At 43.2% G+C, this 72,089-nt stretch overlaps 5 non-coding genes across 5 annotated transcripts; all 5 read left to right on the top strand.

The window, feature by feature from the left end:
• Nucleotides 1-44,467: 44,467 nt before the first annotated feature.
• Nucleotides 44,468-44,539, top strand: TRNAQ-CUG (transfer RNA glutamine (anticodon CUG)). Its single transcript has one exon. It is a non-coding gene; the product is annotated as a tRNA-Gln (tRNA).
• A 6,766-nt stretch (nt 44,540-51,305) lies between these two features.
• TRNAQ-UUG (transfer RNA glutamine (anticodon UUG)) lies at nt 51,306-51,377 on the top strand. Its single transcript has one exon. It is a non-coding gene; the product is annotated as a tRNA-Gln (tRNA).
• Nucleotides 51,378-58,202: 6,825 nt separating this feature from the next.
• TRNAS-AGA (transfer RNA serine (anticodon AGA)) lies at nt 58,203-58,284 on the top strand. The gene has a single exon. It is a non-coding gene; the product is annotated as a tRNA-Ser (tRNA).
• Nucleotides 58,285-59,974: 1,690 nt separating this feature from the next.
• Nucleotides 59,975-60,056, top strand: TRNAF-AAA (transfer RNA phenylalanine (anticodon AAA)). Its single transcript has one exon. It is a non-coding gene; the product is annotated as a tRNA-Phe (tRNA).
• A 3,783-nt stretch (nt 60,057-63,839) lies between these two features.
• TRNAS-AGA (transfer RNA serine (anticodon AGA)) lies at nt 63,840-63,921 on the top strand. The gene has a single exon. It is a non-coding gene; the product is annotated as a tRNA-Ser (tRNA).
• Nucleotides 63,922-72,089: the final 8,168 nt, after the last annotated feature.

Below are 72,089 nucleotides of genomic sequence, written 5' to 3'. Positions count from 1 at the left end.
AAATATTTTTTCAGAGCTAGATGCAGAAAAAAATTATATTCAATTTGCAACCTCATGGAGGTCAGTATAGATGGACTAATATAACATGTCTCACACACTGCTAGAAGGCCAAATATTTTTTCAGAGCTAGGTGCAGACAAAAAATTATTTTTAATTTGCAACCTGATGGAGGTCAGTATAGATGGACTAATAGAGAAAGTCCCACACACTGCTAGAAGGCCAAATATTTTTTCAGAGCTAGATGCAGATAAAAATTATTTTTAATTTGCAACCTGATGGAGGTCAGTATAGAGGGACTAATAGAGAAAGTCCCACACACTGCTAGAAGGCCAAATATTTTTTCAGAGCTAGATGCAGATAAAAATTATTTTTAATTTGCAACCTGATGGAGGTCAGTATAGATGGACTAATAGAGTAAGTCCCACACACTGCTAGAAGGCCAAATATTTTTTCAGAGCTAGATGCAGAAAAAAATTATATTCAGTTTGTAACCTGATGGAGGTCAGTATAGATGGACTAATAGAACAAGTCCCACACACAGCTAGAAGCCCAAATATTTTTTCAGAGGTAGATGCAGATAAAAATTATTTTGAATTTGCAACGTGATGGAGGTCAGTATAGATGGACTAATAGAACAAGTCCCACACACTGCTAGAAGGCCAAATATTTTTTCAGAGCTAGATGCAGAAAAAAATTATATTCAGTTTGCAACCTGATGGAGGTCAGTATAGATGGACTAATAGAACAAGTCCCACACACAGCTAGAAGCCCAAATATTTTTTCAGAGCTAGATGCAGAAAAAAAATATTTTTAATTTGCAACCTGATGGAGGTCAGTATAGATGGACTAATAGACCAAGTTCCACACACTGCTAGAAGCCCAAATATTTTTTCAGAGCTAGATGCAGAAAAAAATTATATTCAATTTGCAACCTCATGGAGGTCAGTATAGATGGACTAATATAACATGTCCCACACACTGTTGGAAGGCCAAATATTTTTTCAGAGCTAGATGCAGAAAAAAATTATATTCAATTTGCAACCTGATGGAGGTCAGTATAGCTGGACTAATAGACCAAGTCCCACACACTGCTAGAAGCCCAAATATTTTTTCAGAGCTAGATGCAGAAAAAAATTATATTCAATTTGCAACCTGATGGAGGTCAGTATAGATGGACTAATAGAACAAGTCCCACACACTGCTAGAAGCCCAAATATTTTTTCAGATCTAGATGCAGAAAAAAATTATTCAATTTGCAACCTGATGGAGGTCAGGATAGATGTACTAATAGAATGATGCTATGCCCAAAAGGTTTTACTTCACTAGGTGCAGTAAAAAAATTGGTATTCTATACACAGGTGGTGTAGCTTGCAACACAGATAGGCTACTCCACTGACTAACACACTCTGCAATAGGCCAAAAAGGATTAGCTTTGCTAGATTTAGCCAAATGCTGTGAAAAAAACTTGCACAGCACTGGCACAGACCTGCCTGGCAAAAACTGATAGGAACTGATGCAACTTAGTCCTGAAAAGGACTGCAATTACAATTAGTCTTTACTCCCAACCTATCTATTTAAGAGCACAGACCTGCCTGATAAAAGTCGTAGGAAATGCTGTAACCTAGTCCTTAAAAGGACTGCAATCACAACTATTCCCTACTCCCAAGCTATCTGTAGATTTGTGCGAAAATTGGCTTGAAATTAACAAGGTATAGCACACACAGCAATAGCGGTGCCGTCTAACACGCAGCTGCAGCAGTGAGAAAATGGTGGCGACGGGGAAAATGGCTGGGTCTTATAGGGCAAGGACATGTGACATACACTGCCAATGACACATGCCCTTGCTTGTGTGAAAAAAAGCACTTCGCTCCGTGTGTGCACTGCTGATAGGCTGACAGATTGCACCTCTCCACTGTAAATGCGGGAAAGAGAAAAAAAAATGGAGATCTTCATTATTCCTGCAGAGATCCATCCCCTGCCCCTCCCCCCGCCTCGCTGTACACTCAAACTGCGTATTAACATTCATTTTCATCATTACTGAGAAAAAATCCAGTTATGATTTTGGTGCACGAACAGTTATCGAACATAACCTCGAACAGCCGAATTTTTTTCAAATCGTTCGTGTTCGCCGAACGGCTCGAACACCGCCCAAAACAGCTCGAATTTGAGATTGGCGAACAGTTCGAGTCGAACAACGCTCATCTCTAGTTTTTAGGCAAGACTGTGAGTGAGCTGATTCCCTTGGCTGAGAAGCAACCACACACATGAATGGTTTCAGGATGCTTTACAGTTGGCATGAGACAAGACTGGTGGTAGCGTTCACCTCTTCTTCTCCGAATAAGCTGATTTCCAGATGTCCCAAACAATCAAAAAGGGGATTCATCAGAGAAAATGACTTTGCCACAGTCCTCAGCAGTCCACTCCCTGTACCTTTTGCAGAATATCAGTCGGTCCCTGATATTTTTTCTGGAGAGAAGTGGCTTCTTTGCTGCCCTCCTTGAAACCAGCCCTTGCTCAAAGAGTCTCTGCCTCACAGTGCGTGCAGAAGCACTCACACCAGCCTGCTGCCATTCCTGAGCAAGCTCGGCACTGCTGGTAGTCCGATCCCGCAGCTGAAACAGTTTTAAGATATGGTCCTGGTGCTTGCTGGTCTTTCTTGGGCGCCCTGGAGCCTTTTTGACAACAATGGAAACTCTCTCCTTGAAGTTCTTGATGATGCGATAGATTGTTGACTGAGGTGCAATCTTTGTAGCTGCGATACTCTTCCCTGTTAGGCCATTTTTGTGCAGTGCAATGATGGCTGCACTTGTTTCTTTAGAGATAACCATGGCTAACTGAAGAGAAACAATGATACCAAGAACCAGCCTCCTTTTAAAGTGTCCAGTGATGTCATTCTTACTTAATCATGACTGATTGATCGCCAGCCCTGTCCTCATCAACACCCACACCTGTGTTAATGGATAAATCACTAAAACGATGTTAGCTGCTCCTTTTAAGGCAGGACTGCAATGATGTTGAAATGTGTTTTGGGGGTTAAAGTTCATTTTCTGGGCAAATATTGACTTTGCAAGTACAGTAATTGCTGTTAAGCTGATCACTCTTTGACATTCAGGAGTATATGCAAATTGCCATTACAAAAAATGAAGCAGTAAACTTTGGAAAAATTACTATTTGTCTCATTCTCAATACTTTTGGCCATGACTGTACATTTGCAGAACAGCTGTAGAACATGTTTTCCCAATAATGCATGAATTTCCCAGGTTCCACTGAGATTTGAACTCAGATCACTGAATTCAGAGTGAATTTCTCACATTTCCACAATTTGCACATGCTCTTTTACCATTTTCAAAAGAAATTCCAGCCAGCTCCATCAGTCGTATTGGTCCATGGTTTAATGATTAGCAGTCTGGACTCTGAATCCAGCCATCAGAGTTCAAACCTCAGTGGAACCTGAGAAATTCTTTGTGCACAACATTTTTGTCTTTTCTGCTTATAATCAATTTGCGAATGCACATGGTTTAACATAAAAAGACAAAGTTAAAATCCACATGGCAAAAAAGATCTATCTATCAAGAAAGTTTAACGCGAAAGTTAAATTTGACTTCATGAAGCAAAACTGATACCATCTGTGTCACACCAAGCAACCGTACTCTATGACTTGTGCCAATGTACACATGACACTTTTTCCAGGTGGTTGAAACTGACGAGGATTTCAAGCCGAAACGGCTTCAAGAAATGACAGCGTTTTTTTTCCTGAATCACCCTTTTTAGTGTTTTCCAGCATTTTTGTAAACATAGTTTGGTGATGTTTTTCTAAGTATTGTTTTGGGCATCGATTGAGTTTGTTTTATTTTTTCTTTGCTTGCAAGATGCTGCAAATGTCACTCAGGAACCTTCCAGGGGTCTTTCTAACCTTCTCATTGACTTGTATTACAAGTATAAAGGAAGCAAAATATACCTGAAAAATGATATGCTCACTTCTGTTAACTGCTTGGCGTTTTGGGAATCTTGATGAGGTTAAAAAACGCTCAATACCTGATCATATGAACAGCAAGTCTTTTTGCATGGAAATGAATCTGTTCAAACTTTTGAGCATTTTCAAAGCCTTTTTCAGGAGGTGTTTGGAACAAAGTCACTCGAAATCCACCTTATTAGTTTTAAAAAAACCTTGAACTGTACAAGGTTCCAATTGTTGATACCTTTAAATCAGATTTTTACATTTCAGTGAGGCCTGGAATTTTGTTTCCAATTTAAATCTTCCATTTTCTTAAATGTCTTCCAGAAGGATAATCACTCATATTGATCATTTTGCTATAAGAAAATGTGTGAAACTCATAAGAAAGAATCAGTGTCTGAGTAGTTGTGGCTGAGTGGTTAAGGTGATGAACTTGAAATTCAATGGGGTTACCCCATGTAGGTTCAAATCCTGACGACTACATCTAACTTCATGTAAATTTTTGACTAATTATCTGAGTAGATCAATTTTCACATTCCCAAGTCTATCCCCCACGGAAATGGTCTGTAATCTTTGGATCAGATTTGTAGAACCAGCTTATCAGCATCTGTAGATCTTCTTTTGATTATTCAGCCTGGTGCGATGTCACTCGAGCGTCACACCACCAATCAAACAAAGCTTAGAGGCTGCCATTAGGTATGTGGTGCAACTCCTCCTTTTTTCCAGCAAACACAGACCACTGCCGTGACTGATGGACTGGAATATGAACTTTGATTTGCACCAACACTACTTGAATTATCTTTCCGATGGAACCTTTTAGCACACCATTAAAAATCTTTAATGACTTCTGGATGAGCAGAAGTATTGCAATTTCTTTTTATCTCACCCTTTTTCCAGCTAATAGATCCAGCACGCTAGTTATTAACCAGATTTCATCAACATTTTAAAACTGTACTTGTTGTGATATCATGGAACTTTAAGCACACTTGTGGAATAAAAAGGGAGGAGATATTAATTTACCACTGTGTATTAGATATACATTTGCAGAACAGCTGTAGAACATGTTTGCACCATAATGCATGAATTTCCCAGGTTCCACTGAGATTTGAACTCAGATTACTGGATTCAGAGTGAATTTCTCACATTTCCACAATTTACACATTTTACCGTTTTCAAAAGAAAATCCAGCCAGCTCCATCAGTCGTATTGTTTCATGGTTTAATGGTTAGCACTCTGCACTCTGAATCCAGCCATCTGAGTACAAATTTCAGTAGAACCAGAGAAATTCTTTGTGCACAACATTTTTGTCTTTTTCTGCTCACACTCAATTTGCAAATGCACATGGTTTAACATAAAAAGACAAAGTTAAAATCCACATGGCAAAAAAGATCTATCTATCAAGAAAGTTTAACGTGAAAGTTAAACTTGACTTCATGAAGCAAAACTCATACCATCTATGTCACACCAAGCATCCGTACTCTATGACTTGTGCCAATGTTCACATGACACTTTTTCCAGGTGGTTGAAACTGGCAAGGATTTCAAGCCGAAACGGCTTCAAGAAACGACAGCGATTCTTTTCCTGAATCACCCTTTTTAGTGTTTTCCAGCATTTTTGTAAACATAGTTTGGTGATGTTTTTCTAAGAATTGTTTTGGGCATCGATCGAGTTTGTTTTCATTTTTTTTTTGCTCGCAAAATGCTGCGAACGTCACTCAGGAATAGAGTTGAGCGAACATGCTCGACACTGCTCGGTACTCGCCCGAGCATCACGCTACTCGGGTTGTTCGGCCAGCACCGAGCATTTCCGGGTTACTCGCGTGGGAGCTCGGGTCTCCGCCCTGCATGTTTGGCACTCTTTACAGAGCCAATGAACATGCAGGGATTGCCAGCCAGTCACTGTAATGCCGCAGCCATGTTGGTTGTGGGCATTACAGTGGTTGGCTGGCCGCACAGCGTCACCTCAAGTATTTAAAACCGGGCACCGCCATCTTGGACACAGTCGCTCCGGATCAGACAGTATTGGGACAGCGCTGCTGATTTAGGGAGAGATATAAACTGCGAAATAGTTAGTGTAGTGTCTGTAAAGGCTGCCAGATCAAACAAACAGTCCTTCTCAGGACTAATATCCATCCCAGATATCAGGCAGGCAGGCTGTATAGGAGACACAGTGGTTATACCAGCAAATGCTGCATTACAGTCCTGTGTGCTGCTCCTGTTGCTGAAATTGCTGGACTTAGCTCCAGGCCTCAGGGGACAGGAAAAATGCTTTTTTTTTTCATCTAAATCCTCTATTTTTTTTTCCTCCTTCACACTGTACAAATACCCGTCTTATTAACCTTTTGGTGTCCCCCCCCCAAAAAAAAAAGAGCGTGTCTCTGATTTTTCAGACACAAATATATCTGTTGAAAATAGTCAGGTGTAGGCTAGAGAAACAGAAGTGTTGTTTTGCACTTCCACGGTTCAAACCTCTGAATTATCCACTTTTGGGCCATTTGTATAAAAAAAAAAAAAAAACAGTTTGAGTGTGTCGCTCACTGTTCAGCCGCAAATATATCTATTTAAAAAAGTCTGGTATACCCCACTAAACAATAACTGTGGTTTTGCCATCCCACGGTAAAAAATCTCTATTATTCAGGTTTTGGTATTTTTTACGTAAAGAAAAACAGTAGTGTCTCCTGACTGTTGTGACAGAAAAATATATCTGTTGAAAATAGTCTGGTGTAGGCCCGACAAATCCCAGTGTGGTTTTACAGTTCCACAGGTCAAATCTCTGTACTATCCAGTTTTGGGCCTTTGGTATCTAAAAAAAAAAACAGTTCGAGTGTGTCGCTCACTGTTCAGCTGCAAATATATCTATTTAAAAAGTCTGGTATACCCCAGTAAACAATAACTGTAGTTTTGCCATCCCACGGTAAAAATCTCTATTATTCAGGTTTTGGTATATTTTCCGTAAAGAAAATCAGTATTGCCTCCTGACTGTTGTGACACAAAAATATATCTGTTGAAAATAGTCTGGTGTAGGCCCGACAAATCCCAGTGTGGTTTTGCAGTTCCACGGTCAAATCTCTGTACTATCCAGTTTTGGGCCTTTGGTATCTAAAAAAACACAGTTTGAGTGTGTCGCTCACTGTTCAGCCGCAAATCTATATGTTTAAAAAAGTCTGGTATACCCCAGTAAACAATAACTGTGGTTTTGCCATCCCACGGTAAAAAATCTCTATTATTCAGGTTTTGGTATTTTTTACGTAAAGAAAAACAGCAAAAGTTTCTCCCTGATTGTTCATATTGTTTAAAAGAGTCGGGTGTAGGCCAGAGAAATAGAACTGTGGTTTTCCTCTTCCACCATTCTAATCTACTTTTTATTACCCTTTTTCCATTAATAGTGCAAGTGTAAGCTATTTTACTTCCTTTACAATGGGCAAGGCGCGTGGCAAGGGACGTGAAAGTGGACGTTCTGGTGATGGTTTGTGCAGAGGACCGGGCCATGGCCAAGGTGAAAATGTGCCACAACCAACAGCCACATCTTCTCGCTCCCACTTCTTGACCGAATAACTAGGGAAGCACAGAACAACACCAGTATTGAGAACTGATCAGTGTGAACAGGTTATTAATTGGATAGCAGATAAAACTTCCAGTTACCTGGGCACCATCACCTCCGGTCTGTCTTCCACACGGTCAACTCTTAGTAGCCGTGAGTCTCGACCGCATACTCCTCTTCACCCTGATGCTCCTTCCTCCCACCATGCTGAGTGTCGTCAGACAGCAATTGATCCCACACTTGGACACTCTGAATAGCTGTTCACTGGTCCATTTCCATATTTGTGCCCCTCGCCTGATACGCTTGAAGTGGTGGAAGAGGAGATCCCATGTAGCGATGCCCAAATATTTGAACAGCCACGGCCACAGGAAGTCGACGACGCTGGCAATTTGTCACAAGAGGTGGACGATGACGAGACACAATTGCCAGGAAGTGAGGAGGAGCATCGTGGTGCGCAAGTGGAAGAGGAGGAGGTGGTGGATGATATAGTAACTGACCCAATGTGGCAGGAGGACATGCAGAGTGAGGCCAGCAGCACACAGGGGGAGGGAGGCAGAGTACTCCAACACGCAGGAAGAAGCAGTGTGGTGGCAGCAGACAGTAGGCGGGCAACCGTTCCCCGTAACACCAACACGAGGGACGTTGCCAGTACAACCTGTAGGTCTTCCAGAGTCTGGAATTTTTTTAAAGACTCTGCTGATAACCTTAGAAAGGCCATATGTTCCACCTGCCATGCCAGCATCAGCGGGGGTGACAAAACTACCAGCCTGACCACCACCAGCATGATCAGGCACATGGCAGCAAAGCACCCGACTTTGTGGGGCGAAACCCAAGGACCACGACCAGTGTCAGCGGGTGTCACCACTGCTTCTTCCACTGTTGTGCATGCAATTGAACACCCTGTTGTGTGTGCAAGGCAATCCCCTGTCCATACTGCATGTAAAGATGCCCCTTCCACTCAGTCTTCACTTGTTATGGCAGTTTCACAAGAAACAGCATCAACGTCCACGTCCACGTCCCACTTCAGCGTTCAATTGTTCATATCCCAGACCTTTGAATGAAAGCGGAAATTCGCAGCTAACGCCCCACAGGCCACAGTCCTAAATTCGCACATTTCACGACTGCTTGCGTTGGAAATGCTGCCTTTTAGGCTGGTGGAGATGGAATCCTTCCGCAATCTTATGGCGGTGGCCGTCCCTCGGTACTCTGTCCCCAGCCGACACTATTTTGCCCGGTGTGAAATCCCCGCACTACACAAGCACGTGTCCCAAAGCATCTGCCGTGCCCTCAACAACGCAGTTACTGGGAGAGTCCACCTGACAACGGACACGTGGACAAGTGCTTGTGGCCAGGGACGGTACATCTTTCTGACGGCACACTGGGTAAACATAGTGGAAGCCGGGACCCAGTCGGACCTTGGGACGGAACACGTCCTCCCTACACCGAGGATTGCGGGCCCTATGTCAGTCATAGTTGCCCCCACAGTGTATAACTCATGCACATCATCCTCCTCCTCATGTTCAGCCTCCATCTCAGATATCACCACATCAGTTTCAAGCTGGAAGCTCTGCAGTACTGCCTCCGCCAAGCGGCAACAGGCTGTGCTGAAACTCATAATCTTAGGTGATAAACCTCACACTGCTTGTGAGTTGTGGACAGCTGTGAAAGAGCAGGCAGATCTGTGGCTGAGACCGCTGAACCTACATCCCGGCATGGTCGTGTGTGACAATGGCCGTAACCTGGTGGCGGCTTGCGGCGAGGTGAGATCACACACGTACCATGCCTGGCTCATGTGCTTAACCTCGTGGTTCAGCGGTTTCTTAAATCGTACCCCGAGTTGCCAGATCTGCTCGTGAAAGTACGCCGCCTGTCAGCTCATTTTCACAAGTCGGCTACAGCTTCCGCCGCCCTTGCTGTGTTGCAGCAGCATTTGCAGCTTCCGGCACACCGACTGGTGTGTGATGTCCCCACACGTTGAAACTCTACCCTCCACATGTTGCAAAGGATTTGTGAGCAGAAGAGATCAGTTGTGGAGTACAAGATTCAACAAGGCCGTCGACATTCAGGTCAGACTCCACACATAAGACCTCAGGAGTGGAACTGGATATCTGACATATGTACCATCCTGACAAACTTTGAGGAGGCCACCAAGATTGTGAGTGGCGATGACGCCATCATTAGTGTCAGCATCCCACTTGTCTGTCTTTTGCAACGCTCTCTGCAGAGAATTAAAGAGGAGGCATTGCAGCCAGAGTATGATGAGACGGATCAAGAAGCCGTAGTGGGCAATTACACACAGCCCAGCCTCATCTCATCCCAATGTGCATTGGGGGATAATGAGGGAGAGGAGGAGGAGGAGGAAGAACAGGAGCTGCTATCATGCGCTGTAGACGGTAGTACCTGTACAAGTGTCATACCGTCGGTTCAGCGTGGTTGGCCTGAGGACAGGGGGGAGGAGGAGGAGGACAGCATGGTCAGTCGTCATCTTGGTGAGGACACGGAAATCTTGCCCGTTACCAGTCTGGCACGCATGGCTGACTTTATGTTACGCTGCCTTAACCGTGACCCTCGTGTTGTCAAAATCTTGGATGACAGTCATTACTGGTTGTTGACACTTTTAGACGCCCGCTACAAGGAGAACTTTTACTCTCTTATTCCTGAGGTGGAGAGGTCTACAAAAATGGGGCAGTACCAGAAGGCCCTTGCTGCAGAACTCTTAAAAAAATTCCCATCTGAACACGCTAGCGGCAGAGGTCACAGTTCATTGCCCAACCAAGGCGTACATGCGAGAGAGATGCAACTCCAATCCAGCAGAGGCAGGGGAACACTGTCAATGTTCTGGGACAGTTTTCCGACACCCGCCCAGCTTACAGGCCCTGAGGCGTGGGGTACTCTCACAAGGAGTGGAAAGTTTCAAAAGATGGTGAGGGAGTACCTTGCCGACCGTACCAGCATCCTCCGTGATTCCTCTGTGCGTTTTAATTATTGGGTATCCAAGCTGGACACTTGGAATGAACTATTCCTGTACACCTTTGAGGTCCTGGCCTGCCCTGCCGCTAGCGTGTTATCGGAGCGTGTTTTTAGTGCCGATGGGGGAATTATAACTGATAAGCGCACTCGCCTGTCAACTGACAATGCTGACAAGCTGACCCTTATCAAAATGAACAAGGGCTGGATTGGGCCAGACTTCTCATCACCACCAAATGACAGCAGAGTAACATAAAGTCAAACCACTGTGTTATTTCGGGAGGTGTATTCACATGCACAGCTTCACACCCACACATGGGTATACACTTCCTCATTTCGGCTGTTTTATGTTCTTCTCCTTATCCTCAGACTCCACCACCACTATACCACCAGGGTGCCAGCATTGCAAGTTCCTCCGTACTTATTTTTGTCAGCTTTTGCTTGGAAGGCATAAGCAAAGACTGTGGGAGACCTACTCCCCAATAATGGGACTTATGTTTGTAATATGCTGTACTGCATGGCTCTTGTAAGGGGCATTTCAAGTTGCTCCGTCCTAATTTTCGGAAGCTTTTGCTTGGAAGGCATAAGCAAATCCTATGGGAGACCCACTCCCTAATACTGGGACTTATGTTTGTAATATGCTGTACTGCATGGCTCTTGTAAGGGGAATTGCAAGTTGCTCCGTCCTAATTTTTGGAAGCTTTTGCTTGGAAGGCATAAGCAAATCCTATGGGAGACCCACTCCCCAATAATGGGACTTATGTTTGTAATATGCTGTACTGCATGGCTCTTGTAAGGGGCATTGCAAATTGCTCCATCCTAATTTTTGGAAGCTTTTGCTTGGAAGGCATAAGCAAATCCTATGGGAGACCCACTCCCCAATAATGGTACTTATGTTTGTAATATGCTGTACTGCATGGCTCTTGTAAGGGGCATTGCAAGTTGCTCCATCCTAATTTTCAGAAGCTTTTGCTTGGAAGGCATAAGAAAATCCGATGGGAGACCCACTCTCCAATAATGGGACTTATGTTTGTAATATGCTGTACTGCATGGTTCTTGTAAGGGGCATTGCAAGTTGCTCCATCCTAATTTTTGGAAGCTTTTGCTTGGAAGCATAAGCAAATACTATGGGAGACCCACTCCACAATAATGGGACTTATGTTTGTAATATGCTGTACTGCATGGCTCTTGTAAGGGGCATTGCAAGTTGCTCCGTAGTAATTTTTGGAAGCTTTAGCTTGGAAGGCATAAGCAAATACTATGGGAGACCCACTCCCCAATAATGGGACTTATGTTTGTAATATGCTGTACTGCATGGCTCTTGTAAGGGGCATTGCATGTTGCTCCATCCTAGTTTTTGGAAGCTTTTGCTTGGAAGGCATAAGCTAATCCTATGGCAGACCCACTCCCCAATAATGGGACTTATGTTTGTAATATTCTGTACTGCATGGCTCTTGTAAAGGGCATTGCAAGTTGCTCCATCCTAATTTTCGGAAGCTTTTGCTTGGAAGGCATAAGCAAATACTATGGAAGACGCACTCCCCAATAATGGGACTTATGTTTGTAATATGCTGTACTGCATGGTTCTTGTAAGGGGCATTGCAAGTTGTTCCGTCCTAATTTTTGAAAGCTTTTGCGTGGAAGGCATAAGCAAATCCTATGGGAGACCCACACCCCAATAATGGGACTTATGTTTGTAATATGCTGTACTGCATGGCTTTGTAAGGGGCATTGCAAGTTCCTCCGTCCTTATTTTTTTCAGCTTTTGCTTGGAAGGCATAAGCAAAGACTGTGGGAGACCTACTCCCCAATAATGGGACTTATGTTTGTAATATGCTGTACTGCATGGCTCTTGTAAGGGGAATTGCAAGTTGCTCCGTCCTAATTTTTGGAAGCTTTTGCTTGGAAGGCATAAGCAAATCCTATGGGAGACCCACTCCCCAATAATGGGACTTATGTTTGTAATATGCTGTACTGCATGGCTCTTGTAAGGGGCATTGCAAATTGCTCCATCCTAATTTTTGGAAGCTTTTGCTTGGAAGGCATAAGCAAATCCTATGGGAGACCCACTCCCCAATAATGGTACTTATGTTTGTAATATGCTGTACTGCATGGCTCTTGTAAGGGGCATTGCAAGTTGCTCCGTCCTAATTTTCAGAAGCTTTTGCTTGGAAGGCATAAGCAAATCCGATGGGAGACCCACTCTCCAATAATGGGACTTATGTTTGTAATATGCTGTACTGCATGGCTCTTGTAAGGGGCATTAAAAGTTGCTCCGTAGTAATTTTTGGAAGCTTTAGCTTGGAAGGCATAAGCAAATACTATGGGAGACCCACTCCCCGATAATGGGACTTATGTTTGTAATATGCTGTACTGCATGGCTCTTGTAAGGGGCATTGCAAGTTGCTCCATCCTAGTTTTTGAAAGCTTTTGCTTGGAAGGCATAAGCTAATCCTATGGGAGACCCACTCCCCAATAATGGGACTTATGTTTGTAATATTCTGTACTGCATGGCTCTTGTAAAGGGCATTGCAAGTTGCTCCATCCTAATTTTCGGAAGCTTTTGCTTGGAAGGCATAAGCAAATACTATGGAAGACGCACTCCCCAATAATGGGACTTATGTTTGTAATATGCTGTACTGCATGGTTCTTGTAAGGGGCATTGCAAGTTGCTCCGTCCTATTTTTTGAAAGCTTTTGCGTGGAAGGCATAAGCAAATCCTATGGGAGACCCACTCCCCAATAATGGGACTTATGTTTGTAATATGCTGTACTGCATGGCTCTTGTAAGGGGCATTGCAAGTTCCTCCGTCCTTATTTTTTTCAGCTTTTGCTTGGAAGGCATAAGCAAAGACTGTGGGAGACCTACTCCCCAATAATGGGACTTATGTTTGTAATATGCTGTACTGCATGGCTCTTGTAAGGGGAATTGCAAGTTGCTCCGTCCTAATTTTTGGAAGCTTTTGCTTGGAAGGCATAAGCAAATCCTATGGGAGACCCACTCCCCAATAATGGGACTTACGTTTGTAATATGCTGTACTGCATGGCTCTTGTAAGGGGCATTGTAAATTGCTCCATCCTAATTTTTGGAAGCTTTTGCTTGGAAGGCATAAGCAAATCCTATGGGAGACCCACTCCCCAATAATGGTACTTATGTTTGTAATATGCTGTACTGCATGGCTCTTGTAAGGGGCATTGCAAGTTGCTCCGTCCTAATTTTCAGAAGCTTTTGCTTGGAAGGCATAAGCAAATCCGATGGGAGACCCAATCTCCAATAATGGGACTTATGTTTGTAATATGCTGTACTGCATGGTTCTTGTAAGGGGCATTGCAAGTTGCTCCACCCTAATAATTGGAAGCTTTTGCTTGGAAGGCATAAGCAAATACTATGGGAGACCCACTCCACAATAATGGGACTTATGTTTGTAATATGCTGTACTGCATGGCTCTTGTAAGGGGCATTGCAAGTTGCTCCGTAGTAATTTTTGGAAGCTTTAGCTTGGAAGGCATAAGCAAATACTATGGGAGACCCACTCCCCAATAATGGGACTTATGTTTGTAATATGCTGTACTGCATGGCTCTTGTAAGGGGCATTGCAAGTTGCTCCATCCTAGTTTTTGGAAGCTTTTGCTTGGAAGGCATAAGCTAATCCTATGGGTGACCCAATCCCCAATAATGGGACTTATGTTTGTAATATTCTGTACTGCATGGCTCTTGTAAAGGGCATTGCAAGTTGCTCCATCCTAATTTTCGGAAGCTTTTGCTTGGAAGGCATAAGCAAACACTATGGAAGACGCACTCCCCAATAATGGGACTTATGTTTGTAATATGCTGTACTGCATGGTTCTTGTAAGGGGCATTGCAAGTTGCTCCGTCCTAATTTTTGAAAGCTTTTGCGTGGAAGGCATAAGCAAATCCTATGGGAGACCCACTCCCCAATAATGGGACTTATGTTTGTAATATGCTGTACTGCATGGCTCTTGTAAGGGGCATTGCAAGTTCCTCCGTCCTTAATTTTGTCAGCTTTTGCTTGGAAGGCATAAGCAAAGACTGTGGGAGACCTACTCCCCAATAATGGGACTTATGTTTGTAATATGCTGTACTGCATGGCTCTTGTAAGGGGCATTGCAAGTTCCTCCGTCCTTATTTTTTTCAGCTTTTGCTTGGAAGGCATAAGCAAAGACTGTGGGAGACGTACTCCCCAATAATGGGACTTATGTTTGTAATATGCTGTACTGCATGGCTCTTGTAAGGGGAATTGCAAGTTGCTCCGTCCTAATTTTTGGAAGCTTTTGCTTGGAAGGCATAAGCAAATCCTATGGGAGACCCACTCCCCAATAATGGGACTTATGTTTGTAATATGCTGTACTGCATGGCTCTTGTAAGGGGCATTGCAAATTGCTCCATCCTAATTTTTGGAAGCTTTTGCTTGGAAGGCAGAAGCAAATCCTATGGGAGACCCACTCCCCAATAATGGTACTTATGTTTGTAATATGCTGTACTGCATGGCTCTTGTAAGGGGCATTGCAAGTTGCTCCGTCCTAATTTTCAGAAGCTTTTGCTTGGAAGGAATAAGCAAATCCGATGGGAGACCCACTCTCCAATAATGGGACTTATGTTTGTAATATGCTGTACTGCATGGTTCTTGTAAGGGGCATTGCAAGTTGCTCCATCCTAATTTTTGAAAGCTTTTGCTTGGAAGGCATAAGCAAATACTATGGGAGACCCACTCCACAATAATGGGACTTATGTTTGTAATATGCTGTACTGCATGGCTCTTGTAAGGGGCATTACAAGTTGCTCCGTAGTAATTTTTGGAAGCTTTAGCTTGGAAGGCATAAGCAAATACTATGGGAGACCCACTCCCCAATAATGGGACTTATGTTTGTAATATGCTGTACTGCATGGCTCTTGTAAGGGGCATTGCAAGTTGCTCCATCCTAGTTTTTGAAAGCTTTTGCTTGGAAGGCATAAGCTAATCCTATGGGAGACCCACTCCCCAATAATGGGACTTATGTTTGTAATATTCTCTACTGCATGGCTCTTGTAAAGGGCATTGCAAGTTGCTCCATCCTAATTTTTGGAAGCTTTTGCGTGGAAGGCATAAGCAAATCCTATGGGAGACCCACTCCCCAATAATGGGACTTATGTTTGTAATATGCTGTACTGCATGGCTCTTGTAAGGGGCATTGCAAGTTCCTCCGTCCTTATTTTTTTCAGCTTTTGCTTGGAAGGCATAAGCAAAGACTGTGGGAGACCTACTCCCCAATAATGGGACTTATGTTTGTAATATGCTGTACTGCATGGCTCTTGTAAGGGGAATTGCAAGTTGCTCCGTCCTAATTTTTGGAAGCTTTTGCTTGGAAGGCATAAGCAAATCCTATGGGAGACCCACTCCCCAATAATGGGACTTACGTTTGTAATATGCTGTACTGCATGGCACTTGTAAGGGGCATTGCAAATTGCTCCATCCTAATTTTTGGAAGCTTTTGCTTGGAAGGCATAAGCAAATCCTATGGGAGACCCACTCCCCAATAATGGTACTTATGTTTGTAATATGCTGTACTGCATGGCTCTTGTAAGGGGCATTGCAAGTTGCTCCGTCCTAATTTTCAGAAGCTTTTGCTTGGAAGGCATAAGCAAATCCGATGGGAAACCCACTCTCCAATAATGGGACTTATGTTTGTAATATGCTGTACTGCATGGCTCTTGTAAGGGGCATTGCAAGTTGCTCCATCCTAGTTTTTGGAAGCTTTTGCTTGGAAGGCATAAGCTAATCCTATGGGTGACCCAATCCCCAATAATGGGACTTATGTTTGTAATATTCTGTACTGCATGGCTCTTGTAAAGGGCATTGCAAGTTGCTCCATCCTAATTTTCGGAAGCTTTTGCTTGGAAGGCATAAGCAAATACTATGGAAGACGCACTCCCCAATAATGGGACTTATGTTTGTAATATGCTGTACTGCATGGTTCTTGTAAGGGGCATTGCAAGTTGCTCCGTCCTAATTTTTGAAAGCTTTTGCGTGGAAGGCATAAGAAAATCCTATGGGAGACCCACTCCCCAATAATGGGACTTATGTTTGTAATATGCTGTACTGCATGGCTCTTGTAAGGGGCATTGCAAGTTCCTCCGTCCTTAATTTTGTCAGCTTTTGCTTGGAAGGCATAAGCAAAGACTGTGGGAGACCTACTCCCCAATAATGGGACTTATGTTTGTAATATGCTGTACTGCATGGCTCTTGTAAGGGGCATTGCAAGTTGCTCAGTCCTAATTTTCGGAAGCTTTTGCTTGGAAGGCATAAGCAAATCCTATGGGAGACCCACTCCCTAATAATGGGACTTATGTTTGTAATATGCTGTACTGCATGGCTCTTGTAAGGGGCTTTTCAAGTTGCTCCGTCCTAATTTTTGGAAGCTTTTGCTTGGAAGGCATAAGCAAATCCTTTGCGGGACCCACTGCCCAATAATGGGACTTATGTTTGTAATATGCTGTACCGCATGGCTCTTGTAAGGGGCATTGCAAGTTGCTCCATCTTAATTTTTGGAAGCTTTTGCTTGGAATGCATAATTAAATCCTATGGGAGACCCACTCCCCAATAATGGGACTTATGTTTGTAATATGCTGTACTGCATGGTTCTTGTTTGGGGCATTGCAAGTTGCTCCATCCTAATTTTTGGAAGCTTTTGCTTGGAAGGCATAAGCAAATACTATGGGAGACCCTCTCCCCAATATTGGGACTTATGTTTGTAATATGCTGTACTGCATGGCTCTTGTAAGGGGCATTGCAAGTTGCTCCATCCTAATTTTTGGAAGCTTTTGCTTGGAAGGCATAAGCAAATCCTATGGGAGACCCACTCCCCAATAATGGGACATATGTTTGTAATATTCTGTACTGCATGGCTCTTGTAAGGGGCATTGCAAGTTGCTCGGTCCTAATTTTCGGAAGCTTTTGCTTGGAAGGCATAAGCAAATCCTATGGGAGACCCACTCCCCAATAATGGGACTTATGTTTGTAGTATGCTGTACTGCATGGTTCTTGTAAGGGGCATTGCAAGTTGCTCCATCCTAATTTTCGGAAGCTTTTGCTTGGAAGGCATAAGCAAATACTATGGAAGACGCACTCCACAATAATGGCACTTATGTTTGTAATATGCTGTACTGCATGGTTCTTGTAAGGGGCATTGCAAGTTGCTCCGTCCTAATTTTTGAAAGCTTTTGCGTGGAAGGCATAAGCAAATCCTATGGGAGACCCACTCCCCAATAATGGGACTTATGCTTGTAATATGCTGTACTGCATGGCTCTTGTAAGGGGCATTGCAAGTTGCTCCATCCTAATTTTTGGAAGCTTTTGCGTGGAAGGCATAAGCAAATCCTATGTGAGACCCACTCCCCAAAAATGGGACTTATGTTTGTAATATGCTGTACTGCATGGCTCTTGTAAGGGGCATTTCAAGTTGCTCCGTCCTAATTTTTGGAAGCTTTTGCTTGGAAGGCATAAGCAAATCCTTTGGGGGACCCACTGCCCAATAATGGGACTTATGTTTGTAATATGCTGTACTGCATGGCTCTTGTAAGGGGCATTGCAAGTTGCTCCATCTTAATTTTTGGAAGCTTTTGCTTGGAATGCATAATTAAATCCTATGGGAGACCCACTCCCCAATAATGGGACTTATGTTTGTAATATGCTGTACTGCATGGTTCTTGTTTGGGGCATTGCAAGTTGCTCCGTCCTAATTTTTGGAAGGTTTTGCTTGGAAGGCATAAGCAAATACTATGGGAGACCCTCTCCCCAATAATGGGACTTATGTTTGTAATATGCTGTACTGCATGGCTCTTGTAAGGGGCATTGCAAGTTGCTCCATCCTAATTTTTGGAAGCTTTTGCTTGGAAGGCATAAGCAAATACTATGGGAGACCCACTCCCCAATAATGGGACATATGTTTGTAATATTCTGTACTGCATGGCTCTTGTAAGGGGCATTGCAAGTTGCTCCGTCCTAATTTTCGGAAGCTTTTGCTTGGAAGGCATAAGCAAATCCTATGGGAGACCCACTCCCCAATAATGGGACTTATGTTTGTAGTATGCTGTACTGCATGGTTCTTGTAAGGGGCATTGCAAGTTGTTCCATCCTAATTTTTGGAAGCTTTTGCTTGGAAGGCATAAGCAAATCCTTTGGGAGACCCACTCCCCAACAATGGAACTTATGTTTGTAATATGCTGTACTGCATGGCTCTTGTAAGGGGCATTGCAAGTTGCTCCGTCCTAATTTTTGGAAGCTTTTGCGTGGAAGGCATAAGCAAATCCTATGGGAGACCCACTCCCCAAAAATGGGACTTATGTTTGTAATATGCTGTACTGCATGGCTCTTGTAAGGGGCATTTCAAGTTGCTCCGTCCTAATTTTTGGAAGCTTTTGCTTGGAAGGCATAAGCAAATCCTTTGGGGGACCCACTGCCCAATAATGGGACTTATGTTTGTAATATGCTGTACTGCATGGCTCTTGTAAGGGGCATTGCAAGTTGCTCCATCTTAATTTTTGGAAGCTTTTGCTTGGAAGGCATAAGCAAATCCTTTGGGAGACCCACTCCCCAATAATGGAACTTATGTTTGTAATATGCTGTACTGCATGGCTCTTGTAAGGGGCATTGCAAGTTGCTCCGTCCTAATTTTTGGAAGCTTTTGCGTGGAAGGCATAAGCAAATCCTATGGGAGACCCACTCCTCAATAATGGGACTTATGTTTGTAATATGCTGTACTGCATGGCTCTTGTAAGGGGCATTGCAAGTTGCTCCGTCCTAATTTTTGGATGCTCTTGCTTGGAAGGCATAAGCAAATCCTATGGGAGACCCACTCCCCAATAATGGGACTTATGTTTGTAATATTCTTTACTGCATGGCTCTTGTAAGGGGCATTGCAGTTCCTCATAATTTTTGGAAAGCCTTCCATTCACTGCTTAGGCCAACAGTGCACAGGAGGCCCAGTTGCTCTAAATGGAAAAAAAGGTTTAGTTAAGGCCCTCTGACCTCCATGTCATTTCCAAGGGGCATTGAAGTGCCTCAAAATTTTTGGTAGGCATTGCACTCACTCTATGCCCTATAACTGTGTAGCCGAACCGCTCCTTTTGTTACAGAAACATATCCTACAAGACATATCTGGTTGACTGGCCTGATTTTGATGTCAATGGTCCCCGTTCCTCCTGCTCTTTCTCCTTTGCCACTACCTCATCCATCATTTATCACCTGAAGCTTTGTTTTAACGGGAGTCATAGTACTTGGATAGTAGCAGAAAAACATCCAGCAATCCTCGGAGGAGGTAGGATATGCGCCAAAACGCTGACCACCTCAGGCCTAGCCGCTACTACATACATGCGCTTGCATTGCAATGAAACAAAGCAGATGCTAACTTCTATCGTCCTCATCATGCTCCTCACCTTGGCACTCTCAACTTCCCTGATGGAGAAGCCAGGGCCCACCGGAGGAGTCTGGTTGTCTGGTGGGCTCGGCCAATGCTGCCCTAAAGCAGGCCAGGCTAAGAAAAGTGTGGGAAAGGTTACCGGGACAAATAGGGGTGGCTGGGGACTGAGTATGGACACCCGGCCGCCCCCTGGAGGCTGGGGAGCAAGCGGGGACATCCGGCCACCGGGCGGCTGGGGACTGAGTATGGATACCAGGCCGCCGACGCAGTCATGACGTGGTGGCCAGATTCTGCCTCCACATGCCTAAAAGGCCCAATTTCAAGTGCAAGCAAGCAGTATAGTATTGCAGCCTAGGGGTGGGTGGGTGGCAGGCTGCATACTTGCGCTTGTATTGCAAGGAATGGTGGAGGTACAATTGAACACTGCCCTGGGACTAGAACTTGCACGGGGATAGTTGCAAGTCTGTATCTTCTTATGCGGCAAGGATCACTTATGATGGGCACACTTTTAGACAGTGACCTGGGTGTCAGAGATGCTTCCAGGGGTCTTCCCCATGTAGTTCCCATGTCTTTTCAGCACTTCATGCATGTGTCACACAGCACATGGCCAGATAAGGTTGTAAAATGTTAAAATGACATTTCCCGGTGACTGCATTTGTTGAAAGCAATACAAAAGTGCAAAAACGCATAAAAAATACTACTTGTGAACATAGCCCAAGGTATGGAGGAGTATTTTTGTTTTTGGTTATTTATTTTACCTTATACACAAGTCTTTACCCTGGAAAATAAATTCCTTAACATATTTCACAGGAAAAAAGTTTCAGTTTCGTTTTTGAACTTTTTATTGTGAGCCCGTAAAAGTGGCTTAATACCTCTGACCACGTTGTTGACAGCAGTGACCTGGGGGTCAGAAATGCTTCCTGGGGCGATCCCCATGCTGTCCCCATGTCATTTGAGCACTGTCACTATCGTTTTGGGCACTTGTTAGGCTTTTAAAAGACTGCCGGGGGTGCCACCGCAAAAATGCTCGGGTCTCCCATAGACTAACATTGGGCTCGTTGCTCGGGTCGAGCACCCGAGTATCACGGCGGGCTTGGCCCTAGCTTCGAGTACCCGAGCATTTTAGTGCTCGATCAACACTACTCAGGAACCTTCCGAGGGTCTTTCTAACCTTCTCATTGACTTGTATTGCAAGTATAAAGCAAGCAAAATATACCTGAAGAATGATATGCTCACTTCTGTTAACCGCTTGGCGTTTTGGGAAACTTGATGAGGTTAAAAGACTCTCAATACCTGATCATATGAACAGCAAGTCTTTTTGCACTGAAATTAATCTGCCTTTTTCAGGAAGTGTTTGGAACAAAGTCACCCGAAATCCGCCTTATGAATTTTAAAAAACCTTGAACATTACAAGGTTCCAATTGATGATACCTTTAAATCAGATTTTTACGTTTCAGTGAGGCCTGCAATTTTGTTTCCAATTGAAATCTTCCATTTTCTGAGATGTCTTCCAGAAGGATTATCACTAGAGATGAGCAGTGTTCGACTCGTACTGTTCGCCAATCTCAAATTTGAGCTGTTTTGGGCGGTGTTCGAGCCGTTAGGCGAACACGAACAATTTGAAAAAAATTTGTCTGTTCGAGGTTATGGTCGATAACTGTTCGTGCACCAAAATCATAACTGGATTTTTACTCAGTAATGCTGAAAATTAATGTTAATACACAGTTTGAGTGTACAGCGGGGCGGGGGGAGGGGCAGGGGATGGTTCTCTGCAGAAATAATGAAGATCTCCATTTTTTTTTCTCTTTCCCACATTTACAGTGGGGAGGTGCAATCTGTCAGCCTATCAGCAGCGCACACACGGAGCTAACTGCTTTTTTCACACAAGCAAGGGCATGTGTTATTGGCAGTGTATGTCACATGTCCTTGCCCTATAAGACCCAGCCATTTTCCCCGTCGCCACCATTTTCTCACTGATGCAGCTGCTTGTTAGACATCACCGCTGTTGGTGTGTGTGCTATACTTTGTTAATTTCAAGCCAATTTTCGCACAAATCTACAGATATCTTGGGAGTAGGGAGAAGTTGTGATTGCAGTCCTTTTAAGGACTAGGTTACATCATTTCCTATGACTTTTATCAGTCAGGTCTGTGCTCTTAAATAGATAGGTTGGGAGTAAAGACTAATTGTAATTGCAGTCCTTTTGAGGGCTAGGTTACATCAGTTCCTATCACTTTTTGCCGGGAAGGTCTGTGCCAGTGCTGTGCAAGTTTTTTTCACAGAATTTGGCTAAATCTAGCAAAGCAAATCCTTTTTGGCCTCTTGCAGTGTGTGTTAGTGAGTGGAGTAGCCTATCTGTGTTGCAAGCTACACCACCTGTGTATAGAATACAAATTTTTTTACTGCACCTAGTGAAGTAAAACCTTTTGGGCATAGCATCATTCTATTAGTCCATCTATACTAAACTCCACCAGGTTGCAAATTCAATATAATTTTTTTCTGCATCTAGCTCTGAAAAAATATTTCCGCTTTTAGCAGTGTGTGGGACTTCTTCTATTTGTCCATCTATACTAACCTCCACCAGGTTGCAAATTCAATATAATTTTTTTCTGCATCTAGCTCTGAAAAAATATTTCAGCTTGTAGCAGTGTGTGGGACTTGTTCTATTAGTCCATCTATACTTACCTCCACCAGGTTGCAAATTCAATATCATTTTTTTCTGCATCTAGCTCTGAAAAAATATTTCGGCTTGTAGCAGTGTGTGGGACTTGTTAGATTAGTCCATCTATACTAACCTCCACCAGGTTGCAAATTCAATATAATTTTTATCTGCATCTAGCTCTGAAAAAATATTTCCGCTTGTAGCAGTGTGTGGGACTTGTTCTATTAGTCCATCTATACTAACCTCCACCAGGTTGCAAATTCAATATAATTTTTTTCTGCATCTAGCTCTGAAAAAATATTTCGGCTTGAAGCAGTGTGTGGGACTTGTTCGATTAGTCCATCTATACTAACCTCCACCAGGTGGCAAATTCAATATAATTTTTTTCTGCATCTAGCTCTGAAAAAATATTTCCGCTTGTAGCAGTGTGTGGGACTTGTTCTATTAGTCCATCTATACTAACCTCCACCAGGTTGCAAATTCAATATAATTTTTTTCTACATCTAGCTCTGAAAATATATTTCGGCTTGTAGCAGTGTGTGGGACTTGTTCTATTAGTCCATCTATATTAACCTCCACCAGGTTGCAAATTCAATATAATTTTTTTCTGCATCTAGCTCTGAAAAAATATTTCGGCTTGAAGCAGTGTGTGGGACGTGTTCTATTAGTCCATCTATGCTAACCTCCACCAGGTTGAAAATTCAATATAATTTTTTTCTGCATCTAGTTGTGAAAAAATATTTGGGCTTCTAGCAGTGTGTTGGACTTGTTCTAACAGTCCATCTATACTAACCTCCACCAGGTTGCAAATTCAATATAATTTTTTTCTGCATCTAGCTCTGAAAAAATATTTCGACTTGTAGCAGTGTGTGGGACTTGTTCTATTAGTCCATCTATACTAACCTCCACCAGGTTGCAAATTCAATATAATTTTTTTCTGCATCTAGCTTTGAAAAAATATTTCGGCTTCTAGCAGTGTGTGGGACTTGTTCTATTAGTCCATCTATACTAACATCCACCAAGTTGCGAATTCAATATAATTTTTATCTGCATCTAGCTCTGAAAAAATATTTCTGCTTGTAGCAGTGTGTGGGACTTGTTCTATTATTCCATCTATACTAACATCCACCAGGTTGCACTTTCAATATAATTTTTTTCTGCATCTAACCCAGCCAATACTTTTGGGCTAATACCACAGTTTGGCCACTCAGCCCTACTCGGTTCCCATCCATTGTTTTTTGTGCAAACAACTCCAGAGTTGTGAATTAGTTAACCACCAAAATGAGTGGAAAAGGCCTGCTGCTGGTGGAGAGGGGAATAGGCGTGTTGGGAAGGGAAAAAAAGGTTGTGTCCATTGGGTAGGTGTTAAAGCATCAGTAACATCTGCAGAAGAAAGACCATCATCCAGCCAAACTAAGATGTCTACTTCTTTTAGCGGACAATGTGATAAGATCCCTTCCTTACGGCCACGCCAATCGCTACAAATTCCAGATGAGGCACAAAAACAGCAGGTGCTTCAACGGATATCAAGTGCTCCTTTAAGTGGGCTCTCCTCCTCCTCAACTTCAACATCACAAATACTCCAGTCCTCAGAGGTGTCACCCCAATCGCACTTGCTTTCTCACAGCTTCCAAGTCTCCAGCTGCCCGTCTGAGTATGGGGTAGAACAGATGGTTGAGTCTGCAGAGCTGTTCACTCATACTATAGCCTGGGAATCAGAGGTCGGCTCCAAAGCTTCTGTGAATCCAGACGAGGAAATGATCTGCACTGATGCCCAGAATCTTTATGAGTCGGATCCAGGACCAGACGCAGAAGGTTCTGACCATAATGTAGACCCTAGTTCCCAAACTGTAACTCTAGTTGGTGAAGACAATGAGGAAGATGATGATGAGACTCAAATACCTGATTGGAGCGACAGCTTCAGTTTTTTGTCAGGGCTGGAAGAGGTTGGCTCTGAGGACGATGGGTGTGATAACACACAGGGTGATCATGACGAGGTTGGAGATCCCACTTACTGTCAACCCACAGTCAACCAGTCGATGAGATCAGCAGAGGAGTTGGAGGAGGATGCTAGTGACGACGAGGTCAGGTTGCGCCTTCCTGGACAGAGACGTAGTACTGGAAGCACGTCAACAACTGCATCCTCAAACACAACTCTGCCTCTAACCACAAGTCGTGGTGGCTCTTCAGGTCGCATGGGTGCTAAGCCTTGCATAGCCTGGGCATTTCTTCAGACAGATAAAGATGACCCAACTCATGTTATCTGTAACTTTGTCAGCAAAAGCTAAGTAGAGGCCAAAAAATACATAGTTTGAGTACTTCATGCATGAACCGGCACATGGATATGAAGCATAAGTTGCAGTGGGAAACTCACTCTGCTACAATGCGGCCTAGCTGGCCGGGCCAACCACCGTCTGCCGTATGTTGTGCATCCGCGGCCTCTTCATCCTCTGTGACTGGGGGGATAGCAGTCACACCTGTTTTGGGACGCAGACCTGCCACCTCTTTACCTGCAACAGCCAGCGTGATTGGCAGGTCATCATTTTCTTTGGAGGTGGAAACACCAGTTGGTGTTGAGCGCTGTCCGACATCGATAGCACCACCTTTGGATTAAGGCAACCTAACATGTCCGCCTGCATCTTCCTCACTGACCGGCAGTTTGCCGGGGACACCCTTCTCAACCCCGTCTAAGCACAACAGCCAGCCCTTGGTCCCTCAGATGTGGACAAGTAAAAGACCATTTCCTCCTAGCCGTGAGAAAGCTAAGAGGTTGAATTTCACCATCTGCAAGTTCTTGGCTACAGAAATGCTGCCTTTCCGCCTGGTGGACACAGAGGATTTTCGAGACCTTATGTCCGTCGCAGTGCCCCAGTACCAGATGCCCAGTCGGCACTACTTCTCAAAGAAAGATGTGCCTGCGCTCCACCAGCATGTCGCACAAAACATCACCGCTTCTTTGAGAAACTCTGTGTGTGACAGGGTGCATTTCACCACAGACACTTGGACGAGTAGGCATGGACAGGGGCATTACATGTCGCTGACTGGGCACTGGGTAACTATGGTGACAGCAGGACAAGGGGCTGCCGTCCAAGTCTCGCCGTACCCACGAGTTGTGCGTCAATCCTCTTTATCTCAAAGTATCTCCACTGCTTCTGCCTCCTCAACCTCCTCTCGGTCCTCCACCTGCACCCAAAGCCTGTGTGATCATGTGACCAGCTTTCTAACTGCGCAGAAGGGATCCTGCACAACTCCTTACTATGCTGGCAGCAGGGCTCAACATCATCAGGCGGTTTTTACTTTGAAATGTCTGGGAAATGTGAGTCACACAGCTGAGGAGTTGTGGTCAGCTCTGGAGAACCAGTTTCATGAATGGTTGTCTCCACTGGACCTGAAACCAGGGAAGGCCGTGTGCGACAAAGCTGCAAACCTGGGTGTGGCCCTTCGCCGGGGCAATGTCACACACGTGCCTTGTATGGCTCACATGTTGAACCTGGTTGTCCAGCAATTTTTAGCCCACTATCCCAGACTAGATGGCCTTCTGCAGAGGGCACGGTCGCTGTGTGCTCACTTCCGCCATTCGCATCCCGCAGCTCAGCGACTTACATCTCTACAGAAGTCGTTGGGCCTGCCACTTCACCGGCTAAAATGCGATGTGCCTACCCGGTGGAATTCAACTCTGCACATGTTGCAGCGACTGTGGCAGCACCGACAAGCCCTGGTGCAATACGTTGTGACTTATAGCCTGGGACAACGAGATCCAGAGGTGGGGCAAATCACGCTGGAGGAGTGGTCTCAGATCAGGGACCAATGCACCCTTCTGCACAGTTTTGAAATGGCGACGAAGATGTTTAGGGTTGACAATGCCATTATCAGAATGACTATTCCGGTGATTTACATGCTGGAGCACATGTTAAACAGAATTCGGAGTCAGGTGGTGGCACAAGAGGAGGTGGAGGAAGTAGAGGAGGAGGAGTTGTATGCAGAAGGGCTAACATCTGCAATGTCCAGACGGTCGGCAGCACCAGGGCGGCAGGCATGTGAGGCTGGGGGAGATGGTTTTACCAGGGCGCATGGTAGCAGCCAAACTAGTGAGGAAGGTGCAGGATCCCAGGAAGAAGTGGAGGACGAACTGATAGAAGACTCATCAGATGAGGGAGACTTTGATCACATTTCTGTTGTGCGAGGTTGGGGGGAGAGGACAGAGGAAGGAAGCATGATTGTTACCTCGCCACCAACACAACAGGGACTTGGTGCACCTGGATGCACAAGACACATGAGTGCCTTCTTGCTGCACTACCTGCAACATGACCCTCAAATTGTGAGAATTAGAAATAATCCTGACTACTGGGTTGCCACACTGTTAGATCCCCGGTACAAAAGTAAATTTGCAGAAATTATTCCTGCCATAGAAAGAGATGCACGCATGCAGGAGTATCAGCAGAGACTGTTGCAGAATCTTACATGTGCTTTTCCCCAAAACACTATTGGTGCACGTAGTGAATCTCACAGTTCCAACTTGCCAACCATGGGACCGTCGAATGTTCAGCACTCAATTCATAACAGAAACACAGTATCTGCTGGTAACATCAATTTTGCAGAATCATTTCACCACTTTTTTAGCCCATCCTTTGCAAGGCCACAGGAGACAAGAAGTCTGACACATAGTCAATGCCTAGAGACCATGGTACAGGAGTATCTCCACGTAAACATTGAAGCCATGACTGTGTCACTGGACCCTCATTCTTTTTGGACTTCTAATCTGGATAAATGGCCAGAGCTTGCCAATTAGGCCTTGGAGATCTTGTCATGCCCCGCAGCCAGCGTTCTATCTGTGTGTTCAGCGCTGCTGGTGGTATGCTGACAGATAAGCGCACGTGGCTCTCCTCTGATAATGTAGACAGACTCACGCTCATAAAGATGAACAAATCATGGATCTGAAACGACTTTTCTACCCCTGTGTCATCCTGGGGAGAGTAATAGCTTGATGATTTGTTAAAATCACCTCACCAACTGTTTTAAGCTTTCAAATTACTAACCATGTTTATGTGTATCTTGGCTGGAAAATAATTTGGGCCTTGTAGCAGTGTGCAATACTGATTCTATTAGGCCATTTATACTAAACTCCACCAGATTTAAAATTACTAATCATGTTTATCTGTATCTTGGCTGGAAAATAATTTGGCCCTTGTAGCAGTTTGCAGTACTGATTCTATTAGGTCATCTATACTAAGCTCCACCAGCTTTCAAATTAATAATAATTTTTAACTGCATCTAGCCCGGAAAATTATTTTGGGGCTCCTAGATGCGCAAGACACATGAGTGCCTTCTTGCTGCACTACCTGCAACATGATCCTCAAATTATCAGAATTCGAAATAATCCTGACTACTGGGTTGCCACACTCTTAGATCCCCCACACTCTTCGATCAACCTTTTCATTTTAATAAAGAACAAAAAAATGGTCATTTTTGAAATTATAAGCATTAGCAGGTTATTAGAAACTGAAATCAAACAGTTTTCAAATCAAAACTTTATTTTAGGTGATGTTACATTTTCACATAGGACCCCTTGTTCGAAAGGAGCTTCTGAACTCTCTCGTCCATTGAATTTGTCAGGTTTTGGATGGTTTCTGCTTCAATTGTTTTGCATGAGGACAGAATACCCTCCCAGATCTGTTGCATAGATGTGAACTGCCTCCCGCCATCATAGACACTCCTTTTGATGATGCTCCAGAGGTTCTCATTGGGGTTGAGGTCAGGGGAGCATGGGGGTCACACCTTAAGTTTATCCCCTTTTATGCCCATATCAGCCAGAGATGCAGATGTGTTATGTGCAGCATGAGACGGTGAATTATCATGCATGAAAATGATCTTGCTGCGGAATACACGGTTCTTCATCTTGAACCATGGCAGGAAGTGCTGTTTGAGAAACTCCACATACATTATGGAGTTCATCTTTACCCCTTCAGGGATCCTAAAGGGGCCGACAATCTCTCTCCCCATGATTCCAGCCCAAAACATTACTCCACCTCCTCCTTGTTGGCGCTGTAGCCGTGTTTGCATGGGGTGTCCATCAACCAGCCATCCTCCACGCCATCCATCTGGACCATCGAGCGTTGCACGGCACTCATCGGTGAACAAAACAGTTTTGAAGTCAGTCTTCATGTATTGTTTGGCCAACTGGAGCCATTTCTGCTTGTGTACAGTGGATAGAGGAGGTCGACAGGATGGCTTACGCACAGCTGCAAACCTCTGAAGGACCCTGCATCTTGTTGTTCGGGGGACGTTGGAGGCACCAGCAGCTTCAAAAACTTGTCTGCTGCTATGACAAGGCTTTTTTGCCGCTGCTCTTTTAACCTGACGTAATTGCCTGTAGGAAACAGTCCTCAATTTTCCCTTGTCAGCACGCAAACGTGTGTACTGTGAATCAGCTACATACTTTTTGATTGTGCGATGATCACGATGAAGTGTCTTGGCAATGTTGATTGTAGTCATGCCTTGACCTAAACACTCCACAATTTGTTGCTTCTCAGCAGCCGACACATCCTTTTTCTTTCCCATTTTGGCAGAAAATGTAGGGTGATTAATAATGTGGGACAGCCTTCTTAAGTAGTCTTGCCTTTCATTGGACACACCAGCCAAACTAATTAGCACAGGTGTCTGCAATTGCTTACAGTGATATAAAGAGCCCTGACACACATCACCATCAATGAGTTTAACTGAAAACAAAAAAATTCTTACCTTATCTCTCCTAAACACTTTTTGCATAATAATTTGGAACACAGTGTACATGTGCTTTTCCACAAAACACCAGTGGTTCACGTAGTGAATCTTACAGTTCTAACTTGCCAACCGTGGTCTGTATGGAGATGTTCAATAAAGGGCCCAAAATTAAGATAACATAGATGGGAGAGGTTTCTATGAATACGAATTCCTAAGTATTTGATACCCTGTGAGGGCCAGGCAAAGGGAAAGTTGGAATGGATGGAATCCTGTATGGTTTTGGGGAGGGAGACATCGAGGGCCTCAGACTTCGCTGCATTGATTTTAAAATTAGACCATGTAACAAAGTGATATATTTCAGCCATAACAGCAGGGATGGATATATGTGATTGAGTGATATATTCCTAGGACATCATCAGCAAATGCAGATCACTTGTATTCAGTGCCTCCCACCTCAATCCACCTAATATTGTGGTTATGGCGAATTGATGAGAGCAGGTGCTCCGTCACTAGGATGTATAAGAGAGGAGACAGAGGACATCCCTGCCTTGTACCATTGGTGATTATGAAAGGTGATGAAAATGTTCTATTTATCTTCAGCCTAGGTGATGTATTGCGATACAGGGCTGTGATTTTGGCTATAAAAGGGTCCCCTAGACCCCTACCTCAAGCTTTTTAAGAGAATAATATATGGCGTGCGAGGAGACTCTATGGAATGTTTTCTCAGCATCCAATGAGAGTATCTAATTACAAATTTTTAACTGCATCTAGCCCAGGAAATACTTTGTGCCTAGTAGCAGTGTCTGCTAGTCAGCGGATTATCCCAGCTGTTAAGCAAGCTACACCACCTGCAGTTTGGACACCAAATTTTTTCAAAGGAAATGGTTCGGGCCCCCGGGACACTCAGTGAAGAGCATTGACGAGGCACCCCAAGGCACAGGGGCTGGGACTGGCGGTAGGATGCCTTGCGGTGGACCGCCAAGCTTGATCCTAATAAAAGCTTTTTAACTGCAGCAGATTTAGTGGACGCTACTGGAGCTGGAATTACGCGGCTGCTTGCATGAGACTTGCCCTCCAATAGATCCTTGTAAGAGCATTTAAAGTGTACTCATTCAAATTAGAGAGACAATTTAAATTGAAAAGATTAGACCTGCCTCCACCGCAAGGGGGCTTGCTCGACCCACCAGCGGACAGGCACCAGTATTGGGAGAGGGGGGCTGGCCGTCAGGATCCACCGCGGCTCTGGGAGAGGGAACGGACTGGCCGTGTCGGCATCGCACTTTTTTGGTTTTAGAAGGGCATGACATGCCTATATCTGTGTCTCCCCCTCCTTTTACTCCTCCACCACTTTTCTTTTCGCATGACTATATGTACTTGTCATTTTTCCATGTGTTAGTTGTGTCTTCTGAGCAGTTTGTCAGCTTTTGGACACCTTTGAAGTGTTTGCTATGTGTTTCTATGTGTTTTTGTTTGCCTGCCATTGGTTTTAACGGTGTTTGATGGTGTTCGACGAACAGTTCGGCGAACATACGGGTATTCGACGAACCGAACCGAACTCGAACACTACGGGGGTGGCTCAACACTACTAATCACTGATATTGATCATGGTGCTATAAGAAAAGGTGTGAAACTCATAAGGAAAAATAAGCATCAAAGTAGTTGTGGCAGAGTGGTTAAGGCGATGGACTAGAATTCCTTTGGGGACTCCCCGCGCATGTTCAAATCCTGCTGACTACATTTAACTTCAAGTAACATTTTGACTAATTATCTGATTAGATCAATTTGCAGATTCCCAAGTCTATCCCCCACGGAAGTGGTCTGTAATATTTGGATCGGATTTGTAGAAGCAGCTTAACAGCATCTGTAGATCTTCTTTTGATTATTCAGCCTGGTGCGATGTCACTTGTGCGTCACACTACCAATCAAAGAAAGCTCATGTGTGTGGTGCAACTCCTCCTTTTTTCCAGCGAACACAGACCCCTGCCATGACTGATGGACTGGGATATGAACTTTGATTTGCACCAACTCTACTTGAATTATCTTTCCGATGGAACCTTTTAGCCCACCATGAAAAATCTTTAGTGACTTCTGGATGAGCAGAAGTTTTGCAATTTCTTTTTTTCTCACACTTTTTCAAGCTAATATATCCAGCACGCTTATTATTAGCCAGATTTAATCAACATTTTAAAACTGTCCTTGTTGTGATATCATGGAACTTTAAGCACACTTGTGGAATAAAAAGGGAGGAAATATTAATTTACCAATGTGTATTAGATATACATTAGCAGAACAGCTTTAGAACCTGTTTTTATCATAATGCATGAATTTCCCAGGTTCCACTGAGATTTGAACTCAGATCACTGGATTCAGAGTGAATTTCTCACATTTCCACAATTTACACATGCTCTTTTACCATTTTCAAAAGAAAATCCAGCCAGCTCCATCAGTCATATGGTTCTTTGGTGTAATGGTTAGCACTCTGGACTCTGAATCTAGCCATATGAGTTCAAGTCCCAGTGAAACCAGAGACATTCTTTGTGCACAGTGGTTTTTGTCTTTTCTGCTCACACTCAATTTGCCAATGTACATGGTTTAACATAAAAAGAGAAAGTTGAAATCCACATGGAAAAAAAGATCTACCTATCAAGAAAATTTAACTCAAAAGTAAAACTTGACTTCATGAAGCAAAACTCATACAATCTATGTCACACCAAGCAACCGTGCTCTATGACTTGTGCCAATGTTCACATGACACTTTTTCCAGGTGGTTGAAACTGACAATGATTTCAAGCCGAAACGGCTTCAAGAAATGACAGGGATTCTTTTCCTGAATCACCCTTTTTAGTGTTTTCCAGCATTTTTGTAAACATAGTTTGGTGATGTTTTTCTAAGTATTGTTTTAGGCATCGATTGAGTTTGTTTTAGTTTTTTTTTTGCTCGCAAAATGCTGCGAACGTCACTCAGGAACCTTCCAGGGGTCTTTCTAACCTTCTTATTGACTTGTATTGCAAGTATGAAGGAAGAAAAATATACCTGAAAAATGATATGCTCACTTCTGGTAACCGCTTGACGTTTTGGGAAACTTGATGAGGTTAAAAGACGCTCAATACCTGATCATATGAACAGCAAGTCTTTTTGCATGGAAATGAATCTGTTCAAACTTTTGAGCATTTTCAAAGACTTTTTCAGGAGGTGTTTGGAACAAAGTCACTCGAAATCTACCTTATGAATTTTAAAAACCTTGAACTGTACAAGGTTCCAATTGATGATACCTTTAAATCAGATTTTTACATTTCAATGATGCCTGGAATTTTGTTTCCAATTGAAATCTTCCATTTTCTGAGATGTCTTCCAGTAGGGTAATCACTGATATTGATCATGGTGCTATAAGAAAAGCTGTGAAACTCTTAAGGATGAAACAGCATCTGAGTAGTTGTGACCGAGTGGTTAAGGCGATGGACTAGAAATCCAATGGGGTCTACCCGCGCAGGTAAAAATCCTGCCGACTACATCTAACTTCATGTAACATTTTGACTAACTTATGTGAGTAGATCAATTTGTACGTTCCCAAGTCTATCCCCCACGGAAATGGTCTGTAATCTTTGGATCGTATTTGTAGATCCAGCTTAACAGCATCTGTAGATCTTCTTTTGATTATTCAGCCAGGTAAGATGTCACTTGTGTGTCACACTACCAATCAAAAAAAGCTCAGAGGGTGCCATCAGGTATGTGGTGCAACTCCTCCTTTATTCCAGCGAACACAGACCACTGCCATGACTGATAGACTGGGATATGAACTTTGATTTGCACCAACTTTACTTGAATTATCTTTCTGATGGAACCTTTTAGCACACCATGAAAATAGATGCAACACTCTAATTATTAGCCAGATTTCATCAACATTTTAAAACTGTCCTTGTTGTGATATCATGGAACTTTAAGCACACTTGTGGAATAAAAAGGGAGGAGATATTAATTTACCACTGTGTATTAGATATACATTTACAGAACAGCTGTAGAACCTGTTTTCATCATAATGCATGAATTTCCCAGGTTCCACTGAGATTTGAACTCAGATCACTGGATTCAGAGTGAATTTCTCACATTTCCACAATTTACACATGCTCTTTTACCGTTTTCAAATGAAAATCCAGCCAGCTCCATCAGTTATATGGTTCCATGGTGTAATGGTTTGCACTTTGCACTCTAAATCCAGCAATCTGAGTTCAAATCTGAGAAATTCTTTATGCACAGCATTTTTGTATTTTCTGCTCACACTCAATTTGCCAATGCACATGGTTTAACATAAAAAGAGAAAGTTAAAATCCACATGGCAAAAAGATCTATCTATGAAGAAAGTTTAACTCAAAAGTTAAACTTGACTTCATGAAGCAAAACTCATACCATCTATGTCATACCAAGCAACCATACTCTATAAGTTTTGCCAATGTACACATGACACTTTTTCCAGGTGGTTGAAACTGACAAGGATTTCAAGCCGAAACGGCTTCAAGAAATGACAACAATTTGTTTCCTGAATCACCCTACTTAGTATTTTCCAGCATTTTTGTAAACATAGTTTGCTGATATTTTTCTAAGAATTGTTTTGGGCATCAATTGAGTTTGTTTTCGTTTTTTTTTTGCTCGCAAAATGCTGCGAACATGTCTCAGGAAGCTTCCAGGGGTCTTTCTAACCTTCTCATTGACTTGTATTGCAAGTATAAAGCAAGCAAACTATACCTTAAGAATGATATGCTCACTTCTGTTAACCGCTTGGCGTTTTGGGAAACTTGATGAGGTTAAAAGACGCGCAATACCTGATCATATGAACAGCAAGTCTTTTTACATGGAAATGAATCTTTTCAAACTTTTGAGCATTTTCAAAGCCTTTTTCAGGAGGTGTTTGGAACAAAGTCACTCGATATCCACCTTATGAATTTTAAAAAACCTTGAACTGTACAAGCTTCCAATTGATGATACCTTTAAATCAGATTTTTACATTTCAGTGAGGCCTGGAATTTTGTTTCCAATTGAACTCTTCCATTTTCTGAAATGTCTTCCAGAAGGATAATCACTGATATTGATCATGGTGCTATAAGAAAAGGTGTGAAACTCATAAGGGTGAAACAGCCTCTGAGTAGTTGTGGCTGAGTGGTTAAGGCGTTGGACTAGAAATCCTTTTGGGTCTCCCCACGCAGGTTCAAATCCTGCCGACTACATTTAACTTCATGTAACATTTTGACTAATTATCTGAGTAGATCAATTTGCACATTCCCAAGTGTACACCAGACTCTTTTAAACAGCTATATTGGTGTCTGACCAGTCAGGGAGAAACTATTACAGTTTTTTTTTACGGCAAAAACAGGATAATACAGAGATTTGACCCATGGAACTGCAAAACCACAATTATATTTTTCTGGCCTACACCGACTCTTTTAAGCAGATAAATTGTCTGAACAGTCAGGGAAACACTATTACTGTTTTTTTTTACGGCAAAAAATGGAAAAAGCAGGATAATACAGAAATTTGACCCGTGGAACTGCAAAACCACAGTTATAGTTATGTGGCGTTCACCAGACTCTTTTAAACAAATATATTGGTGTCTGACCAGTCAGGGAGACACTATTACAGTTTTTTTTACGGCAAAAAATGCCAAAAGCAGGATAATACAGAGATTTGACCCGTGGAACTGCAAAACAACAGTTATAGTTATGTGGCATACACCAGACTCTTTTAAACAGATATATTGGTGTCTGACCAATCAGGGAGACACTATTACAGGTTTTTTTTACGGCAAAAATACCAAAAGCAGGATAATACAGAGATTTGACCCGTGGAACTGCAAAACAACAGTTATAGTTATGTGGCATACACCAGACTCTTTTAAACAGATATATTGGTGTTTGACCAATCAGGGAGACACTATTACAGGTTTTTTTTACGGCAAAAAATACCAAAAGCAGGATAATACAGAGATTTAACTCGTGGAACTGCAAAACCAAAGTTATAGTTATGTGGCGTATACCAGACTCTTTTAAACAGATATATTGGTGTCTGACCAATCAGGGAGACACTATTACAGTTTTTTTTAATGTCAAAAAATGCCAAAAATAGGATAATACAGAGATTTGACCCGTGGAACTGCAAATCCACAGTTATATTTTTCTTGCCTGCACCAGACTCTGGCCTGCACCAGATGTCTTTTCAGCACTGTATGCATGTGTCAAACAGCACATGGCCAGATAAGATTGTAAAATGTTAAAGTGACATTTCCCGGTGAATGCATTTGTCACGGTTGAAAGCAATACAAAAGTGCAAAAATGCATGAAAAATGCTACTTGTGAACATAGCCCAAGGTGTGGAGGAGTATTTTTGTTTTTGGTTATTTATTTTACCTTATACATAAGTTTTTACCCTTGAAAGGAAATTCCTTAACATATTTCACTGGAAAAACCGTGTCAGTTTCCTTTTTGAACATTTTACTGTGAGCCCGTAAATGTGGCTTAAGACCTCTCACCACGTTGTTGACAGCAGTGACCTGGGGGTCAGAAATGCTTCCTGGGGCAATCCCCATGCTGCCCCCATGTCTTTTGAGCACTGTAACTATCGTTTTGGGCACTTTTTAGGCTTTCTACAGACTGCCGGGGGTGCCGCCGCAAAAATGCTCGGGTCTCCCATAGACTAACATTGGGCTCGTTGCTCAGATCGAGCACCCGAGTATCACGTGAGCTCGGCCCGAGCTTCGAGCACCCGAGCATTTTAGTGCTCGCTCAACACTAATAGTGTCTCCTGATTTTTCAGACACAAATATATCTGTTGATAATAGTCTGGTGAAGGCCAGAGAAAGAGAGGTGTGGTTTTGCAGTTCCACGGTTTAAACCTCTGTAATATCCACTTTTGGGCCATTTTTACCTAAAAAAAAAACAGGTTGAGTGTGTCGCTCACTGTTCAGCCGCAAATATATCTATTAAATATTTATGGTATACCCCAGTAAACAATAACTGTGGTTTTGCCATCCACGGTAAAAAATCTCTATTATTCAGGTTTCGTTTTTTTTTCCGCAAAGAAAAACAGTAATAGTTTCTCCCTGATTGTTCTGATTGTTTAAAAGAGTCGGGTATAGGCCAGAGAAATAGCACTGTGGTTTTTCTCTTCCATGGTTCTAATCTACTTTTTATTACCCTTTTTTCCATTGATAGTGCGAGTGTAAGCTATTTTACTTCCTTTACAATGGGCAAGGTGCGTGGCAAGGGATGTGGAACTGGAAGTTCTGGTGATGGTGCGTGCAGAGGACGGGGCCGTGGCCAAGGTGAAAATGTGCCACAAGCAACAGCCACATGTTCTTGCTCTCACTTCTTGACTGAATTACTAGGGAAGCACAGAAAAACACCAGTATTGCAAACTGATCAGTGTGAACAGGTTATTAATTGGATAGCAGATAATACTTCCACTTACCTGGGCACCACCACCTCCGGTCTGTCTTCCACACGGTCAAATCTTAGTAGCCGTGAGTCTCAACCGCATACTCCTCCTCACCCTGATGCTCCTTCCTTCCACCATGCCGAGTGTCATCAGACAGCAACTGATCCCACACTTGGACACTCTGAAGAGCTGTTCACTGGTCCATTTCCTGATTTGTGCCCCTCGTCTGCTCCGCTTGAAGTGGTGGAAGAGGAGATCCCATGTAGCAATGCCCAAATATTTGAACAGCCATGGCCACAGGAAGTCGACTCTGGCAATTTGTCACAAGAGGTGGACGATGACGAGACACAATTGCCAGGAAGTGAGGAGGAGGATCGTGGTGCGCAAGTGGAAGAGGAGGAGGTGGTGGATGATCTAGTAACTGACCCAACGTGGCAGGAGGATATGCAGAGCAAGGCCAGCAGCACACAGGGGGAGGGAGGCAGAGAAACTCAACAGGCAGGAAGAAGCAGTGTGGTGGCCGCACACAGAAGGCAGGCAACAGTTCCCCGTAACACCAACACGAGGGACGTTGCCAGTACAACCTGTAGGTCTTCCAGAGTCTGGAATTTTTTTAAAGACTCTGATGATAACCCCAAAAAAGCCATTTGTACCACGTGCCATGCCAGCATCAGCAGGGGTGACAAAACTACCAGCCTGACCACCACCAGCATGATCAGGCACATGGCAGCAAAGCACCCGACCTTGTAGGGTGAACCCCAGGGTCCAAGACCAGTGTCAGCGGGTGTCACCACTGCTTCTTCCACTGTTGTGTGTGCAATAGAACCCCCTTGTTGTGTGTGCAAGGCAATCCCCTGTCCATACTGCATGCACAGATGCCCCCTCCTCCCAGTCTTCACTTGTTATGGCAGTTTCTCAAGAAACAGCATCAACGTCCACGTCCACATCCCACCGCAGCGTTCAATTGTCCATATCCCAGACCTTTGAACAAAAGAGGAAATTCGCAGCCAACGCCCCACAGGCCACAGTCCTAAATTCGCACATTTCACGACTGCTTGCGTTTGAAATGCTGCCTTTTAGGCTGGTAGAGACGGAATCCTTCCGCAACCTTATGGCGGTGGCCGTCCCTCGGATCTCGGTCCCCAGCCGACACTATTTTGCCCGGTGTGCCATCCTCGCACTACACGAGCATGTGTCCCAAAACATCTGCCGTGCCCTCAACAACGCAGTTACTGGGAAAGTCCACCTGACAACGGACACGTGGACAAGTGCTTGTGGCCAGGGATTTTACATCTCCCTGATGGCACACTGGGTAAACATAGTGGAAGCCGGGACCCAGTCGGACCTTGGGATGGAACACATCCTCCCCACATCGAGGATTGCGGGCCCTATGTCAGTCAGAGTTTCCCCCACAGTGTACAGCTCCTGCGCATCATCCTCCTCCTCCTCCTCATGTTCAGCCTCCATCTCAGATATCACCACATCAGTTACAAGCTGAAAGCACAGCAGTACTGCCTCTGCTAAGCGGCAACAGGCTGTTCTGAAACTCATAAGCTTAGGTGAGAAACCTCACACTGCTTGTGAGTTGTGGACAGCTGTGAAAGAGCAGGCAGATCGGTGGCTGACACCGCTGAACCTACATCCAGGCATGGTCGTGTGTGACAATGGCCATAACCTGGTGGCGGCTCTGAGGCGAGGCGAGATCACACACGTACCATGTCTGGCTCATGTGCTTAATCTCGTGGTTCAGCGGTTTCTTAAATCGTACCCCGAGTTGCCAGATCTGCTCGTCAAAGTACGCCGCCTGTCAGCTCATTTTCACAAGTCGGCTACAGCTTCTGCCGCCCGTGCTGTGTTGCAGCATCATTTGCAGCTTCCGTCACACTGACTGGTGTGTGATGTCCCCACACGTTGGAACTCTACCCTCCACATGTTGCAAAGGATTTGTGAGCAGAAGAGAGCAGTTGTGGAGTACCAGCGGCAACAAGGCCATCGATATTCAGGTCAGACTCCACACATAAGACCTCAGGAGTGGACCTGAATGTATGACATATGTACCATCTTGACAAACTTTGAGGAATCCATCAAGATGGTGAGTGGCGATGACGCCATCAGTAGTGTCAGCATTCCACTTGTCTGTCTTTTGTAACGTTCTCTGCAGAGAATTAAATAGGAGGCATTGCAGCCAGAGTATGATGAGATGGATCAAGAAGCCATATCGGTTGATCACACACAGCCCAGCCTCATCTCATCCCAACTTGCATTGGGAGACAATGAGGGAGAGGAGGAGGAGGAGGAAGAAGAACAGGAGCTTGTATCATGCGCGGTAGACGGTAGTATCTGTACAACTGTCATACTGTTGATTCAGCGTGGGTGGCCTGAGGACAGGGGGGAGGAGGAGGAGAGCATGGTCAGTCGTCATCTTGGTGAGGACACGGAAGTCTTGCCCATTACCGGTCTGGCACGCATGGCTGACTTTATGTTACGCTGCCTTAATCGTGACCCTCGCATTGTCAAAATGTTGGGTGACCGTCATTGCTGGTTGGTGACACTTTTAGACGCCCGCTACAAGGAGAACTTTCACTCTCTTTTTCCTGAGGTGGAGAGGTCTACAAAAATGGGGCAGTACCAGAAGGCCCTTGCTGCAGAACTGTTAAAAAATTCCCATCTGAACACGCTAGCGGCTGAGTTCACAGTTCGTTGCCCAACCAAGGCTTACATGCGAGAGAGACGCTACTCCAATCCAGCAGAGGCAGGGGAACACTGTCAATGTTCTGGGACAGTTTTCTCAGACCCTCCCTTCGGACAGACCCTGAGGCACGGGGTACTCTCACAAGCAGTGGAAAGTTTCAAAAGATGGTGAGGGAGTACCTTGCCGACCGTACCAGCATCCTCCGTGATTCCTCTGTGCCTTTTAATTATTGGGTATCCAAGCTGGACACTTGAAATTATCTCGTTCTGTACGCCTTGAAGGTCCTGGCCTGCCCTGCTGCTAGCGTGTTATCGTAGCGTGTTTTTAGTGCCACTGGGGGAATTCTAACGGATAATCGCATTCGCCTGTCAACTGACAATGCTGACAAGCTGACCCTTATCAAAATGAACAAGGGCTGGATTGGGCCAGACTTCTCATCACCACCAAATGACAACAGAGTAACATAAAGTCAAATCCACTGTGCTATTTTGGGAGGTGTATTCACATGCACCGCTTCACACCCACACATGGGTATACGCTTCCTCATTTCGGCTGCTTTATGTTCTTCTCCTTATCCTCAGCTTCCACCACCACTATACCACCAGGGTGACCATGGTCCGTGTTGTCATTATTGAAAGTTCCTCCGTCCTTATTTTTGTCAGCTTTTGCTTGGAAGGCATAAGCAAAGACTATGGGAGACCCACTCCCCAATAATGGGAATAATATTTTTAAGATGCTGTACTGTATAGCTCTTGTAAGGGGCATTAAAACCGTCTTGTTAAGCTACTGTGACCTTCACCACTTTTGCAAGGGGCATTAAAACCATCTTGTTAAGCTACTGCAACCTCCACGTCTCTTCCTAGGGGCATTAAAACCTTCTTCTTAAGCTACGGTGACCTCCACCACTTTTCCAAGGGGCATTAAAACCATCTTGTTAATTTACTGGGACATCCACGTCTCTTCTGAGGGGCATTAAAAGCATCTTGTTAAACCAGTCTGAACTCCACAGCTCTTCCAAGGGGCATTGAAATGTTGTTTTTAATTAACTCTAACCTCCACGACTCTTTGAACGGGCATTGCATTTCCTCCTAAATTTTGGCAGCTTTTGCTTTGAAGGCATAGGCAAAGACAATGGGAGACCCACTCCCCAATAATGGAAATAATGCTTGTAATATGCTGTACTGCATGGCTCTTGTAAGGGGCATTGCAAGTTCCTCCGTCCTAATTTTTGGCAGCTTTTGCTTGGAAGGCATCAGCAAAGACTATGGGAGACCCACTTCCCAATAATGGGAATAATGTTTTTAAAATGCTGTACTGTAATGCTCTTGTAAGGGGCATTAAAAGCATCTTGTTAAGCTACTGCGACCTCCACCACATTTCCAAGGGGCATTAAAACCGTCTTGTTAAGCTACTGTGACCTCCACCAATTTTCCAAGGGGCATTAAAACCGTCTTGTTAAGCTACTGGGACCTCCACCACTTTTAAAAGGGGCATTAAAACCGTCTTGTTAAGCTACTGCGACCTCCACGTCTCTTCCGAGGGGCATTAAAACCGTCTTGTTAAGGTACTGTTACTTCTACCACTTTTCCAAGGGGCATTAAAACCATCTTGTTAAGCTTCTGTGACCTCCACCACTTTTCCAAGGGGCATTAAAACTGTCTTGTTAAGCTACTGTGACCTCCATGTCTTCTCAGAGGGGCATTAAAACCATCTTGTTAAGCTACTGAGACCTCCAAGTCTTTTCCTAGGTGCATTAAAAGCGTCTTGTTAAACCACTCTTAACTCCACAGCTCTTTCAAGGGGCATTGAAATGTTGTTTTTAATTAACTCTAACCTCCACGACTCTTCGAACGGGCATTGCATTTCCTCCTAATTTTTGGCAGCTTTTGCTTGGAAGGCATAGGCAAAGACTATGGGAGACCCACTCCCCAATAATGGTAATAATGTTTTTAATATGCTGTACTGCATGGCTCTTGTAAGGGGCATTGCAAGTTCCTCCATCCTAATATTTGGCAGCTTTTGCTTGGAAGGTATAGGCAAAGACTATGGGAGACCCACTCCCCAATAATGGGAATAATGTTTTTAATATGCTGTACTGCATGGCTCTTGTACGGGGCATTGCAAGTTCCTCCTTCCGATTTTTTGGCAGCTTTTGCTTTGAAGGTATAAGCAAAGACTATGGGAGACGCACTCCCCAATAATGGGAATAATGTTTTTAAGATGCTGTACTGTATGGCTCTTGTTAGGGGCATTAAAACTGTCTTGTTAAGCTACTGCGACCTCCAACACTTTTCCAAGGGGCATTAAAACTGTCTTGTTAAGCTACTGTGACCCCAACGTGTCTTCCAAGGGGCATTAAAACCGTCTTGTTAAGCTACTGTGACCTCCACGACTCTTCCAACGGCATTGCATTTCCTCCTAATTTTAGTCAGCTTTAGCTTTTCAATGCATAGGCGAACACGAAGGGAGACCCACTCCCCAATAATGGGTAGAAGGTTTTTAGTACGCTGTAATCCACGTCTGTTTCAAGGGGCATTGCAGTTCCTCATAATTTTTGGAAAGCCTTCCATTCACTGCTCAGGCAAACAGTACACAGGAGACCCAGTTGTTATAAATGGAAAAAAATGGTTTAGTTCAGGCCCTCTGACCTCTATGTCACTTCCAAGGGGCATTGGAGTGCCTCGAAATTTTTGGTAGGCATTGCACTCACTGTATGCCCTATAACTGTGTAGCCGAACTGCTCCTTTTGGTACAGAAACATATCCTACAAGACATGTGCGGTTGACTGGCCTGATATTGATGTGAATGGTCCCTCTTCCTCCTGCTCTTTCTCCTTTGCCACTACCTCATCCATCATTTATCACCTGAAGCTTTGTTTTAACGGGAGCCATAGAACTGGGATAGTAGCAGGAAAACATCCAGCAATCCTCGGAGGAGGTAGGATATGCGCCAAAACGCTGACCACCTCAGGCCTAGCCGCTACTACATACATGCACTTGCATTCCAAGAAAACAAAGCAGATGCTAACTTCTATCATCATCATGCTCCTCACCTTGGCACTCTCAACTCCCCTGATGGAGAAGCCAGGGCTCACCACAGGAGTCTGGTTCTCTGGTGAGCTCGTCCAATGCTGCCCTAAAGCAAGCCAGGCTAAGAAAAGTGTGTGGGAAGGTAACAGGAGATATAGGGGAGGCTGGAGACCGTTTATGGACACCCGGCCGCCCCCAGGCAGCTGGGGACCGTGTCTGGACACCCGGCCGCGGGACGGCTGGGGACCGAGTATGGACACCCGGCCGCCCCCTGGCGGCTGGGGACCAAGCGTGGACACCCGGCAGCCGGGTGGCTGGGGACTGGGTATGGATACATTGCTGCTGAAGCAGCCATGAGGTAGTGGCCAGCTTCGGCCTCCTCCAAACTAAAAGGCCCCATTTGAAGTGAAAGCTAGCAGTATGGTATTGCAGCCTGCGGGTGGGAGGGTGGTTGGTTGGCTGCATATTTGCGCTTGCATTTCAAGGAATGGGGGAGGTACTATTAAACACTGCCCTGGGACAAGGACTTGCACGGGGATAGTTGCAAGTCTGCATCTTCTGATGCGGCAAGGATCACTTCTGATGGGCACACTTTTAGGCAGTGACATGGGTGTCAGAGATGCTTCCAGGGGTCTTCCCTATGCTGTTCCCATGTTTTTTCAGCACTGTATGCATGTGTCACACAGCACATGGCCAGATAAGATTGTAAAATGTTAAAATGACATTTCCCGGTGAAGGCATTTGTCACGGTTGAAAGCAATACAAAAGTACAAAAACGCATAAAAAATGCTACTTGTGAACATAGCCCAAGGTGTGGAGGAGTATTTTTTTTGTGGTTATTTATTTTACCTTTTACACAAGTCTTTACCCTGGAAAGGAACCTCCTTAATATATTTCACAGGAAAACCGTGTCTGTTTCATTTTTGAGCGTTTTATTGTGAGCCGTTAAAAGTGGCTTAATACCTCTGACCACATTTTTGACAGCAGTGACCTGGGGGTCAGAAATGCTTCCAGGGGCGATTCCCATGATGTCCCTATGTCATTTGAGCTCTGTCACTATCGTTTTTGGGCACTTGTCAGGCTTTTAAATGACTGCCGGAGGTGCCGCCGCAAAAATGCTCGGGTCTCCCATAGACTAACATTGGGCTTGTTGCTTGGGTTGAGCACCCGAGTATCACGGTGAGCTCGGCCCGAGCTTCGAGCACCAGAGCATTTTAGTGCTCTCTCAACACTAATAAGAATGAAACAGCGTCTGAGTATTTGTGGGCGAGTGGTTAAGGCGATGGACTAGAAATACATTTGGGGCTCCCCGCGCAGGTCCAAATCCTGCCGACTACATCTAACTTCATATAACATTTTGACTAATTATATGAGTAGATCAATTTGCACGTTCCCAAGTCTATCCCAAAGGAAATGGTCTGTAATCTTTGGATCAGATTTGTAGAACCAGCTTAACAGCATCGGTAGATCTTCTTTTGATTATTCAGCCTGGTGCGTTGTCACTTGTGCGTCACACCACCAATCAAAAAAAGTTAAGAGGGTGCCATCAGGTATGTGGTGCAACTCCTCCTTTTTTCCAGCGAACACAGACCACTGCCGTGACTGATGGACTGGGATATGAACTTTGATTTGCACCAACTCTACTTGAATTATCTTTCCGATGGAACCTTTAAGCACACCATGAAAAATCTTTAGTGACTTCTGGATGAGCAAAAGTTTTGCAATTTCTTTTTTTCTCACCCTTTTTCCAGCTAATAGATCCAGCACGCTAATTATTAGCCAGATTTCATCAACATTTTAAAACTGTCCTTGTTGTGATATCATGGAACTTTAAGCACACCTGTGGAATAAAAAGGGAGGAGATATTCATTTAGCACTGTGTATTAGATATACATTTACAGAACAGCTTTAGAACCTGTTTTCACCATAATGCATGAATTTCCCAGGTTCCACTGAGATTTGAACTCAGATCACTGGATTCAGAGTGAATTTCTCACATTTCCACAATTTACACATGCTCTTTTACCATTTTCAAAAGAAAATCCAGCCTATTCCATCAGTCATATGGTTCCATGGTGTAATGGTTAGCACTCTGCACTCTGAATCCAGCTATCTGAGTTCAAATCTCAGTGGAACCTGAGAAGTTCTTTGTGCACAGCAGTTTAATGTTTTCTGCTCACACTCAATTTGCCAATGCACATGGTTTAACATAAAAAGAGAAAGTTGAAATCCACATGGCAAATAAGATCTACACTCCCTGACAGAAGTTATGTCGCTTATCCATGTTATGTAAATAAAAGCTTATAACCTGATGTTAATTTCATCCATTGGTTTTATAAATTACTCTTTTGAAAGCTGAAACCCTTCCAAATTTGGTTTAGGTTAAGAAAATAAATTGTCATCAATGCTGAAATATTGATAATTAAATGAACACAGAATGGTCAGATTTTGGCAAGACAAAAGTTTTGTTGCCCACAGAAAGTAATGTGATATTCAAACAAATAATTATCTTAAAATACAAATATATGTTGCATAACATTTGTGAATGAAGTTGTGGTGCTGTTAGAGTCATATTTAATATTTTGTGTCACTTCCATGAGCTTGAAGGACTGCATTCATGTGGTTCAACAATGATTCATACAATTTATTAATGAAGTCATCAGGAGTAGCAAAGAATGCAGTCTTACATGCCTCCCAGAGTTCATCTAGATTCTTTGGTTTTGTCTTCCAAGCTTCCTCTTTCATCCTACCAAAAACATGCTCAATGATGTTCATGTCTTGTGACTGGGCTGGCCAGTCCTTGAGCACCTTGATCTTTTTTGCCTGGAGGAACTTTTGTAGAGATGAATGTATCAGATGGAGCTCAATCCTGCTGCAGAATTTGACCCCTTTTATGATTTGGAATGTAAGAGGTAGCTAATACTTCTTGATATTTTAGGCTATTGATATTGCCTTCCACCTTGCAAATGTTTTGCACACCCCCTTACTGAATGTAACCCCAGACCATGAAATTTCCACCACCAAATGTAACTGTTTTCTGGGTGTATTTTGGATCCATATGGGGTCCAGTAGGTCTCCTGCAGTATTTGCAGCGGCTGTGGTGTAATTCTACTGAAGATTCATCAGAGAAATCCACCTTCTGCCACTTTTCCAGCTTCCATCTGTTTAGCAGTCTGTGGGACTTTGCAAATGCCACACGTTTTTTTATTTGCCTTTTGTTTAGTGCTGGCTTCTGGGCACTGATTCCACCATGGAGGCCATTTCGAGACAGAATCCTATAATCTGTTCTAGTTGACACAGGGACTTGTGGTGACCAAGCCTGTTGGAGCTCTGCTGCAGTGGAAGAGGGGCTTGCTTTGGATTTTCTAACAAACAAACGTTCCTCCTGAGCAGTTGTCTTGTGGGGTCTGCTGGACCTGAGCTTGTCAAACACATCTGCAGTCACTTCAAATCTTTTTTTAATTCCTTGTACTTGATGCTGAGACACATTAACCCCTTAACGCCCGAGGGTGGTTTGCACGTTAATGACCAGGCCAATTTTTTCAATTTTGACCACTGTCACTTTATGAGGTAATTACTCTGGAAAGCTTCAACGGATCCCCCTGATTCTCAGACTGTTTTTTTGTGACATATTGTACTTCATGATTGTGGTAAAATTTCTTCAAAATCACTTGCGTTTATTTGTGAAAAAAATGGAAATTTGGCGAAAATTTAGCAATTTTCAAAATTTGAATTTTTATGCCCTTAAATCAGAGAGATATGTCACACAAAAGAGTTAATAAATAACATTTCCCACATGTCTACTTTACATCAGCACAATTTTGGAAACAAAATTTTTTTTGTTAGGGAGCTATAAGGGTTTAAAGTTGACCAGCGATTTCTCATTTTTCCAACAAAATTTACAAAACCATTTTTTTACGGACCACATCACATTTGAAGTCACTTTGAAGTCACTTTATGACAGAAAATGCCCAAAAGTGACACCATTCTAAAAACTGCACCCCTCAAGGTGCTCAAAACCACATTCAAGAACTTTATTAACCCTTCAGGTGCTTCACAGGAATTTTTGGAATGTGGAAGAAAAAAATGAACATTTAACTTTTTTCACAAAAATGTTAATTTAGACCCAATTTTTTTTATTTTCACAGGGGTAACAAGAAAAAATGGACCCAAAAATTTGTTGTGCAATTTCCCCTGGGCACGCAGATACCCCATATGTGGGGAAAAAACACTGTTTGGGCGCACGGCAGGGCTCGAAAGGGAAGGAGCGCCATTTGACTTTTTGAATGAAAAATTTGCTTGAATAATTAGCAGACGCCATGTTGTGTTTGGAGAGCCCCTGTGTGCCCAAACATTGGAGCTCCCCCACAAGTGACCCCATTTTGGAAACTAGACCCCCCAAGGCACCTATCTAGATGCATAGTGAGCACTTGGAACCCCGAGGTGCTTCACAAATTGATTCGTAAAAATGAAAAAGTGTTTTTTTTTCACTTTTTCATTTTTACGAATCAATTTGTGAAGCACCTAGGCGTTCCAAGTACTCACTATGCATCTAGATAGGTGCCTTGGGGGGTCTAGTTTCCAAAATGGGGTCACTTGTGGGGGAGCTCTAATGTTTGGGCACACAGGGACTCTCCAAATGCAACATGGTGTCCGCTAACAAATTGTCGGCTCAAATTGTTAGCAGACACCATGTTGCGTTTGGAGAGCCCCTGTGTGCCCAAACATTGGAGATCCCCCACAAGTGACCCCATTTTGGAAACTAGACCCCCCATGGCACCTATCTATATGCATTGTGAGCACTTGGAACCCCCAGGTGCTTCACAAATTGATTCGTAAAAATGAAAAAGTGTTTTTTTTTTCACTTTTTCATTTTTACGAATCAATTTGTCAAGCACCTGGGGGTTCCAAGTGCTCACTATGCATCTATATAGGTGCCTTTGGGGGTCTAGTTTCCAAAATGGAGTCACTGGTGGGGGAGCTCCAATGTTTAGGCACGCAGGGGCTCTCCAAACGCAACATGGCGTCCAGTAACAATTTGAGCCGATTTTCCATTCAATTTGTTAGCGGACACCATGTCGCATTTGGAGAGCCCCTGATGTGCCTAAACAGTGGAGCTCCCTTACAAGTGACCCCATTTTGGAAACTATACCCTTCAAGGATTTTATTAAGGTGTATAGTGACCATTTTGAACCCAGTGGTACGACACAGAATTTGATAACAATAGGTCATCATATTGAATAAGTTGTCATTAGTCTTGAGCGCAAGTGCTCGCTACTTGAGTTTGCATCGGGTACTCAGGTATGCACCATGTACAGCGTGTGCTTGATTGACATGCTCGAGTCCTTGCTCTGCATTTTTCACGGTTATTAGACTCTCAAAAAAAAACATGCGGGGATCGCTCGTGCAAGGCAGGCAATCCCCGCAAAGTTTTTTTGGCCACGAAGTATATGGGGTGGAGACTCGAGCATGTCACTCAAATACCCATGATACTCAATGCATACCAGAGCACCCGATGCAAACTCAAGTAGCGAGCACTTGCGAACCCCATCACAGCCCTAACCCCAAACCCAGCCCTAACCCTAGCCCTAACCCTAGCCCAACCCTAACCCGAGAGTTTATTTTTTACGCCGTTCCTCATGCGGTATAAGTGATTAGACGACCTTATTCTTTGGGTCGGTGAGACTACAGCGATACCAGAATCATATGGGGTTTTTATGACTGACAGATGTCACACACTAAAAGACGCATTTTTTGTAAAATCTAGTTTTTGCATCGCCATATTTTGAGAGCTATAATTTTTCCAGATTTTGGCAGGCAGTCATGTGATGGCTCGTTTTTTGTGGGATGAGTTGACGTTGTTATTGTTGCCATTTTCAGGCACGTGACATTTTTTGATCCCTTTCTATTCCGATTTTTGGGAGGCAGAATAAATAAAAAACCAACAATTCAGGAATTGTCTTTTTTGTTTTTTTTTATTCTGTTCCGCGTGTGGTAAAATTGATAAGGCAGCTTTATTCTTCGGGTCAGTATGTTTACAGTGGTACCACATTTATATAGTTTTTCTATGCTTTGCACTTTTACATAATAAAAGCAATTTTATAGAAAAAAATATTTTTTAGCATAGCTTTATTCTGAGAGCTATATATATATATTTTTTGGCTGATGGAGCTGTATCGTGGCTTGTTTTTTGCGGGACGAGATGACGTTTTCAGAGGTACCATTTTTATTTATATTTGTCTTTTTTATCGCGTGTTATTCCATTTTTTGTTTGGAGGTATGGTGATAAAGCATTGTTTTTTGCTTCGTTTTTTTTTTTTACCATGTTCATTGAAGGGGTTAACTAGTGGGACAGTTTTATAGGACATGTTGTTCTGGACATGGCGATACCAAATATGTGTACTTTTATTGTTTTTTTTATAATAATATTTATTGATGGGTACATTATATTTTTGCAATTTTTATTTATTTTTATTTTTTCACTTTCTGATAGTTTTTATACTTTAATACTCTGTCCCACTATGGGACTTTCACTTTTTTTTCTCTGATCGCCTTCATGGCACAGGAATGCAGCACCATCCCTGTGCCATGCAGGCTGTCAGCGCTGGACAGGGAGAAGATTGTTTGGAGATGCACCGCGCATGTCCAAACAATATTCCTGCTGTCTGGTGACCCGGATGTTGTCATGACGACATCGGGTCATCATGGCAACATCCTGGAAGCCACAGCAGACAGCGCTGGAAGCCGGAAGAGGAAGTGAGTATCGGCGATCACCTCCCCTTGCCTCCGCAATGCTGTGATCGACTTCGATAGCAGCATCGCGGGTATTAATGTGCTGGGAGCGGTGCGTGACCGCTCCCTGCACATAGTACCGGGTGTCAGCTGTGACAATCAGCTGACACCCGGCGGCGATCGCTCCCGCACAGCCTGTGTGCGCGCGCGATCGCCATGACGTACTAATATGGGTCTGGCTCTTAAGTCCCAGGGCACAGACGCGTATTTGTACGTCAAATGTTGTTAAGGGGTTAAAGGTGCCAGTCACCTCTGTAGTGGATCTGGTCTTCAGGCTCTTGATAATCAAGGCTTTGGTCACAGGTTGATTATTTGGCATGTTGTCAGAGCTCAAGTTGCAGTTCAAGTGAAGGTCTGGGGTGCTGGGTTTCTTTTCATACACACCCACTAATTAACTGATCATTTACTGAGCAATGGTGAGGATGTAAACTAGGATTGGGTGCAATATATGACCAGGCAACAAAACTTTTGTCTTGCCAAAATCAGACCATTCTGTGTTCATTAAATGATCAATATTTCAGCATTGATGTCAATTTATTTTCTTAACCTATACCAAATTTGGGAGGGTTTCAGCTTACAAGAGAGTAATGAATAAAACCAATGGATGAATTTAACGTCAGGTTATAAGCTTTTATTTACATAACATGGATAAGCGATATAACTTCTGTCAGGGAGTGTATCTATCAAGAAAGGTTAACGCGAAAGTTAAACTTGACTTCATAAAGCAAAACTCATACCATCTATGTCGCACCAAGCAACTGTACTCTATGACTTGTGCCAATGTTCACATGACACTTTTTCCAGGTGCTCGCAAAATACTGTGAACGTCACTCAGTAACCTTCCAGGAGTCTATCTAACCTTCTCATTGACTTGTATTGCAAGTATAAAGCAACCAAAATATACCTGAAGAATGATATGCTCACTTCTGTTAACTGCTTGGCGTTTTGGGAAACTTGATGAAGTTAAAAGACGTTCAATACCTGATCATATGAACAGCAAGACTTTTTGCATGGAAATTAATCTGTTCAAACTTTTGAGCATTTTCAAAGCCTTTTTCAGGAGGTGTTTGGAACAAAGTCACTCGAAATCCGCCTTATGAATTTTTAAAAACCTTGAACTTTACAAGGTTCCAATTGATGATACCTTTAAATCAGATTTTTACATTTCAGTGAGGCCTGGAATTTTGTTTCCAATTGAAATCTTCCATTTTCTGAGATCTCTTCCAGAAGGATAATCACTGATATTGATCATGGTGGTATAAGAAAAGGTGTGAAATTCATAAGAATCAAACAGCATCCAAGTAGTTGTGGCTGAGTGGTTAAGGTGATGGACTGGAAGTCTTTTGGGGTCTCCCCATGCAGGTTCAAATCCTGCCAACTGCATCTAACTTCATGCAATGTTTTCACTTATTACTTGAGTAGATCAATTTGCACGTTCCCAAGTCTATCCCCCACGGAAATGGTCTGCAATATTTGGATGGGATTTGTAGAACCAGCTTAACAGCATCTGTAGGTCTTCTTTTGATTATTCAGCCTGGTGGAATGTCACTAGTCCATCACACCACCAATCAAACAAAGCTCAGAGGGTGCCATCAGGTATGTGGTGCAACTCCTCCTTTTTTCCAGCGAACACAGACCACTGCCGTGACTTATGGACTGGGATATGAACTTTGATTTGCACCAACTCTACTTGAATTATCTTTCCGATGGAACCTTTTAGCACACCATGAAAAATCTTTAGTGACTTCTGGATGAGCAGAAGTTTTGCAATTTCTTTTTTTCTCACCCTTTTTTCAGCTAATAGATCCAGCACGCTAATTATTAGCCAGATTTCATCAACATTTTAAAACTGTCCTTGTTGTGATATCATGGAACTTTAACCACACTTGTGGAATAAAAAGGGAGGAGATATTAATTTATTACTGTGCATTAGATATACATTTGCAGAACAGCTTTATAACCTGTTTTCACCATAAGGCATGAATTTTCCAGGTTCCACTGAGATTTGAACTCAGATCACTGGATTCAGAGTGAACTTCTCACATTTCCACAATTTACACATGCTCTTTTACCGTTTTGAAAAGAAAATCCAGCCAGCTCCATCAGTTGTATGGTTCCATGGTGTAATGGTTAGCACTCTGGACTTTGAATCCAGCTATCTGAGTTCAAATCTCAGTGGAGCCTTAGAAGTTCTTTGTGCATATCAGTTTTATCTTTTCTGCTCACACTCAATTTGCCAATGCACATGGTTTCACATAAAAAGAGAAAGTAAAAATCCACATGGCGAAAAAGATCTATCTATCAAGAATGTTTAACCCAAAAGTAAAACTTGACTTCATGAAGCCAAACTCATACCATCTATGTCACACCAAGGAACTGTACTATATAACTTATGCCAATGTTCACAACACACTTTTTCCAGGTGGTTGAAACTGACAAGGATTTCAAGCCGAAACCGCTTCAAGAAACGACAGCGATTCTTTTCCTGAATCATCCCTTTTAGTGTTTTCCAGCATTTTTATAAACATAGTTTGGTGAAGTTTTTCTAAGAATTGTTTTGGGCATCGATTGAGTTTGTTTTCGTATTTTTTTTGCTCGCAAAATGCTGCGAACGTCACTCAGGAACCTTCCAGGAGTCTTTCTAACTTTCTCATTGACTTGTATTGCAAGTATTGCGCAAGCAAAATATACCTGAAGAATGATATGCTCACTTTAGAAGTGTATTGAGCTGTAGGGTGCGTTGCTGGAAAAGGGGAAAAAAAACAAAAAACCTCTTTAAATTTCTTAGTTTGCGAGTGTGAACGAGCTGAGTGTCACCATAGCGTAAGTGCAAACGAAAGTAAGTGTGTGACTTGTTTTTCATTGACTTTGTATTCAGGGAGTTTGGAAGGGAGGACTTTGGACTGAATTGCTGTCTGTATTTTATTAATTCTTTACTTTTATTTTTACTTAACATTCTGTCTATTGCAATCCCCATTAGGAAATGAGCTCCATTATTGACAATGCTATCCAGTGTACATCTTGCCATATGTATGCATTCCTTGAACAGCCGGTCGGGGTTGCTTACTGCTGCTCGAGATGTGTGCACGTTGTGCGTTTGGAAGCCCAGGTACTGGATCTAAATGAGCAGCTGGCAACACTGAGATCCATTGACAATATGGAAAGGAGTCTGCTGCTCACTGAGCAGCAGCTCAGTGGGGTAGATGTGGGGGAGGGTGGTAGTCGGGAGCTGCAGGACAGTGAGGCCGCTAGTTGGATGACAGTTAGAAGGGGAGGTAGAGGGAAGAGTGCCAGGGAGGTTAGTCCTGATCTGGCACACCCCAATAAGTTTGCAAAGTTGGCAGATGAGGGGAGTGACGGTACAGGGGTAGCACTGCTGCAGCAAGGCATGTCCCCTGAAAGCCGGAGGAGTGTCAGCTCCAGTAAAGAGGGAAATAGGAGAGCAGGGCAGGCCAGGCAGGTGCTGGTAGTGGGGGACTCAATTAATAGGGGAACAGATAGGGCAATCTGTCACAAAGACAGGGATCGTCGAACAGTGTGCTGCCTACCTGGCGCTCGAGTCCGGCACATCGCTGATCGGGTTGACAGATTACTGGGAGGGGCTGGTGAGGATCCAGTGGTCATGGTGCACATTGGCACAAATGACAAAGTTAGAGGTAGGTGGAAGGTCCATAAAGATGATTTCAGGGAATTAGACTGCAAGCTGAAAGCAAGGACCTCCAAGGGGGTATTCTCTGAAATACTACCGGTACCACATGCCACGCCAGAGAGGCAACGGGAGATTAGGGAGATAAATAAGTGACTCAAGAGCTGGTGTAGGAAGGAGGGATTTGGATTCCTGGAAAACTGGGCCGACTTCTCAGTTGGCTACAGACTCTACGCTAGGGACTGGCTGCACCTAAATGGGGAGGGTGCAGCTGTGCTGGGGGAGAAAATGGCTGGAAGGTTGGAGGAGTGTTTAAACTAGGGATTGGGCGGGGAGGGTATTCATTTTATAGGTGGGGAAGATAGTGCAGATAGTGACCTTGGGCACAAATAAAGAAATTGGGGGTGGGGTTAGAACAGTCAATAAATTAAGAAGGAATAGAGGTACAGAGAGATACATAAAATGCATGTACACTAATGCCAGAAGCCTCACCAACAAAATGGAGGAATTAGAATTAATTTTGTTTGAAAATAATTATGACATGGTATGGATATTTGAGATGTGGCTGGACGAGAGCCATGACTGGGCAGTTAATTTACAGGGCTATAGTCTGTTCAGAAATGACCATGCAAACAAGCGAGGGGGGGTGTGTGTTTATATGTAAAATCATCCTTAAAACCCGTCTTGTGGGAGGATATATGTGAATCTAATGAAAATGAGTCCCTGTGGGTGGAGATAATGGGAGGGGGAAAAAATAATAAATTACTGATAGGGGTTTGTTATAAGTCTCCAAAAATAATGGAAGTAGCGGAGAATATCCTCGTAAAGCAAATAGATGAAGCAGCGACTCAAGGAGAAGTCATTATTATGGGAGACTTCAACTACCCTGAAATACATCGGGGGACAGAAACATGTAGTTCAAGCAAAGGTAATAGGCCAGACCGCATATCAAATATACGAGTTGGGGGTCACTTGGGTAATAGTGATCACAAAATAATACATTTTCATGTAACCTTTAATAAGATGTGTAGTAGAGGGGTTACAAGGACACTAAACTTCAGGAAGGCAAATTTCCAACGGTTGAGAGATGATCTTAGTGCAATAAACGGGGACGATATCCTGAGACATAAAGCTACACAAAACAAATGGGAGACATTTATTAAAATCATGAATAGGACCTGTACACAATATATACCCTTTGGGAATAAACATGCTAGAAATAGGAGGAAACCACTATGGCTAAATAGAGCTGTAAGGGGCTCAAAAAGTGACAAAAAGAAAGCATTTGGAGAACTACAGCAAGAAGGTAGTGATGAGGCATTAAATAAATATAGAAAATTAAATAAATTATGTAAAAAACAAATCAAGGCAGCAAAGATTGAGGCAGAGAGAATCATAGCCAGAGAAAGTAAGAATAACCCCAAAATATTCTTTAACTACATAAATAGTAAAAAACTAAAAAATGATAGCATTGGCCCCCTTTAAAATAGTCTGGGTGAAATGGTAAATGAGGATAAGGAAAAAGCCAATATGCTAAATGATTTTTTTTCAACCTTATTTACACAAGAAAATCGCATGACAGAAAACATGATTAGTGATAACAAAAATTCTCCATTAAATGTCACTTGCTTAACCCAGCAGGAAGTACGGTGGCGTCTAAAAATCACTAAAGTTGACAAATCCCCGGGCCTGGATGATATACACCCGTGAGTACTGCAGGAATTAAGTAATGTCATAGATAGACCAATATTTTTAATCTTTAAAGATTCCATAATAACAGGGTCTGTACCACACGACTGGCGTATAGCAAATGTGGTGCCAATATTCAAAAAGGGGACAAAAACTGAACTTGGAAATTATAGGCCGGTAAGCTTAACCTCTACTGTGGGTAAAATCCTGGAGGGTTTCCTAAGAGATGCTATAATAGAGTGTCTGAAGAAGAATAACCTCATGAACCAATATCAACATGGGTTTAGGAGGGACCGCTCCTGTCAAACTAATCTGATCAGTTTTTATGAGGAGGCAAGTTCTGGACTGGACCAAGGAAATGCAGTGGATGTTGTGTATATGGACTTTTCAAAAGCTTTTGATACGGTTTCACACAACAGGTTGGTACATAAAATGAGAACAATGGGGATAGGGGAAAATATATGTATGTGGGTTAAGAATTGGCTCAGTGATAGGAAACAAAAGGTAGTAATAATGGAAAACAATCAGACTGGGTCTCAGTTAACAGTGGGGTACCACAGGGGTCAGTATTGGGCCCCCTTCTTTTTAACATATTTATTAATGACCATGTAGGGGGCATACAGAGTAACATTTCAATATTTGCAGATGACACTAAACTCTGCAGGGTAATAAACACAGAGGAGGACAATATTATATTACAGGAGGATCTATGTAAACTAGAAACTTGGGCTGATAAATGGCAAATGAGCTTTAATGGGGATAAATGTAAGGTAATGCACTTGGGCAGAGGAAATAAAATGTATAATTATATGCTTAATTGTAAAACACTGGGCAAAACTGTAACTGAAAAAGACCTGGGGGTATTGGTGGACGACAACCTCACGTTTAGTGGCCAGTGTCAGGCAGCTGCTGCAAAGGCAAATAAAATAATGGGATGCATTAAAAGAGGCATAGATGCTCATGAGGAGAACATAATTTTACCTCTATGCAAGTCATTAGTGCGACCACACTTAGAATAATGTGTACAGCTTTGGTCTCCGGTGTATAAGAAAGACATAGCTGAACTAGAGAGGGTGCAAAGAAGAGCGACCAAGGTTATTAGAGGACTGGGGGGTCTGCAATACCAAGACAGGTTATTACACTTGGGGTTATTTACTGTGGAAAAAAGAAGGCATAGAGATGATCTTATTACTATGTACAAGTATATGAGGGGACAATACAAAGACCTTTCTACTGATCTTTTTACTCTGAGGCCAGAGACGGGGATAAGGGGGCATCTTCTACGTCTGGAGGAAAGAAGGTTTAATCATAATCAGAGATGGGGATTCTTTACTGTAAGAGCAGTGAGACTATGGAACTCTGCCGCATGATGTTGTGATGAGTGATTCACTATTAAAATTTAAGAAGGGCATGGATGCCTTTCTTGAAAAGTATAATATTACAGGTTATATATACTAGATTCCATGATAGGGTGTTGATCCAGGGAACTAGTCTGATTGTCGTATGGAGTCGGGAAGGAATTTTTTCCCCCAATGTGGAGCTTAGTGTTTGCCACATGGGTTTTTTTGCCTTCCTCTGGATCAACATGTTAGGCTATGGGTTGAACTAGATGGACTTACACCACGTGCAGAATTATTAGGCAAATGCATATTTTGATCACTTTGATACTTTTTATACATATTGTCCCACTCCAAGCTGCATAGGCTTGAGAGCCAACTACCAATTAAGTAAATCTGGTGATGTGCCTCTCTGTAATGAGGAGGGGTGTTGACTAATGACATCAACACCCTATATAAGGTGTGCTTAATTATTAGGCAACTTCCTTTCTTTTGGCAAAATGGGTCAGAAGATAGATTTGACGGACTCTGAAAAGTCCAAAATTGTGAGATGTCTTGCAGAGGGATGCAGCAGTCTTGAAATTTCCAAACTTTTGAAGCGTGATAACCGAACAATCAAGCGTTTCATGGCAAATAGCTAACAGGGTTGCAAGAAGCGTGTTGGCCCAAAAAGGCACAAAATAACTGCCCATGAATTGAGGAAAATCCATCGTGAAGCTGCCAAGATGCCATTCGCCACCAGTTTTGCCATATTTCAGAGCTGCAACATTACTGAAGTATCAAATAGAACAAGGTGTGCGATATTCAGGGACATGGCAAAGGTAAGGAAGGCTGAAAAACAACCACCTTTGAACAAGAAACATAAGATAAAACGTCAAGAATGGGCCAAGAAATATCTTAAACTGATTTTTCAAAGGTTTTATGGACTGATGAAATGAGAGTAACTCTTGATGGGCCAGATGGATGGGCCAGAGGCTGGATCAGTAAAGGGCAGAGAGATCCACTCCGACTCAGACGCCAGCAAGGTGGAAGTGGGGTACTGGTATGGGCTGGTAACATCAAAGATGAACTTGTGGGACCTTTTCGGGTTGAGGATGGAATGAAGCTCAACTCCCAGACCTACTGTCAGTTTCTGGAAGACAACTTATTCAAGCAGTGGTACAGGAAGAAGTCGGTATCGTTTAAGAAAAACATGATTTTCATGCAGGACAATGCTCCATCACATGCATCCAACTACTTCACAGCATGGCTGGTCAGTAAAGTTCTAAAAGAAGAAAAAATAATGACATGGCCCCCTTGTTCACCTGATCTGAACCCTATAGAGAACCTGTGGTCCATCATAAAATGTGAGTTCTACAGGGAGGGAAAACAGTACACCTCTCGGAACAGTGTCTGGGAGGCTGTGGTGGCTGCTGCGCGCAAAGTTGATTGAAAACAGATCAAGCAGCTGACAGAATCTATGGTTGGAAGGCTGTTGAGTGTCATCATAAAGAGAGGGGGCTATATTCATCACTAATTTTTTTTGTTTTTGTTTTTGCATGTCAGAAATGTTTATTTCTAAAATTGTGCACTGATATTGCTTTACCTGGTGAAAATAAACAAGTGGGATGGGATTATATTTGGTTTTTATTAAGTTGCCTAATAATTCTGCACAGTAATAGTTACCTGCACAAACAGATATCCTCCTAAGATGGCCAAATCTAAAAAAAACCCACTCCAACTTCCAAAAATATTAAGCTTGGATATTTATGAGTCTTTTAGGTTGATTAAGAACATAGTTGTTGATCAATAATAAAATGATCCTCTAAAATATAACTTGCCTAATAATTCTGCACACAGTGTAGTCTTCCTTCAACCTTAAAAACTATGTTACTATGTTACTTCTGTTAAGCGCTTGGCGTTTTCGGAAACTTGATGAGGTTAAAAGACGCTCAATACCTGATCATATGAACAGCAAGTCTTTTTGCATGGAAATGAATCTGTTCAAACTTTTGAAAATGATATGCTCACTTCTGTTAACCGCTTGGCGTTTTGGGAAACATGATGAGGTTAAAAGACGCTCAATAACTTTTGAGCATTTTCAAAGCCTTTTTCAGTAGGTGTTTGGAACAAAGTCACTCAAAATCCGCCTTATGAATTTTAAAAAACCTTGAACTGTACAAGGTTTAAATTGATGATACCTTTAAATCAGATTTTTACATTTCAGTGAGGCCTGGAATTTTGTTTCCAATTGAAATCTTCAATTTTCTGAAATGTCTTCCAGAAGGATAATCACTGATATTGATCATGGTGCTATAAGAAAAGGTGTGAAATTCATAAGGTTGTAACAGCGTCTGAGTAGTTGTGGCCGAGTGGTTAAGGTGATGGACTAGAAATCCATTGGGGTCTCCCTGTGTAGGTTCAAATCCTGCCGACTATGTTTAACTTCATGTAATATTTTGACTAATTATCTGAGTTGCACATTCCCAAGACTATTCCCAAGACTATTCCCCACGGAAATGGTCTGTAATCTTTGGATCGGATTTGTAGAACCAGCTTAACAGCATCTGTAGACCATCTTTTGATTATTAAGCCTGGTGAGATGTCACTTGTGCGTCACACCATCAATCAAAAGAAAGCTCAGAGGGTGCCATCAGGTATGTGGTGCAACTCCTCCTTTTTTCCAGCGAACACAGACCCCTGCCGTGACTGATGGACTGGGATATGAACTTTGATTTGCACCAACTCTACTTGAATTATCTTTCCGATGGAACCTTTTAGCACACCATGAAAAATCTTTAGTGACTTCTGGATGAGCAGAAGTTTTGCAATTTCTTTTTTTCTCACCCTTTTTCCAGCTAATAGATCCAGCACGCTAATTATTAGCCAGATTTCATCAACATTTTAAAACTGTCCTTGCTGTGATATCATGGAACTTTAAGCATACTTGTGGAATAAAAAGGGAGGAGATATTCATGTACCACTGTGTATTAGACATACATTTGCAGAACAGCTTTAGAACAGGTTTCTGCTGTTGCAGGTTCCACAGGGCATGGTGTGGGCGCAGATCACTGGATTCAGTGTTTGGAGATATGGAATATTGGGTATATGAGTGGTAAGGGATTTTAGAAAATCCAGCCAGCTTCATTGGTCATCTGGTCCATGGTGTAATGGTTAGCACTCTTGTCTCTGAATCCAGCCATCTGAGTTCAAATCTCAGTGGAACCTGAGAAATTACTTGTGCGCAGTGGTTTTATCTTTTCTGCTCACACTCAATTTGCCAACGCACATGGTTTAACATAAAAAGAGAAAGTTAAAATCCACATGGCAAAAAAGATCTATCTATCAAGAAAGTTTAACTCAAAAGTTAAACTTGACTTCATGAGGCAAAACTCATACCATCTATGTCACACCAGCAACCGTACTCTATAACTTGTGGCAGTGTTCGCATGACACTTTTTCCAGCTGGTTGAAACTGACAAGGATTTCAAGCCGCAACGGCTTCAAGAAACAACAGCGATTCTTTTCCTGAATCACCCTTTTTAGTGTTTTCCAGCATTTTTGTAAACATAGTTTGGTGATGTTTTTCTAAGTATTGTTTTGGGCATCGATTGAGTTTGTTTTAGTTTTATTTTTGCTCGCAAAATGCTGCGAACGTCACTCAGGAACCTTCCAGGGGTCTTTCTAACCTTCTCATTGACTTGTATTGCAAGTATAAAGCAAGCAAAATATACCTGAAAATGATATGCTCACTTCTGTTAACCGCTTGGCGTTTTGGGAAACATGATGAGGTTAAAAGACGCGCAATACCTGATCATATGAACAGCAAGTCTTTTTGCATGGAAATGAATCTGTTCAAACTTTTGAGCATTTTCAAAGACTTTTTCAGTAGGTGTTTGGAACAAAGTCACTCAAAATCCGCCTTATGAATTTTAAAAAACCTTGAACTGTACAAGGTTTAAATTGATGATACCTTTAAATCAGATTCTTACATTTCAGTGAGGCCTGGAATTTTGTTTCCAATTGAAATCTTCCTTTTTCTGAAATGTCTTCCAGAAGGATAATCACTGATATTGATCATGGTGCTGTAAGAAAAGGTGTGACACTCATAAGGTTGTAACAGCGTCTGAGTAGTTGTGGCCGAGTGGTTAAGGCAATGGACTAAAAATCCATTGGGTTCTCCCCACGTAGGTACAAATCCTGCCAACTACATTTAACTTCATGTAACATTTTGACTAATTATCTGAGTAGATCAATTTGCACATTCTCAAGACTATTCCCCATGGAAATGGTCTGTAATGTTTGGATCGGATTTGTAGAACCAGCTTAACAGCATCTGTAGATCTTCTTTTGATTTTTCAGCCTGGTGAGATGTCACTTGTGCGTCACACCACCAATCAAAAGAAAGCTCAGAGGGTGCCATCAGGTATGTGGTGCAACTCCTCCTTTTTTCCAGTGAACACAGACCCCTGCCGTGACTGATGGACTGGGATATGAACTTTGATTTGCACCAACTCTACTTGAATTATCTTTCCGAAGGAACCTTTTAAAACACCATGAAAAATCTTTAGTGACTTCTGGATGAGCAGAAGTTTAGCAATTTCTTTTTTTTCACCCTTTTTCCAGCTAATAGATCCAGCACGCTAATTATTAGCCAGATTTCATCAACATTTTAAAACTGTCCTTGCTGTGTTATCATGGAACTTTAAGCACACTTGTGGAATAAAAAGGGAGGAGATATTCATTTACCACTGTGTATTAGACATACATTTGCAGAACAGCTTTAGAACCTGTTTTCATCATAATGCATGAATTTCCCAGGTTCCACTGAGATTTGAACTCAGCTCACTGGATTCAGAGTCAATTTCTCACATTTCCACAATTTACACATGCTCTTTCACCGTTTTCAAAAGAAAATCCAGCCAGCTTCATTGGTCATGTGGTTCCATGGTGTAATGGTTAGCACTCTGGTCTCTGAATCCAGCCTTTTGAGTTCAAATCTCAGTGGAACCTGAGAAATACTTTGTGTTCAGTGGTTTTATCTTTTCTGCTCACACTCAATTTGCCAATGCACATGGTTTAACATAAAAAGAGAAAGTTAAAATCAACATGGCAAAAAAGATCTATCTATCAAGAAAGTTTAACTCAAAAGTTAAACTTGACTTCATGAGGCAAAACTCATACCATCTATGTCACACCAGCAACCGTATTCTATGACTTGTGCCAATGTTCGCATGACACTTTTTCCAGCTGGTTGAAACTGACAAGGATTTCAAGCCGCAACTGTTATGATCTGCTACAGGGACTAAGGAAAAACAGGAGATCTGTCCCTACAATAGAACTAAACTAGATCCCTACGATGTAACGGGGAACCTGATCCTGCGATCAGACCCGCTAAAGTCCTCGGCTAGTCTGTACGAAGACCTATAGATGTGAGGGAGGGATCCCTACAAGAACTAGGGACTGGGATAAGTTGGACACCTCCTAGCAGAAATAGTAGCAGTCAAAGACAAACACACAACAAAAAGCATAGAGATCAGAAGACCTAGCAAAACTAACAGAGAATGGCAACAGAGCACCAAGCTAGCTCAAGAGTAGTAAATACAATGAAGTCCAGCAAGGCCAGGAAGGCGGAGCCGGATTAAATAGGCAAAAATGGTCATGTGACCAGCAAACTAAAAAAAAACTAACAGGAGAGTTCTAACAGTACCCCCTCTTCTAAGAGGATCCTCCGGATCCCCTAGGCCCGGGCTTATCAGGAAACCTCCTGTGAAACGCTCTGACAAGTCTGGAAGCAGAAACATCATCCGCCCTCACCCATGAGTTATCCTCAGGTCCGAAACCCTTCCAAGCGACGAGATACTGCAAACTCCCTCTATACCGTCTAGAATATAGGATGCGGGAAATTTCATATTCACCATCCTCCACCACCGGAGGAACAGTGGCAGAGGCGTCACCATCCGACACATCAGCTTTTTTCAACAGAGAAACATGAAACACCGGGTTAATCTTCCAGGACGTAGGAACCTCCAACCTAACAGCAGATTGGTTAACTATCTGAAGCACCTTAAAGGGCCCTACGAACTTGGGACCCAATTTTTTAGAAGGAATCCTCAATCGCAGATTCTTAGAGGACAACCAAACCATGTCACCAACAGCAAACAAAACCTCTTGCCATTTCCTATCAAAGTACCTCTTCGATTTTTTGTTAGCCTCCTGAAGATTACCACGCACATCCGTCCAAACTCTCTCCAAATCACCGGAAAAACTCTCCTCCTCAGGCACAGCCGATACCAATTTGGAGAATGACCCAAAAGACGGATGTCTCCCAGAACAACAAAAAAAAGCGAACACCCAGCAGAAGAGGATGTATGGTTGTTAAGAGCAAATTCAGCAAGTGGCAGAAACTCAGACCACCCCTCTTGACTGTCTGCCACAAAACAACGCAAGAACTGCTCAACATCCTGGTTCTTCCTTTCTGTCTGGCCATTAGACTCAGCAGATGAGACACGATCAGGATCATCGTACAACAAACCCAAAGCAGAAAAAAAAACTATCCACTGATCTAAAGCACGGATCACTAGGTTGGAGGGAGAAGGCCCATTCCTGAGGATCTTTGCGCAAAAGTGACATTATGAACCCTATGCGCTGTGATTCATCACCAGAGGATCCGGGTCTCAAACGAAAATACAATAAACAAGCATTTTTAAAAGAAAAAAAAATCTTGTTGTTCGCCAAAAAATAGATCAGGCAGACGTACCTTAGGTTCCACAAAATGTGCTCCAGAACAGCTACTCACGTGTTGTTGGAGCTTGGCCACCTCCAGAGAGAGTCCCTGCAAGCGTTGAGCCAAATCTTGAACCGAGACCATGATGGAAAACTGGAGGTCTTTCCTTAGAGAAAATTTTTTTTTCTTTTTGGGCTGGACTTACTGTTATGATCTGCTACAGGGACTAAGGAAAAACAGGAGATCTGTCCCTACAATAGAACTAAACTAGATCCCTACGATGTAACGGGGAACCTGATCCTGCGATCAGACCCGCTAAAGTCCTCGGCTAGTCTGTACGAAGACCTATAGATGTGAGGGAGGGATCCCTACAAGAACTAGGGACTGGGATAAGTTGGACACCTCCTAGCAGAAATAAAATAGTAGCAGTCAAAGACAAACACACATTAAAAAGCATAGAGGTCAGAAGACCTAGCAAAACTAACAGAGAACGGCAACAGAGCACCAAGCTAGCTCAAGAGTAGTAAATACAATGAAGTCCAGCGAGGACAGGAGGGCGGAGCCGGATTAAATAGGCAAAAATGGTCATGTGACCAGCAAACTAAAAAAAAACTAACAGGAGAGTTCTAACAGCAACGGCTTCAAGAAACAACAGCGATTCTTTTCCTGAATCACCCTTTTTAGTGTTTTCCAGCATTTTTGTAAACATAGTTTGGTGATGTTTTTCTAAGTATTGTTTTGGGCATCGATTGAGTTTGTTTTAGTTTTATTTTTGCTCGCAAAATGCTGCGAACGTCAGTCAGGAACCTTCCAGGGGTCTTTCTAACCTTCTCATTGACTTGTATTGAAAATATAAAACAAGCAAAATATACCTGAAAATGATATGCTCACTTCTGTTAACCGCTTGGCGTTTTGGGAAACATGATGAGGTTAAAAGACGCTCAATACCTGATCATATGAACAGCAAGTCTTTTTACATGGAAATGAATCTGTTCAAACTTTTGAGCATTTTCAAAGCCTTTTTCAGTAGGTGTTTGGAACAAAGTCACTCAAAATCCGCCTTATGAATTTTAAAAAACCTTGAACTGTACAAGGTTTAAATTGATGATACCTTTAAATCAGATTTTTACATTTCAGTGAGGCCTGGAATTTTGTTTCCAATTGAAATCTTCCATTTTCTGAAATGTCTTCCAGAAGGATAATCACTGATATTGATCATGGTGCTATAAGAAAAGGTGTGACACTCATAAGGTTGTAACAGCGCCTGAGTAGTTGTGGCTGAGTGGTTAAGGCGATGGACTAGAAATCCATTGGGGTCTCCCCGCGTAGGTACAAATCCTGCCGAATACATTTAACTTCATGTAACATTTTGACTAATTATCTGAGTAGATCAATTTGCACATTCCCAAGACTATTCCCCACGGAAATGGTCTGTAATATTTGGATCGGATTTGTAGAACCAGCTTAACAGCATCTGTAGATCTTCTTCTGATTTTTCAGCCTGGTGAAATGTCACTTGTGCGTCACACCACCAATCGAAAGAAAGCTCAGAGGGTGCCATCAGGTATGTGGTGCAACTCCTCCTTTTTTCCAGTGAATACAGACCCCTGCCGTGACTGATGGCCTTGGATATGAACTTTGATTTGCACCGACTCTACTTGAATTATCTTTCCGATGGAACCTTTTAGCACACCATGAAAAATCTTTAGTGACTTCTGGATGAGCAGAAGTTTAGCAATTTCTTTTTTTCTCACCCTTTTTCCAGCTAATAGATCCAGCACGCTAATTATTAGCCAGATTTCATCAACATTTTAAAACTGTCCTTGCTGTGATATCATGGAACTTTAAGCACACTTGTGGAATAAAAAGGGAGGAGATATTCATTTACCACTGTGTATTAGGTATACATTTGCAGAACAGCTTTAGAACCTGTTTTCATCATAATGCATGAATTTCCCAGGTTCCACTGAGATTTGAACTCAGATCACTGGATTCAGAGTAAATTTCTCACATTTCCACAATTTACACATGCTCTTTCACCGTTTTCAAAAGAAAATCCAGCCAGCTTCATTGGTCATGTGGTCCCATGGTGTAATGGTTAGCACTCTGGTCTCTGAATCCAGCCATTTGAGTTCAAATCTCAGTGGAACCTGAGAAATACTTTGTGCTCAGTGGTTTTATCTTTTCTGCTCACACTCAATTTGCCAGTGCACATGGTTTAACATAAAAAGAGAAAGTTAAAATCCACATGGCAAAAAAGATCTATCTATCAAGAAAGTTTAACTCAAAAGTTAAACTTGACTTCATGAGGCAAAACTCATACAATCTATGTCACACCAAGCAATCGTACTCTATGACTTGTGCCAATGTTCGCATGACACTTTTACCAGGTGGTTGAAACTGACCAGGATTTCAAGCCGAAACGGCCTCAAGAAACGACAGCGATTCTTTTCCTGAATCACCTTTTTAGTGTTTTCCAGCATTTTTGTAAACATAGATTGGTGATGTTTTTCTAAGTATTGTTTTGGGCATCAATTGAGTTTGTTTAAGTTTCTTTTTTGCTCGCAAAATGCTTTGAACGTCACTCAGGAACCTTCCAGGGGTCTTTCTAACCTACTCATTGACTTGTATAGCAAGTCTAAAGCAAGCAAAATATACCTGAAAAATGATATGCTCACTTCTGTTAACCGCTTGGCGTTTTGGGAAACTTAATGATGTTAAAAGTAGAGATGAGCGTTGTTCTACTCGAACTGTTCGCCAATCTCAAATTCGAGCTGTTTTGGGCGGTGTTCGAGCCGTGCGGCGAACACGAACAATTTGAGAAAAATTCGGCTGTTCGAGGTTATGTTCGATAACTGTTCGTGCACCAAAATCATAACTGGATTTTTTCTCAGTAATGATGAAAATTAATGTTAATACGCAGTTTGAGTGTACAGCGGGGTGGGGGGAGGGGCAGGGGATGGATCTCTGCAGGAACAATGAAGATCTCCATTTTTTTTTCTCTTTCCCGCATTTACAGTGGGGAGGTGCAATCTGTCAGCCTATCAGCAGCGCACACACGGAGGGAAGTGCTTTTTTTCACATAAGCAAGGGCATGTGTCATTGGCAGTGTATGTCACATGTCCTTGCCCTATAAGACCATGCCATTTTCCCCGTCGCCACCATTTTCTCACTGCTGCAGCTGCGTGTTACATCAGTTCCTATCAGTTTTTGCCAGGCAGGTCTGTGCCTGTGCTGTGCAAGTTTTTTTCACAGCATTTGGCTGAATCTAGCAAAGCTAATCCTTTTTGGCCTATTGCAGAGTGTGTTAGTCAGTGGAGTAGCCTATCTGTGTTGCAAGATATACCACCTGTGTATAGAATACCAATTTTTTTACTGCACCTAGTGAAGTAAAATCTTTTGGGCATAGCATCATTCTATTAGTCCATCTATACTGACCTCCATCAGGTTGCAAACTGAATCTAATTTTTTTCTGCATCTAGCTCTGAAAAAATATTGGGCTTCTAGCTGTGTGTGTGTCTTGTTCTATTAATCCATCTATACTGACCTCCATCAGGTTGCAAACTGAATATAATTTTTTTCTGCATCTAGCTCTGAAAAAATATTGGGCTTCTAGCTGTGTGTGGGTCTTGTTCTATTAATCCATCTATACTGACCTCCATCAGGTTGCAAACTGAATATAATTTTTTTCTGCATCTAGCTCTGAAAAAATATTGGGACTTCTAGCAGTGTGTGGGACTTGTTCTATTAGTCCACCTATACTGACCTCCATCAGGTTGCAAACTGAATATATTTTTTTCTGCATCTACCTCTGAAAAAATATTGGGCTGCTAGCTGTGTGTGGGACTTGTTGTATTAGTCCATCTATACTGACCTCCATCAGGTTGCAAACTGAATATAATTTTTTTTTGCATCTAGCTCTGAAAAAATATTGGGCTTCTAGCTGTGTGTATGTCTTGTTCTATTAATCCATCTATACTGACCTCCATCAGGTTGCAAACTGAATCTAATTTTTTTCTGCATCTAGCTCTGAAAAAATACTGGGCTTCTATCTGTGTGTGGGTCTTGTTCTATTAATCCATCTATACTGACCTCCATCAGGTTGCAAACTGAATATAATTTTTTTCTGCATCTAGCTCTGAAAAAATATTGGGCTTCTAGCTGTGTGTGGGTCTTGTTCTATTAATCCATCTATACTGACCTCCATCAGGTTGCAAACTGAATATAATTTTTTTCTGCATCTAGCTCTGAAAAAATATTGGGCCTTCTAGCAGTGTGTGGGACTTGTTCTATTAGTCCACCTATACTGACCTCCATCAGGTTGCAAACTGAATATATTTTTTTCTGCATCTACCTCTGAAAAAATATTGGGCTTCTAGCTGTGTGTGGGACTTGTTGTATTAGTCCATCTATACTGACCTCCATCAGGTTGCAAACTGAATATAATTTTTTTCTGCATCTAGCTCTGAAAAAATATTGGGCTTCTAGCTGTGTGTGGGTCTTGTTCTATTAATCCATCTATACTGACCTCCATCAGGTTGCAAACTGAATCTAATTTTTTTCTGAATCTAGCTCTGAAAAAATATTGGGCTTCTAGCTGTGTGTGGGTCTTGTTCTATTAATCCATCTATGCTTTCCTCCATCAGGTTGCAAACTGAATATAATTTTTTTCTGCATCTAGCTTTAAAAAAATATTGGGCTTCTAGCTGTGTGTGGGTCTTGTTCTATTAATCCATCTATACTGACCTCCATCAGGTTGCAAACTGAATATAATTTTTTTATGCATCTAGCTCTGAAAAAATATTGGGCCTTCTAGCAGTGTGTGGGACTTGTTCTATTAGTCCACCTATACTGACCTCCATCAGGTTGCAAACTGAATATATTTTTTTCTGCATCTACCTCTGAAAAAATATTGGGCTTCTAGCTGTGTGTGGGACTTGTTGTATTAGTCCATCTATACTGACCTCCATCAGGTTGCAAACTGAATATAATTTTTTTCTGCATCTAGCTCTGAAAAAATATTGGGCTTCTAGCTGTGTGTGGGTCTTGTTCTATTAATCCATCTATACTGACCTCCATCAGGTTGCAAACTGAATATAATTTTTTTATGCATCTAGCTCTGAAAAAATATTGGGCCTTCTAGCAGTGTGTGGGACTTGTTCTATTAGTCCACCTATACTGACCTCCATCAGGTTGCAAACTGAATATATTTTTTTCTGCATCTACCTCAGAAAAAATATTGGGCTTCTAGCTGTGTGTGGGACTTGTTGTATTAGTCCATCTATACTGACCTCCATCAGGTTGCAAACTGAATATAATTTTTTTCTGCATCTAGCTCTGAAAAAATATTGGGCTTCTAGCTGTGTGTGGGTCTTGTTCTATTAATCCATCTATACTGACCTCCATCAGGTTGCAAACTGAATATAATTTTTTTCTGCATCTAGCTCTGAAAAAATATTGGGCTTCTAGCTGTGTGTGGGTCTTGTTCTATTAATCCATCTATACTGACCTCCATCAGGTTGCAAACTGAATATAATTTTTTTCTACATCTAGCTCTGAAAAAATATTGGGCCTTCTAGCAGTGTGTGGGACTTGTTCTATTAGTCCACCTATACTGACCTCCATCAGGTTGCAAATTGAATATAATTTTTTTCTGCATGTAACCCAGCCAATAGTTTTGGCCTAATACCACAGTTTGGCCACTCAGCTCTGCTCGCTTACCATCCATTGTTTTTTTGTGCAAACAACTCCAGAGTTGTGAATTAGTTAACCACCAAAATGAGTGGAAAAAGGCCTGCTGCTGGTGGAAAGGGGAATAGGCGTGTTGGGAAGGGGAAAAAAGGTTGTGTCCGTGGGGTAGGTGTTAAAGCAACAGTAACATCTGCAGAAGAAAGACCATCTTCCAGCCAAACTAAAATGTCTACTTCTTTTAGCGGACAATGTGATAAGATCCCTTTCTTACGGCCACGCCAATAGCTACAAATTCCAGATGAGGCACAAAAACAGCAGGTGCTTCAACGGATATCAAGTGCTCCTTTAAGTGGGCTCTCCTCCACATCAACTTCAACATCACAAATACTCCAGTCCTCAAAGGTGTCACCCAAATCGCACTTGCTTCCTCACAGCTCCCAAATCTCCAGCTGCCCGTCTGAGTATGAGGTAGAACAGATGGTTGAGTCTGCAGAGCTGTTTACTCATACTATAGCCTGGGAATCAGAGGTCGACTCCAGCGCTTCTGTGAATCCAGACGAGGAAATGATCTGCACTGATGCCCAGAATCTTTATGAGTCGGATCCAGGACCAGACGCAGAAGGTTCTGACCATAATGTAGACCTTCATTCCCAAACTGTAACTCCTGTTGGTGGAGACAATGAGGAAGACGATGATAAGACTCAAATACCTGATTGGAGCGACAACTTTAGTTTTTTGTCAGGGCAGGAACAGGTTGGCTCTGAGGACGACGGGTGTGATAACACACACGGTGATGATGATGAGGTTGGAGATCCCACTTATTGTCAACCCACAGTCAGCCAAGAGATGAGGTCAGCAGAGGAGGTGGAGGAAGATGCTAGTGACGACGAGGTCAGGTTGCGCCTTCCTGGACAGAGACGTAGTACTGGAAGCACGTCAACAACTGCATCCTCAAACACAACTCTGCCTCTCACCACAAGTCGTGGTGGCTCTTCAGGTCGCATGGGTGCTAAGCTTTGCATAGTCTGGGCATTTTTTCAGATCGATAAAGATGACCCAACTCGTGTTATCTGTAACATTTGTCAGCAAAAGCTAAGTAGAGGCCAAAAAATACAGAGTTTGAGTACTTCATGCATGAACCGGCACATGGACATGAAGCATAAGTTGCAGTGGGAAGCTCAGTGTGCTACAATGCGGCCTAGCCGGCCGGGCCAACCACCGTCTGCCATATCTTGTGCATCCGCGGCCTCTTAATCCTCTGTGACTGGGGGGACAGCAGTCACACCTGTTTTGGGGCGCAGACCTGCACCTCTTTACCCGCAACAGCCAGCGTGATTGGCAGGTCATCATTTTCTTTGGAGGTGGGAACACCAGCTGGTGTTGAGCGCCTGTCCGACATCGATAGCACACTTGGATCAGGGGCCAGTTTGTCGGGGACACCCTTATCACCCGTCTAAGCACAATAGCCAGCCCTCGGTCCCTCAGATGTGGACAAGTAAAAGACCATTTCCTCCTAGCCATGAGAAAGCTAAGAGGTTGAATTTCACCATCTGCAAGCTCTTGGCTACAGAAATGCTGCCTTTCCGCCTGGTGGACACAGAGGATTTTCGAGACCTTATGTCCGTCGCAGTGCCCCAGTACCAGATGCCCAGTCGGCACTACTTCTCAAAGAAAGGTGTGCCTGCGCTCCACCAGCATGTCGCACACAACATCACCGCTTCTTTGAGAAACTCTGTGTGTGACAGGGTGCATTTCACCACAGACACTTGGACGAGTAGGCATGGACAGGGGCGTTACATGTCGCTGACTGGGCACTGGGTAACTATGGTGACAGCAGGACAAGGGGCTGCTGTCCAAGTCTTGCCGTCCCCACGAGTTGTGCGTCAATCCTCTTTATGTCAAAGTTCCTCCACTGCTTCTGCCTCCTCAACCTCCTCTCGGTCTTCCACCTGCACCCAAAGCATGTCTGGTCATGCCACAAGCTTTCTAACTGCGCAGAAGGGATCCTGCACACCTCCTTACTATGCTGGCAGTAGGGCTCAACGTCATCAGGAGGTTTTTACATTGAAATGCCTGGGAAATGTGAGTCACATAGCTGAGGATTTGTGGTCAGCTCTGGAGAACCAATTTCATGAATGGTTGTCTCCACTGGACCTGAAACCAGGGAAGGCCGTGTGCGACAATGCTGCAAACCTGGGTGCGGCCCTTCGCCGGGGCAATGTCACACACGTGCCTTGTATGGCTCACGTGTTGAACCTGGTTGTCCAGCAATTTTTAGCCCACTATCCCAGACTAGATGGCCTTCTGCAGAGGGCACGGTCGCTGTGTGCTCACTTCCGCCGTTCGCATCCCGCAGCTCAGCGACTTACATTTCTACAGAAGTCGTTGGGCCTGCCACTTCACCGGCTAAAATGCGATGTGCCTACCCGGTGGAATTCAACTCTGCACATGTTGCAGCGACTGTGGCAGCACCGACAAGCCCTGGTGCAATACGTTCTGACGTATAGCCTGGGCCAACGAGATTCAGAGGTGGGGCAAATCACGCTGGAGGAGTGGTCTCAGATCAGGGACCTAATGTCACGGGTGTGTCGCCACGAAGATCGTCACGATTACACAGCCTGACTTCTCGCAGCTGACTTGTTGGTGCTTTGTGTTTTTCGGCAGTGAGGGAGTTAATTCTCTCTCTCTCTGTGCTAGACGAGGTCCAGCCTCGCCCAGCTGCAATCAATGCTGCTGTAGTGAGACTCCTTCAAATGCCTGCTGGTCTGTTTGGGAAGTGTCGGTGAAAGCATTTCATGCAGACTAACAGAGCGGATCGTGGTATTTGGAGTTTCTGAGATAAGTGTATTTGGAGTATTTTTCCCTTCCTCGCTTTATCATTTATCTCCTTTCCCGTTGGTGTTCCCTCTGTTGTAGTTGTGTAGTTTTTGTATGCAAGGTGGTTTTGGTTTTTCCCTTGTACTGTCTCGTTCGTCTAAGTACTGTGTGTGGGCATATTATTACTTGTCCCGTTTTGTTGTGATCGGGGTCCTTCTCAGGACTAGATTACTTAGGTGCAGGGATCCTCAGGAGGTAGGGGTTACGCTGGCGGCCTGGACCTCTGTACCTTTAACAGTACCTCCAGGTTGAGGGATTAGTCAGGGCCCCAGCTTAGGGTCAGCTTAGGCCCCCTACCTCCAGTATACAGAGACAGCGTGACATTTTCACCGACCCACTTAGTTTTTCTCCAGCTACCATGGATCCAGTAGCCGGTCTAGCTCGGCAGTTGCAGAGTTTGTCCATGGAGCTGGCGGACGTTAGGTCCAAGGTTTTGCATCCTCAGGAGCAAGCCGGACCAGAACCTAAAGTAGCTCTCCTTGACAGGTTCACTGGGGGGCGGGACAAGTTTTTTGTTTTCCGGGAGGCATGCAAGTTGTACTTTCGGCTGCGGCCTCGGTCATCGGGGAGTGAAGAACAAAGGGTGGGAATTGTCATCTCGCTCCTACAAGGGGACCCACAATCTTGGGCGTTCTCTCTTCCCCCGGGCTCCCCGGCTCTCCAGTCAGTGGATAGGTTTTTCGCTGCTCTGGGACTCGTATATGATGACCCAGATCGGATCTCCCTTGCTGAGTCTAAGTTACGTAGGATCCAGCAGGGAGATCGTCCGGCGGAGGAATTCTGTTCGGAGTTCCGTAGGTGGGCCACGGACACCCAGTGGAATGACCCGGCTCTTAGGAGCCAGTTTTGTCAAGGTTTATCCGACAAATTACAGGATGTGTTGGCACAGTATGACTCTCCCGCGTCACTGGAAGCCGCTATGGCCCTTGCTATTCGCGTTGACAGACGGC

The sequence above is a fragment of the Phyllobates terribilis genome, unplaced genomic scaffold (assembly GCF_046119375.1).
Source record: "Phyllobates terribilis strain yellow unplaced genomic scaffold, ASM4611937v1 Scaffold_13__5_contigs__length_258822181, whole genome shotgun sequence".
Lineage (NCBI taxonomy): Eukaryota > Metazoa > Chordata > Amphibia > Anura > Dendrobatidae > Phyllobates > Phyllobates terribilis.
This window is presented reverse-complemented; position numbering and strand designations above follow the sequence as displayed.